Source organism: Sceloporus occidentalis, unplaced genomic scaffold (assembly GCF_023333645.1).
Source record: "Sceloporus occidentalis isolate IW3139 unplaced genomic scaffold, rSceOcc1.0.p SCAF_78, whole genome shotgun sequence".
Classification (NCBI taxonomy): Eukaryota; Metazoa; Chordata; class Lepidosauria; order Squamata; family Phrynosomatidae; genus Sceloporus; species Sceloporus occidentalis.
The window spans coordinates 2,388,807-2,460,895 of record NW_028317058.1 but is presented as its reverse complement, the minus strand read 5'-3'; the positions used below and the strand labels follow the sequence as shown (position 1 = coordinate 2,460,895).

Below are 72,089 nucleotides of genomic sequence, written 5' to 3'. Positions count from 1 at the left end.
TCTGCACTCATATATCTCAGAGATTTAACATTTGGCTGTGATTTACAGGTGGTATTATTGTGCAACAAAATATATGAAACAGCTGATAGAACTCATTATCCATTTCAAAATTAAAATGTAGCATTCTGCTCAGTATAAACTCATTGCAACAAGACAACAAAGTATATTAATTAGATATAGAGCATTATTACCTCAACGCTTCAAATAGTTCTATACTGCTAAAACACTCAACCATCCATATTTTTCATAAACATGTGCAATTAATTTCACTATACTCCCTGCATACCCTAGCATTTTAATCATTTAAAGTCTTACAAATTTCTTCTATGTAGTACACCAGTGTGTAATAATGTACCGTATTTACTCGATTATAAGACGACCCCCCAAAATCTGAATATTAATTAAGGAAAAAAAAAAGAAAAAGCCTGAATATAAGACGACCCTATAAGAAAAAAGTTTTACCAGTAAGTGTTAATTCATGTAAACTATGTGAACAATTTTTTGTTAATAAAAGCTATGATTGAGAAAAATATTTTGTTTTTATTTCCTTTTTTTACAACCTGCCCCCCCCAGTTATGCACATCTGCCCCCAGGCTTGCCACTCTGCCCCAGCAATGCCTTATAACCCCTATGTGCCACTGTGCCCCATGATACGCCTTTTAACCCTCTATATGCCACTGTGCCCCATGATATGCCTTTTAACCCTCTATATGCCACTGTGCCCCATGATATGCCTTTTGACCCCATATGTGCCACTCTGCCTCCAGAATTGCCTTATACCCCTATATGCCACTCTGGCACTTAGGGGGTTAAAAGGCATATTATGGGGCAGAGTGGCATATAGGGAGGTATAAGGCATTTCAGGAGGCAGAGTGGCATTAAGGGGGTTAAAAGGCATTTCACAGAGCACTCTGCCTCCAGAAATGCCTTATGCCCCCGTTTAACGCTCCCTCCCGCTCCCTACTCCAAACTTACCGGTGCTTAGTCCGGGCAGTGTGTGGAGCTCTACGCGATTCGCGTAGACAACTTCCGCTTGAGCTCTACACGCTGCCCAGACTAAGCACCGGGGACTCAGATGCACCGGTAAGTTGGGGGGGGGCATAACACAGGAGGATCCAGGACCCCTGCATCGCTGCGGGGGATCTGGATCTTAGTCTCATAGTCAGACCTATTTGCGGTCTGATTATAAGACGACCCTGATTATAAGACGAGGGGTATTTTTCATAGCATTTGCTCCGGAAAAAACCTTGTCTTATAATCGAGCAAATACGGTATGTGCTAAAAGTGTGACATATTTAAGATCATATCTTTCAACCCCTACCAAGCATCAGTTAGACCTCTTCAGACATTATAATAGCAATATGTATTATGTGGGGGTTTACAAAATAAAATGTTATTTTTAGTATACTGTTAGTTTTTAACCGAAAACTAGGAAGACTAGAAAGCACAACTGGGAGGATGTTACATGTTAGCCCATTATGCATCTGATCTGGGTGCCTAAGGACCGGGGTGCCTAAGTCTTTATCTGATCCTGAAAATCTATTAGATCATTCAGAGTATGTATATATTTTCAAATGTGAGAATATGAGAGGGATAATATATGGTGCCTTGCCCTGTCATTGAAAGCTGCTATAGTATGTTCAAATGATATTTTTTCAAAAATATTACTGCAAATAAATGTACCTTCCCAAAGTCTGCGATAAATGCACCTGCTTGTCATACATGTACAAACTATGTCTACAGTTGGCAATATAAATTAAACTACACTACTGTGGGAACCTTTAATATTTTCTTCTGAGTAATCCTTGATTTTCCTGTAATCCCAATTAGCTACCATTGTCCTTGTCAAACTATTTCCAGTCTGATGTCATCTAGTAACTGTGCATACTGCCGGTCCTCTGCAATTTTATCACTAGGACGTTTTAGGATTGTGGCAAGGGTCCTAAATTTAAGTGGAGGTTGAATATCTTTTGAGGGGACTTGGCACCAATCCAAGTGAAAGCTCTTAGCAGACGTACTACTCAGTATTTATATTTTTACTTTTTCTTGCCAGTGATCCCTTCTCTTGTTTATTTTAATAAGAAGTTCATCTTAGCAGCCAAACCCAGAGGATCAGAGCTGGCGGTGAGACCTTAGCTAAGTTTCAAAGCTAATAATTAAAGATCTCAATGTCCATGGGGCTTCCTCTGGGTTTTATGAACAAACACTCTATAGTAGAGCAGCTAATTCTCCAACTAGATTGCTCTAGCAGTTGACATTAGTTTTTAAGACTTAACACTATATTACATGTGTCCAATTATTTGCTATAAAATGTCTCTTTACAACAGACTTGTGTTAAATATTTTGGGGTTTATTTAAAAATGTATGCATGATGCATGGGAATGTAGGAATATCATCTAATTTAACTCTGCATTATGCAGGGTACCATTGGATGAAAATGGGTTGAAAGTGCTAGTTTCATTCCATTTTACTGCTTATCAATGGTTTTACAGGCGTCAACTGCAAATAAATTATTTTATGCAGGGCCTAATTGGCCTATTTTGAGGAAGAAACTAGTTGGGATTGGCTGTTCATAATACACAATTCACCAAGAGAGCTGTAGTCACTCCCAGAGATCACCCAGATGTATTCTGTTGTCACCAAAATCACTTCCAACACCAGTTAGCATGCACACCTTGGAACCCTGCCATGTGTACCCAATAAGTAGACACTACCTTCAATACTACCTTATAAAACGTAACCTCATATATCCACAGAATTGCATTAGCATGGATAAACAGATACATGTATACAACTCAACCTTTATTTCCCCTGGCAGCAATCTTTGTTTGGCAGCCAGGCTGGAGAAATCTCTGAGTACCTTGGGGCCTTGTATGACAGGTCATTCTGTCACATATCTCCCCTTTAAAAAGAAGACTGCATAATGCAGAGTTGAATTAGATGATGTTCTTACATTCCCATGCATTATGCATACATTTTTAGCAAATAAACCCTAAAATATTTAACACAAGTCTGTTGTAAAGAGACATTTTATAGAAAATAATTGGACAAATGTAATATAGTGTTAAGCCTTAGAAACTAATGGGGTACACTTGAAGACTGGGGAGTTTGGGTCCCAGGCGATGACAACTGTTCCACTCACCAGGGCAGGGAGACAGGGTCCATAATCTGTTCTTTCCAGGGGCCTCAGTGATGGACACTCTCCGTCACAATAGTCAAGTTAGATTACATTATTCTACTTACCTGTAGGATGTAACCCACCATTTAGTGAACAGGACCCTTTTTATATTTGTATGCTTTTGTCCTACTTGTTCGTATCTGTGCCATAAATCTCACAATGAGCAATTGTAACATGTAATTATCATTCTTTTCTTTTCACAGAGCAATGAGAGAAACTTAAATTTAACTTTAAAGGCTGGCACCGTAAGTGGTAAATTAATTTGTTGATTAGGTTGGTAATTACTTCGTGGAAAATAAGTAGATCAGCATCATGCTATGATACTGGAAAAAAATATTTTTTTTCTTTTCAAGCATGTAAAGGAGCTTGTTATTGTGACATTGTAAAGCATAATTATATGATATATTTTGAATCTAAAGAATGTCCAGAGGCAAATTCCAGTGTGAATACATTTATAGTTATACCGTATTTGCTCGATTATAAGACAGGGTTTGTTATGCCTTCCCACCTCTGCATCCAAGATCTCATCTGTGCTGTACCCCTTCTCTGGAATTCCCTTCCCTGTTCTGTCAGATTTGATTCATTGCTCAAATTTTAAAAGCTCTCTGAAAACCCACCTGTTTCACGAAGCATACAACCTTTCCTCATAACACTCTCAGCCAACATCCTGTCTAAGCCATTTAAATGGCAAACAACCTCTACAGTTCATCCTGGCTCTATCAACTCATCTTCATCCGAACAGTCAGATTGTAAGCTTGCAAGAGCCGGACCCTCTTGTCCTTTTGTACCAGTTTGTTATTGTTTGTGATTTTACATTTACATGTATTCTAGCGAAAATGATTGTAAAGCATTATTGAACCTCCTGGCACTAAATAAATGTTATGTATAGTATATATTATAATAAACATATATACATATTTCAGATAAGAATTTAATTTATATTTGGAAAAACCTAAATGCAGATATAAAAAGGAAGAATATAAACTGTGTTATAAATCAGCTGCTTGGAATTATATACAACAAATACATTGCCATTTCCAGTATATATTTCACATTTTCTAATCAATAACAAATTCCAAAATACAAAATCAAATAGCAAAGGCAGAATGAAAAAAGTCTAAAAGCTCTAATTCAATAAGCACAAATAAAACATCCTGTTTACTTTCTTCTTTAAAATGTAACTTAGAACCTATGTTGAGTTTTACTAGATTCTACAATTAAAATAGTATATTCTCCTAAACAGATAAAATAATATTAATGTCGGTTGTTATGACGGTAATTTTAAATCAACTGATAGGTTAATTGAACTCCCATAAATTATAATATTATTATATTATATTTTTTGCAAAATATACCAAACAAAGCTTTCTTTTATACAATTATGGTTGTATTATGTAATACTATAAAGCTTTTAGGCATATTTCCGAGACAGCGCCAACTCTATGAGTCTGTCCTAGAGACGTACAGATCAATCATGATTTGGGCCATTGATTCTTAAGTAGAATAAAATGTTCCAGTAGGCATTTCCGACCAGTACATAAGGACAACCTGCATATTTCTTTCTGACATTACTATGTATGATGGAATTTCTCACTGGAATCTTTCAGCTATATTCAATCAAATATGACAAGTATTTGAGGACACGTTTTGATATACAGCAGAACTGATTTTTTTCAGCTATACTCAACAAGTTTCATGGTATGTAGAATAAATAATTGGCTATGTACAATAATGTGCAGTGCACACGACTATATCTAGCTATTATTTAAAATACATACATCTTTAAATAGAGCAATATATTAGATAGATGGATAGATAGATTTTCAATCCATTTATTTTTCTAAATGGTTTGGTTGTTTATGCGGGATTTTGTATTAGAATTCTTGTATGAAACAATAATTCTGGTATGAAACAGCAAAATGTTTTGTAATTATATAAATTCATGCTAACAGCAATTGCAGCTCCTGGGGCAACATCATTTCTGCTACCAAACAGGGGGTAGGTCACCCCATTGACCTACCAGTCTCCTCTGAGTGCTGCTGCTCACTGGTCTAGTTACAATGAAGGTTTATGCTCTCCCCAACTGGCCCATTTACTCTATTAGTAGCAGGCAAAGCTCACACATATAACTGAAACAGGAACATTGTCTAAGATGTCTAAACTAATATTTTATGCAACTTTTCTTGGGTTATTTAAACAGAAGCAAATTCAAACAATAGAAAAGTACAACCATCCTCACCAAAAAAAAATGTTACACTGGTAACAAATAATTTTAGCTCCTAGAAAGCCAAGTCATTTCATCTGAATCTGTGTGTCAATTTCAGCCAAAAAATATTATTCGTTTTATTTCTTTTTTCCCTTAATTTGTGAACTGCTTTATTCTTTCAGTTACAGTACCAGATCAATAACCTTGATTTTAAAATGCCAAAAAAACAATGGAATGATAATAGTCTCATTTTCCGAAAAATGCAAAAAGAAAGCAAAATTGGCTGTGATACATAGAATGGAACAATTTGAAGGGGGACAGAAGCTCAGAGCTCAATGTTTATAGCAGTTAGTGTTGGCAGGAGCTTTGCCTTAACTTGAGCTTAAATTTGGTCTAAAATCGTATGAACAGATGTTTGGGAAGATAACAGGATATTTAGTAAGAGAGATTAAGAGCACTATTCTGCTCAAATGTTCCATGGCTGCTGTGCACAGACGCCCACAAACAGGCCCTGCACCTGGTGACCTATTTTTATATAAATGGTATTAAAAAAGATCCAGAAACCCTCTACTTTTAAAAACATTCATATAAAAAAAATCACGTATCTCTGATCTTACATCCCCTTGTTATATTTCATATGGTATAGTTATTTCAAAAGCAATCTTCACTAATGGAAGCATGTATATTCTTTGCAGAACTGTAGAACAGTTGCCCTTTTTACGAATGTTGAACCACAGCTCCAACTTCTAAGTCAGATGATATCTGTTGATAAAGGGAGGTGCAGCACTGCATCAGGTCAGGCACTGGGTTAATTTGAAAATCACACGTCGGATCAAGGCAGTTTATGTCTGCAAATTAAAGGAGAGGTCAAATTACAGAACCAGAGACTGGCTAAAAAAAGAATGGAAGAAAATTATATTAAGCAAAAATTGAAAGAGAGAAACATTTACCACAGCTATGTTAAAAAGCCTGTACATTGCATGAACAGTAGTTTGTTAAGTATCAATGATTCAAGAGAAAAATGATTTGGAATTTACTGGTTCAGCCCAATCACAGTTACGAATTATTTTCTATGTAATAACACATTTGCATTAAAAGGTTCAGTTGATTATGGTGGAGAGGGACACAGCTTCAGCAAGTTAAAGAGACTTTCCTTTATTGCATGTGCCATTATTATAGGTTATGATGATACAGACAGATTTGCAGAATAAGAGAAGCGTTTCCGCATCTCTTGTTCTCCGCAGATCTGTCTGCCTTACTATGGCCCCTCGGAGTACTTCTGCCGGCACAGCCTCTCCCTCATTCCTCCAATCGGGGAGAGGGTGTGCCTGGAGGCTCTGCCCTTTTGCAGAAGTGTACCAGGAGGCCTTGTTCACGGTGAAGCTGACAAAGAAAGAAGACCTGGGGAGAAGCAGAAGAAGGCAGAGAAGAGAGGCAAGAGAAGAAGCAGGGCTGTGGGAAAGGAAATAGGGACATGGAAGCAGTGGGCAAAGATGGATTTTTGGCAATAAAGGGTATCCATGGGTATGAAATGTAATTTCAGTTTTGTATTCCAGGAACTTATTTGGGTGCCAATGGTTTTATGTATTTTTACAACTTCCCTGCTGAAAGCTATGCATATGTACTTAGGTTTGTGCTGTCCATCTACCATGGGTGGTTTGGAAGTCTTCTATACATATGTCAGCATTCCAATCTTTATTGCACTAGGGACAAAAAATTGTAATCAAGGTGTGAAATGCATTCTTGTTCTGTAACCTGTTCCCTGAAGCAAAATTGCTCCCTTGATCTAATTTGTGCATTAGGAGACATTTAAACAAAGCACAATTTACAAATGTACTCTGCATTTTTCACTGAGATTTATTAGTTCACACTGGCGCTAAAAGGGTCAGATTTTATCCTTGTAGTAGTGCATTTCAAACGATCCAGGCAGAAGTTGTCAATTAATTTGCATTGGAAGTTTCTCAGACTGATCGGACAGCTGCAGATGGTTTTGCGGTGCATTGTGGAAAAACCGTTTCTATAAAATCTGCTACTTATAAGTAAAGATTTCTTGAACTATGTTGTCTTTCTATATAATTTACAATAATTACATGTTTTCTGACATGTAAGACATGTATTATTAGCGACCAATGATACACACTATATGGCCAAAAGTATGAGGACACTTGACATCCTATTCTAAATCCATGGGCATTTATTTGGAATAAAGGACGTCTCCACTGCTCCAGAGTCCAGTGCTTTACACCACCCCAGTTATGCTTGGTATTGAGCAAAGTGATCTTAGGCTTGTGTGAAGCTGCTCGGCCTGTTTAATGAAGCTGATGTTGCTCCCAGAGGCAGTTTTGAACTATGTAGTGAGTGATGTTATAGAGGACAGTCAGTTTTACATTCATTGTGCTTCTTTTTGAGACAGCATTTTAGAAGACTTATGAATTGTGCATGGGCATTTTAACTTTTGTTGAAGAGGAAACTCACAGAAACTAAGTAAATGCTTTCTAAGAATAATCTACAAGTATTTACTTTTTGCACAATGCAAAAATAAAATGCCATGGTGGCCTTTATGCACAAATAAAGTTAATGCAGGGTAGTCTGTGTGATAATCTCCAATAACCAGAGATGGACTAGAAGAAAAGAAGCCCTGGTACTTGTGGCTACTAAATGACAGCTATGCTGCTAGAGTATGCGGCAACGAAAGTAAATGTGTGGTCGATGTTGGCCAGAGACACACTGGGTATTTGCCTAGTTTGCCCGACGGTCAGTCCAGCCCCCCCCCCCATATCTATCCCCCTTGGTTTTACAACAACCTAAATCTATTAAAGAGACATAAGCCTGGAACTTCAATCCATTTGTAAATTCAGCTGCAAACTATATTGAGAGGAATCACATGACTAACAGTTCTGCACTGGCACACTCATAGTATACACACATACACTCAAACATATTGCACCATGCACAGATATACTGTATATCCCTACACTGATACATCTATTTACTTATACATACAGTAAATACTAGTATGCATACGGACTCTAATAGAAATAATGCACATACACTTACATTAACATATACACACTGATTTACATTACTATTACCTGACACAGAGTCTATCTGATGCTTAGCATTGAGATGTGTCAACGCTTTTGCATAAGGACACACACAACTCTGTACTGGAAAGACACTATGAGATGCATACCTCCTGAAAACCCTTGATGTCACTGGAATACAGTTTAAGCTCTATGTGAGGTCATCTGCATCCTGATTAGAGAATGGAATCTTCTGCCTAAATTCAGAGAATAAATGTAATGTCTGGGCATTGCAAGAAACTGGCAATGGAGTACAGTTTCCTCCGGGTATAAAACAGCCCATGATATGAATCAAAACATGCAAAACTGCTAACATAATAGGTCTTTATGAGATAACATAATTTAATTTAAAACCATTTAGCATTCAGTAACTCACCATTGCTAATTAAGGTGTTTCACATGTTTATTTGTAAATATTTTACAGCAATACAGTAATGCAGATGTTTGTTAGTAACTTACATCACAGTTAGCTTTATAAATCCTTGGAGGAAAATGGCATGACTGTCCCTCTAAAAGAGAAACTGACTTGGAGGGGTAAACCCAGAATAGTGATTAGCCTTTCTGTCCCCCCCCCCCCCCCCCCACACACTGCTAGTGCTTTCAGTTTGACTAATTCCATCACATAATTTTTTTTATCCTCATGCATTTTTTCCATTTCTGGCCATCTTTTCCTCTAATTGCTTTCCAGTTAAAGTGTATACATGGTTATACAGTAGTTTCCTATAAATCTGTCAGTTTATTCCCTCTTATCCTAATATGTGATTCAAGTGTGAATTATGTATTTTTACCATCCTTAAATGTGCAATCAAGCTTTATCACAGCAGTTGTCTTGTTAAATAACCAGATAAATTATCAGAAATGTTAAACGCATAGGCTGCTTTTTATTTTAAATATCACTGCAGTAAATAACACATTGAGGAATACCATTGCTTAACTAGGATTGGACAGAAAGTACTTCATGCCTACTGCTAGAATTCCCATCTAATGAAACCATATAAAACTCTTGGTTTTAGATAATTTTCCGTATGTTGATCACTTACACGTTTTTCTGCCTTTGCATTAATGGGTATGAATAGGATATATATATATATATATATATATATACGCCCTACTTTGGCTAATTTAGTTTGCCCTTACATGTAAAATTAAAGCCCCAAGGAAAGAGAAGCACAATAAAAACTAAAATATAGTAATGTCACTTGTAAATTGTGTAATGGGTCCCTGGGGTGGAGTATCCAGAAGAGCAGGGTGGGCTGGTGCTCCAACAGTTTTTAAAATCCAGACCAGGATTTACAGGTAATCAAGTACAGCTCACCTGGTCTAATCAGGAGGGTTTAAAAAGCCCAGCGTGGTGCAATTCAATCTCTCTTCTTATTTCCAGCCAAAAGAGCTGCTGGACAAAAGCCTTGCTGGATTTATTTTGTTTGTTTGGAGGGTTTTGTTGGGAGGTGGGGAAGCCACCCCAACCTAGAGAGGAAACAAAACTCTGTGTTTAGTTAGTGCTCAGATGAACAAGGGTTTATTTTTTTTTATATTGTATTTTTGTTTAGCTGCTGATTTGAAGAAAATAAATATTTAAATTTTATCTGAATCTGGAATTGGCTTTTATATTACCCTAGAAGACAAGTGATTCTGAAAGATCTCTGACTAACTCCTTGTGCTTTAAAGGACGTTCAGTTACAATATATATACTGTATATAAACATCACTTCCAACCTTTCTTCAGGATAACAGGTGTAAATTCATTTAACTTGTCCTCTGGCCAGCGGAGTACCTAGCAGGGGCCCCATGCGGCAGTCCCATCACCAAGGCCAGGGCCGCTCCGAGGCAGGTGCACGGGCTGCACAGCACCCAGGTGGCAGGGAGAGGAGGAGAGGGGCACCGAGTGGTCGCACATAAAAGTTTTCAGCAACTGTTCGGCCCCCTTTGTCTCCTCTGCTCCCTACCGCTGCCCTGAGTGCGGTGGTGGGAGCACGAGGCCTTGGTCGCAGTGCAGTGCTTCATGATGAGAGCCGGAATATGACTCACAACACAGGACTCACCAGGGTAAGTGAACTGCAAAGGGGGAGGGTAGATAGTGAGTAGGGAGGGGAGAGGGGGGTAGATAGTGAGTAGGGGGAGAGGGGGTAGATAGTGACTAGGGGGGAGAGGGGTAGATAGTGAGTAGGGGAGGAAAGGAAGTAGATAGTGAGAAGGGAAGGAGAAGGCGTAGATACTAAGAAGGGAAGGAGAGGAAGTAGATAGTGAGAAGGGAAGGAGAGGGAGTAGATAGTGAGAAGGGGAAGAGACTATGAGAAAGGAAGGAGAGGGGGTAGATAGAGGGAGTAGATAGTGAGAAGGTGGAAGAGATCATGAGAAAGGGGGTAGTAAATAGTGAGAATGAGTAAGATAATGAATGATGTAATGTGTGGATGAATTGTAAAAATGAATTGTGAGAATGCATTAATGAATATGTGTAAATGATTTGTGTGAATAAGTGAGATAATAATTGTGTGAAGGAATTTTATAAATGAGTGACTGTTTTGTGTTGTGTGTGTATCATAGATGTATAAGTGATTTGAGGAAACGCAAAGATGGCACAAGCAGGGTGTTTGAGCTTTGGGGACCAAGATGGCACAAGCAGGGTGTTTGAGCTTTGGGGACCAAGATGGCACAGGCAGGGTGTTTATGGGACAAAGATGGAACAGGCAGGGTGTTTATGAGACAAAGAAGGCACAGGACCCAGGCGGCAGGGAGAGGAGGAGAGGGGCACCGAGTGGTCGCACATAAAAAAGTTTTCAGCAACCGTTCGGCCTCCTTTGTCTCCTCTGCTCCCTACTGCTGCCCTGACTGCGGTGGTGGGAGCACAAGGCCTTGGTCACAGTGCAGTGCTTCATGATGAGCGCCGGAATATGACGTCACAGCACGCCACGACAGGGCAGCGAGACTGAGGCCTCGCACTCACACCACAGTAAGTGAACTGCAAAGGGGGAGGGTAGATAGTGAGAAAGGTGGTAGATAGTGAGTAGGGAGGGGAGAGGGGGTAGATAGTGAGTAGGGAGGGGAGAGGGGGTAGATAGTGAGTAGGGAGGGGAGAAGAAGTAGATAGTGAGTAGGGAGGGGAGAAGAAGTAGATAGTGAGTAGGGAGGGGAGAAGAAGTAGATAGTGAGTAGGGAGGGGAGAAGAAGTAGATAGTGAGTAGGGGAGGAGAGGAAGTAGATAGTGAGAAGGGGAGGAGAGGAAGTAGATAGTGAGAAGGGAAGGAGAGGGAGTAGATAGTGAGAAGGGGAAGAGATTATGAGAAAGGGAGGAGAGGGGGTAGATAGAGGGAGTACATAGTGAGAAGTTGGAGGAGATCATGAGAAAGGGGGGTAGTAAGAATCTTGAAATAAATAAAGAGTGAGAATGAGTAAGATAATGAATGATGTAATGTGTGGATGAATTGTTAATGAATTAGAGAATGAATGAATGTGTGGATGAATTGTAAAAATGAATTAGAGAATGAATGAATTAATGTGTGGATGAATTGTAAAAATTAATTGTGAGAATGCATTAATGAATATGTGTAAATGATTTGTGTGAATGAGTGAGAGAATTAATAATTGTGTGAAGGAATTTTATAAATGAGTGACTGTTTTGTGTGTGTATCATAGATGTATAAGTGATTTGAGGAAAGGCAAAGATGGCACAAGCAGGGTGTTTGAGCTTTGGGGACCAAGATGGCACGGGCAGGGTGTTTATGGGACAAAGATGGAACAGGCAGGGTGTTTATGAGACAAAGAAGACACAGGGCAGGCTGTTTATGAGACAAAGATGTCTTATGCTGGGCTGTTTGTGTGTGTAATCTGGGTGCTGGTCAAGTTCTATGTGGACACCAGGGCTGGGGGTTTGGGGTGTGCAACCTGTGATCTATTTCTGTAATTTAGGTTTTTATCTTTAATGTTGAGTTTATATGTGATATATGTGATCTATACCTGCAAAGTCGGATTTGTGTGTTGTTGATCTATATACACTATGTTATGTTTCCATTTATGTATACCTGCAAATACAGGGTTTGTATATTTATTTAGTTGATCTATACCTGCAGTTCTGTTTCCATGTGTTATTTGATCTGTACCTTCAGTGCTGAGTTTACATGTTATCTCTAGTTGGTCTATACCTGTAAAGCTGGGTTTGTGTGTTATTCGTTGGCCTATACCTTCAATGCTATACACGGAAGTGTTGGTTACATGTGTTGTGTATTTGATCTATACCTGAACTGCAGGGAGGAAGGAAAAGAGAGGTGTGGCTTAGTGAATAAGGGGACAAAGGGACTCTGGGGAAGAGTACGGGAGAGAGGACCTTTCAAAGTCACGGTAGGGTCAAAAGGAGGGAAGATTGCACTGACTTTCACAGTCTTTCCCTAATCTGCAGCCAGTATGGCAAATATTTTATATGTTGTGGGAGTGGAGTGATTGCATGATAGGGTGCGTGGAGGGGGTGCAAAGGAAACAATTGCCTAGGGTCCAATTTTTTTCAATACTTAAATGAAAAATGTTTTTGTTACAAAGATTGCACTGTTAGCTCTTTTTTTCCTATATTTAACCCCTTAAGGACCAGGCTGTTTTTTACATTTAGGGATGCACTGAAATGAAAATTCGGGACCGAAACTTCAGGATTCACTTGGCGAAACCGTAAATAACCCCCCCCAACCTTTAAAAAAATATATATATAGCCACACTTTTATTAAAAGTAACTAACACACACCAAAATTAGACAAAAATCAATAACATTAATATATACATATATGATTAACAACAATCACACTCCTATCATGCCCAGAGATACCCATATTCCAGCATGTACTGGCTGACTTGGCATGACGATAGGAGTGTGATTGCTGTTAATCACATATATATATATATATATAATAATATTGTTGGTTTTTTTTCTGTCCAATTTTGGTGTGTTACTTACTTTTAATAAAAGTGTGGTTAACACACCAAAACTGGACCAAAAAAATCATATATATAATTGCTAACAGCAATCACACTCCCATCATGCCCAGGCAGCCAGTACATGCTAGAACCTGGGCATGATAGCAGTGTGATTACAGGCTCCCTATGCCATGCTATCCCCCCACACTTACACATCCATGCTATCACACACACTCATTTACAAACATTCATATACTCATTCATTCCCTTAATCACACATACTTGCTCATACACCTTCCCCCACCCCCTTACCTGAACTGCAGATCTCCCACTCGCAGACTTCTGCAGGGTCTCGACCAGGGGAGGGCTGGCAGCCTAAGGCCTGGGGGCAAGTCAAGTCAAGTGGCCCATTGTGCCACCGAATCAGCCCATCTTTTCCTGATTTTCTAACGCATATTGATTATAAAAATACAAATATGATTCAAATGTGGCTTAACATAAGTAAATTTAATAGCAACAAAGGATAGTAAAATCAGCCAGGTAAATGTCCCCCATGATACTGGCTGAGAATTATGGGACGTATAGCACACATCAGCAGGGAAAGTGTTTTTAAGGCTAATATGAGTACCCTACCAGGATCAAGTAGGCCCTGGAAGAGCTGATTGGGGACAGAGCTGACACTGGAGAGCTGAATGGGGACAGTAATGACATGGGGGGCTGAATGGGGACAGATGTGACACTGGGAGGGGCTGATTGGGGACAGAGGTGACACTGGTGAGCTGAATGGGGACAGTAATGACATGGGGGGCTGAATGGGGACAGAGGTGACACTGGAGAGCTGAATGGGGACAGTAATGACACGGGGGGCTGAATGGGGACAGAGGTGACACTTGGAGGGGCTGATTGGGGACAGAGGTGACACTGGAGAGCTGAATGGGGACAGTAATGACATGGGGGGCTGAATGGGGACAGAGGTGACACTGGAGAGCTGAATGGGGATAGTAATGACACTGGGAGGGGCTGATTGTGGACAGAGGTGACACCGGGAGGGTATGATTGAGGACACAGGTAACACTGGGGAGCTGAATGTGGACAGCAATGACATGGGGGTGCTGAATGCAGACAAAGGTGACACTGGGAGGGGCTGATTGGGGACAGAGGTGATACTAGAGAGCTGAATAGGGACAGCAATGACATGGGGGGGCTGATTGGGGACAGAGGTGACACTGGGAGGGGCTGATTGGGGACAGAGGTGACACTGGAGAGCTGAATGGGGACAGTAATGACATGGGGGGCTGATTGGGGACAGAGGTGACACTGGTTGGGGCTGATTGGGGACAGAGGTGACACTGGAGAGCTGAATGGGGACAGTAATGACATGGGGGGCTGAAAGGGGACAGAGGTGACACTGGGAGGGGCTGATTGGGGACAGAGGTGACACTGGAGAGCTGAATGGGGACAGTAATGACATGGGGGGCTGAAAGGGGACAGAGGTGACACTGGGAGGGGCTGATTGGGGACAGAGGTGACACTGGAGAGCTAAATGGGGACAGTAATGACATGGGGGGCTGATTGGGGACAGAGGTGACACTGGCGAGCTGAATGGGGACAGCAATCACATGGGGGGCTGAATGGGTACAGAGGTGACACTGGAGAGCTGAATGGGGACAGTAATGACATGGGGGGCTGAATGGGGACAGAGGTGACACTGGAGAGCTGAATGGGGATAGTAATGACACTGGGAGGGGCTGATTGTGGACAGAGGTGACACCGGGAGGGTATGATTGAGGACACAGGTAACACTGGGGAGCTGAATGTGGACAGCAATGACATGGGGGTGCTGAATGCAGACAAAGGTGACACTGGGAGGGGCTGATTGGGGACAGAGGTGATACTAGAGAGCTGAATAGGGACAGCAATGACATGGGGGGGCTGATTGGGGACAGAGGTGACACTGGGAGGGGCTGATTGGGGACAGAGGTGACACTGGAGAGCTGAATGGGGACAGTAATGACATGGGGGGCTGATTGGGGACAGAGGTGACACTGGTTGGGGCTGATTGGGGACAGAGGTGACACTGGAGAGCTGAATGGGGACAGTAATGACATGGGGGGCTGAAAGGGGACAGAGGTGACACTGGGAGGGGCTGATTGGGGACAGAGGTGACACTGGAGAGCTGAATGGGGACAGTAATGACATGGGGGGCTGAAAGGGGACAGAGGTGACACTGGGAGGGGCTGATTGGGGACAGAGGTGACACTGGAGAGCTAAATGGGGACAGTAATGACATGGGGGGCTGATTGGGGACAGAGGTGACACTGGTTGGGGCTGATGGGGGACAGCAATGACATGGGGAGCTGAAAGGGGACAGAGGTGACACTGGGAGGGGTTAATTGGGGACAGAGGTGGCACTACCTTTTTTTTTTTTTACTGAATACAAAAGAATAATATATAATTTGTACAAAGATTGGTTTAATAACCTTCTTCCACTTCTTCGTCTAGGCCTCCGTCTCCTCGTAGCTGCAGACTGCCGTTTCTACTTTGTGTCACTAACATCCGGTGCTCCAGCAGTCTGAGCGCGAGGGGGCGGAGCTTTCACTCCTGACGGTGCTCCCATCATCACTAGGCGGCCAATCTAATCTAAACGGCCGATGCATGCTGCTGATGCCGCCGGCCGGAGCTTCTTTAATACTTTTTTTTTTTTTTTTTTTATTATGGCAAGCCAATCCGGCTTGCCATATTAAATAAAAAAAAAAAATTAAAGTAGCGCCGGCCGGCGGCATCAGCAGCACGCATCGGCCGTTTAGATTGGATTGGCCGCATAGTGATGGGAGCAGCGTGAGGGGTGAAAGCTCCGTGCGAGGGGGCGGAGCTTTCAACCCTCACGCTGGCACTGCTCCCATCACTAGGCGGCCATCGCACACAGCCGCTGGGTGCTGATGCTGCCGGCCGGCTCTGCTTTAATACCTTTTTTTAAAGGATCGGCTTGCCGCTTGCCATAGTAAGTAAAAAAAAAAAAAAGTATTATGGTAGCACCGGACGGCGGCATCAGCACCCAGCGGCCGTTTAGATTAGATTTCGGGCGGCCTGGGGGGCAATTGCCCCCCTGCCCAGCCCGCCCCTGGTCTCGACTGTGTGAGCAACTTCTCTAGCCCCGCCCCCAGGGGGAGAAAGAAGGGGGCAGAGTCATGTGATGTACATTCACATGATTCCGCCGAGTTCCAGCTTTTCCTGGCCGGTACAAGAGACGCTGCTCGCACACTGTGCGACCAACCCATCCCCTGCAGACGATTATTTTCGGCCAATATATTTCGGCCACCGATATATCGGTACATCCCTATTTTGTAACCTTCAGGACCGAGGTTTTAACACTTTTGTGGTGCTCATGTTTAGATGTAATTTTCTCCTCACTCATTTAGTGTACCCACACAAGGGCTTTCTTCAGATACCATTTTTTGATCATATTATTTATTTATTTTTTTTTGCTTTTTTCTGCAAGTTATTGGGCAATAAGTAGTGTTTTGCTATTTTAAAACCATTTTTTCCAAAGCTGGTCATTCTGCCCCATGTGCTATTTCGGGTATCTTTGAAGCTGGCCAGTGCAATTTACCGCATCAAACCATAGAGTTCTGAAAACCTCAAGGTATTTCAAATATTGCTATTTTTTTTAAACAGTCCCCAATTTGTGTTCAGCAACATCTCCCGAGTACAGTGATACCCCCCATGCATGGGTTTGTCGGGTTGTTTGGGAGGTAAAACGCCACATTTAGGAAGTGCGCATTTTTTAACTTGGAACTTTTACATCTCGGGCTAATTCAATTTACCCCATCAAACCATATATTTTTTTAAACTAGACACCTCCAAGGTATTTCAAATGCTAGTATTTTAACGCTTTCCATGCAATAGATTCTACCACCAGCCTTTGCCAAATTGTACTTCAGGTTCCAGTTATACATCATTATGAAACAACACCCCAATGTGTGTTCAGCAACATCTCCCGAGTTTATGGGTTTGTCGGATTGTTTGGGAGGTAAAACGCCACATTTAGGAAGTGCAAACTTTTCCAACTTCTTTTATTTTGTTTACAGGACGCACCGCCATCTTGCGAGTGGCAAAATCACTTGAAGTGGCGATTGTGACCGTTATCCTGGGGGGAGCATTCGGTGTCGCTGAATGCCTCACCGCAATACAGTGCATGGCGGATGTTGACACCCCAGGGAGGGGCCAGACATGGCCCCCGATGCAGATCTCTGTGTTGCTGAATGCCTTGACATCGAGGCATTACAGCAAGACCGTTTAAGCGAAGCTTGTTCAATGAAATGACGTGTCCATCAATGGATGTTAAGAGGTCAATGTATTTAAGGTACATTATTGTTACCAGTGTTTCCAGTAATATTTTATTGTAAATGTTTGCACTTGCACATAAATAATCTCTAATTAAAACTTGTTTGTTACAAGATTTTTTCCCTTTCTTTTTTGTCGAGGGGGGGCGCCAAAGAAGTAGTCCGCACAGGACGCCTAAACACCCAAGGCTGGCCCTGGGTTGGAAGTGGAAGCAGACTGGACAGGCAGCAACAACATTGTTAATTACTGGCCACCAGAATAGACAGGAAACTGACCAGAGAACTTGGCGCAACCCGGGATGCCCTGCTGACTTAGTATTATGATACGTAGAGCCTTGGTATGGAGGTTCACAGGTATGAAACAGCACTCTGAGGGAGTTTCAGGAGGTGCATCTACTTGAGCGGCTCATATTCTCTCCCCGAGGGGAGATGCTATGCTGGTACGTATGGTGCCAGTACTTGGTCCGGGGGAATAATCAGACTAGGAGGGCTTTCCTCCTTAGCACTCAAGAACTGTCTAGACAAGGCATCAGCCTGGAAATTTTTGGTCCCTGGCAGGTACGAGACAAGTGCTTAGCCTGAGACTGCAGTGTAAATGAGGTTTTTATGATCCGTGAGGATCAGGAGTGGCACAGAAGTTCCTTTAAGCAAATACCTCCATTCTTTGAGAGCGAATATTATGGCCAGCAACTCACGGGTGACGGCCGCTTGAGAACCAACAAGAGTTTTTCAGGGTCTATAGGGAAACCAACCTCTGAAAATGCATACCCCAAGAAGGTGACCTGTTAGCACCTTTACCACTTTCATTAGGCATGTCTTGGAGCAGTTGGGCGACCATACCATGACCTCGGCCCTTAGCCATTCAAATGTGGGATTGTGTTTGCTCAATCACGCATATCCCAGGACCAAAGGATAATGAGGAAAATGGATCACCTGGAGTTGTATGATTTCTTGATGGAGAGCCTCTACAGCATAGACAATGGAGCGGTTTCGAGGGTCACCTGCGGAGGCTGTAGGGGTCTGCCATCAATCATCTCAATGCCAAGTGGAGCGGTACAAAGCTGCAATGGAATATAGTGCTTCTGGGCAAATGTACTGGCGTTAAAGAGACCCGCTGCCCCAGAGTCAATGAGTGCCTCTTTAACGATGGAAATCTTGCCCCAGAAGAGGCCCACCGAGACTTTTTATCCTGATTGATAGCTGGGGGCCGAGATGCTGTTTGTGTTCTAAACGCTAACAAAAAAAGACCCATGCTATCTTTTTTATTCAGAATTGCAACATCGCTGTATTGCGTATATTCCCATGTTTATGTAAATTAGGATGCATTATGCATTACAATATAATTTATCAGAGAAAAAAATACTAGGATTAGTAGTTTTCCTTAACAAGTTGTTATATTAAACACAAGGGCTGCCAATTTAGTCCCACACAAGCTTAAATTAACAAACATTATCTGGAATTCATTAGCATCCAATACATTTCAAGAAACAATCAATGTTAAATACACTTAATTATGGCACTTAGTTTTGTATATCTAAATGGCTAGTGATTAATTGTGTCTATCATTTTCCTTGGGAGTACTAATGTATATAAATACACTGTATACCAGGGGTGTCCATGTTTTTTCTGCGGTGGGCCACTTTATCAGAAATGTATGTGTGCCTTTTAGCTTTATAATGCATATTAATACAGAGCTAATTTGGCAAAATGCAGAAAAAAAACCCAGAAAATAATCATCCGCAGGGGCCCTGCCGCTTCCTCTGTGTTGCTCATCAGCATCTCTTGCTCCGTCGAGGGGACGCAGGAACCCAGCCGAGTCACGTGAATGCGCTTCACCTCACGTGACTCTGCTCCGTTCCTGTTCCCCTGGGCAGGTCAAGAGAAGTTCAAACAGACTGCGCGCAACGCAGATGAAGACAGCACCCTTGCGTAAGTCTGCACTTCAGGTAAGAGTGGGGGAGGGTGTATGAATGAGTATATGTAAATGAGGGAATTAATGTTTCTGATGAATGAATATGCATGTGATAGCATGGATGTGTAAGTAGGGGGGGGCAGGGCACAGGGAGGCTGTAGGTTATGTGCATGTATTGGCTGCTTGTGCATGATAGGAGTGTCATTGCTATATTAAATATATATGATTACTAACAGCAATCACACTCCTATCATGCCCAGGCATACCCAGATTTCAGCATGTACTGGCTGACTTGGCATGATAGGAGTGTGATTGCTGTTAGCAATCACACTTCTATGATGCCCAGGATCCAGCATGTACTGGCTGCCTGGGCATGATAAGAGTGTGATTACTGTTAGTAATCATATATATTTAATATAGCTATGACAATCCCATCATGCATAACCAGCCACAGTAGCAAAAATGAAACTTCTATCATGTCCTGTGTTAAACTTACATTTATTTTTTTTTAATTTTTCCCTGCTCTCCTCTGATGTGATGACCTTCTCCTTGCCACGAGGAACACCTTCTGTGAGCCCGACCCCTCGAACGTCACGTGTTCAAAGCCGCCCAATGGCTGCTGTGAACTTGGCAGTCGGGCGGCGGGGCGCATTTGGCCCGCAGGCGGCACGTTGGTCACAGATTTGTAAAAACTTTATTTTTAATTAATTTTGCCAATTGTGTGGATTCATACGAATCTCCAGTTATGAGGAGAGCCGCCAACAAAACAAACGGCAATACCTCTGAAATTCCGTTAAGGTTTGTTCCTTTGCCTCCTCCAGTCAATTAGGAAACGTTATTATAGTTGGGTGAGACAAGCTTAATCAACCTGTGGTTGGCATCTTGGCAATGTTCCCAGAAAATATGGTTAAGGTACGAAGTGGGTACAATGCCAAGCAATGGAGCGACCAGATGGGCCCCTGCTGCAGATTTTGGAGTTGCTGAGTGCCGCGACATGAGACATTACAACAACACTGTTTGGTAGGAGAAAGCGATCTTAGATTGCTTTCTACACCGTTTAAAGTCATGACATGCCAGGCACATCAATTGTCGTCAACGGGATGCCTTTTCATGATGTGCTTGGCACGTCAAATATTGTCAAGGGGTTAAAAATCTTAGCCAAAACACCAAATTATAGCAGAGAGGTACAACGATGAAGAAACCAGATCAGCAGCTGCAGCCTAGCTGGGAGATCGCAATCTGTCACTTCATAGACCTTGCTTTACTGCTCCTTAATCACTACCCGCCGACAAATAATGCTGAGTGCAAGGATATGACGTCATCCCTGCGCTCTGCAGCAATAGCCGGCGCGTAATGATGAGGGAGTAGTAAAGTGTGAAGTGACAGACCTCGCGCTCCCACCACAGGATGCAGGATACAGGATGGAGGCAGAAGGATGGTGGAAGTGGTAAGAGATGGGGAGAAAGGGGTGTAAGGGCAGTGTATGTGCATGTATGTGTTTGTAAGCTTGTGTGTGTGTATGGGCCGAAGTGTGTAATAGCAGTATATGTATTTGTTAGCTGGTATGTAAGGGCAGTGTATGTGTATATATATATATATATGTGTGTGTTAGGGCAGTGTACATGTATATGTGAGTGTGTAAGGGCAGTGTATGTGTATATGTGTGTGTAAAGGCAGTGTATGTGTATATGTGTGTGTAAAGGCAATGTATGTGTATGTGTGTTTATGGGCAGGTGTGTGTAAGGGCAGCGCGTAAGGGTCATGGGAGGGAGACTAGCATTAGCCTTTTTTAATTAAAAAAAAAAAATCTCTACTACTGTGGACTACTCTTCCAATGATGCTCAGCCAGCATTATGGTGGACACATGGCTGGCTGAGAATCATGGGAATTCTTTTCCCAAAACTTTTTATTAAAGTTTTTTCAAAAATCATTTTTATAATATAACAAATAATACAAAATTATACATAGTAAATACAAAAGCATACAATCATGGGAATTTTAGTTCACAGCTAACATCTGCAGCTTTACTGTTGCTGCACTTCCCATGATGCTCAGCCAGCATCATGGATGTAGTATGTTTGGATGAGCCTCATGGGAACTCAGTTCAATGTGTTGGTTATTTTTAATATGCATGACTGTGTTGACTAAAACGAAGCGTGTTTTAAGTGGCGATGCAAGCGCGACATTGTAAAGTGCAATTGCTTGTATCAGTGAGTTCTGCAAGATTTTTTAAAAAAAGAGTCCCTCTTTCACATTTTGAAATGTTGGGAGGTATGCCACACTCTTACTAAACTTTACTCAGTAAAGTAAATCTTCATTACACTAATTAAAACTTCCTTAAATTAAATAAAAGTTAAAATGTCAAGGATTGTGTAGACCTCAAGTTACTGCTGTGGGGGGAAGCTTACAGGCATTAAGAAATGGTGGTTTGAATAGAAAAGAATCGTTGCCACAAATAAAATATAATCCTGATTTAAAGTAACCTAAATAACTAACTGGGATTCCAAGTGTAATATAATAAACCATTAAGTCTGACGCATTTACCTGACGTAACAGCTTGTCCTTTAACCTCGGTGGTCAAGTGAGGATTCTATGGAGGGGGGGTAATACAATTTTATATATATATATAATTAATTAATTATTTCTCCACGACCCGTTTTTCATTATTACTACTATTTCACCCTGTCCCGTTTCCCCTATACAATCACAGACTATAACACTAAAGTGTTTTTCCTCCCGCTCCCAGTGGAGTTGTATCACGTGACTCCCTCACCCAATGGCATCGTGCTTGTACCTCCCACATGAGGAAATACGCGGTGTACAGTATGGGCAGGGCGACTGAGTCAGGTACCGGCATTTTAACTATTATTCTCTTAAAAGAATCATGGAGGGCGAATCGTCTTTAATGTCTCCGGCAGGGAATGTAGCGACACGTATACCTATCGCTGCACAATGCTTTGCTCGAGAAGTTCCAGTCTGTGGATCACGTGTTTAGTCCATTGCTGATAAAGTGTCTGAAATGAAACGATTACTATAATTATTGTAGCGCATGCGCAACTAAAACTGGGACTGTCGCGTTCTCTTTAACAAGCACGCAGTAGTTTCAACTTTTACATGGCACTCATAAAATGTGACCTCAGTGAAAGATTCTCTCTTGACATCATACTGAAAAGGGTGTTTTATCAACCAGAGATATTTTAATAGTTTTGGGTGAGAAAATAAAGTTTCACTCTTTAATAAAATCAGAATAAATCTACTGGAAGTGTGAATAATATTCAAGCTTAATATGTACCATACCAATAGTGTACGGTCCAAAATAAGTCACTGGCCCAATCTCATTGCTGGGCTGTTGACTTCTTCTCTCTTACCCACAGTGGCGGATCTACCGGGGTCGCAGGGGTCGCGACTGCGACCGGGCCCCGGCGGCAGGGGGGCCCAAGCCAAGGGGCCGCCCGAAATCTTTTTTACGTTTTTTTTTTTTTAAAATAAGGCAGGGGCGTCCAACATGAGGCCCGCGAGACCTCGAGGTGCGGCCCGCGTAAGATCGGCAGCCAGGGCAACCGATCTTACACGAGCCGCACCTCAAGCCCTGCTACTTACTTGTGGGAGGGTCTTCTGGACAGCACAGAGGAAGCGGAGTTCACGTGACTTCCTACTTCCTCTGTGCTTTAGCAGAGAAGGCAGAGGGAGGCCGCGCCCCCTGCTGAAGTCTGTGAGCGGCATCGAGGGAGCTGCAGTACAGGTAAGGGGGTGGGGAGGGTGTTTGAATGAGTGTGTGTGATTGAGGGAATGAATCTGTGAATTAATGATTATATGAATAAATGTGTGTGTGTGTGTGTTAGCATGGATGTGTAAGTGCTGGAACCTAGGCATGATGGGACTGTGATTGCTGTTAGCAATCACACTCCTATCATGCCAAGTCAGCCAGTACATGCTGAAACCTGGCCAGCTGCCCCCCTTGTGTAGTGATAATGCCAGCAGTATGGGGTCTGCACTTACAGCCACCCTGTACCAGCATGTACTGGCTGACTTGGCATGATAGGAGTGTGATTGCTAACAGCAATCACAGTCCCATAATGCCTAGGTTCCAGCATTTACTGGATGGATGTGTAAGTGCTGGAACCTAGGCATGATGGGACTGTGATTGCTGTTAGCAATCACACTCCTATCATGCCAAGTCAGCCAGTACATGCTGAAACCTGGCTAGCTGCCCCCCTTGTGTATTGATGCTGCCAGCAGTATGGGGTCTGCACATCACTTACAGCCATCCTGTACCAGCGTGTATTGACTGACTTGGCATGATAGGAGTGTGATTGCTAACAGCAATCAGAGTCCCATCATGCCTAGGTTCCAGCATTTACTGGATGGATGTGTAAGTGCTGGAACCTAGGCATGATGGGACTGTGACTACTGTTAGCAATCACACTCCTATCATGCCAAGTCAGCCAGTACATGCTGAAACCTAGCTAGCTGCCCCCCTTGTGTAGTGATGCTGCCAGCAGTATGGGGTCTGCACATCACTTACAGCCACCCTGTACCAGCATGTACTGGCTGACTTGGCATGATAGGAGTGTGATTGCTAACAGCAATCACAGCGAGCACAGTCCCATCATGCCTAGGTACCAGCATTTACTGGTTGCCTAGGCTAACAGCAATCACACTCCTATCATGCCAAGTCATATTGCTAATTTTGTCCAATTGCGTGTTACCTACTTTTATTAAACATGTGAGTTTTTATTATTATTTTTAAAGGTGGGGGTCATTTTCAGTTTTGGCTAAGTGAACCCTGAATGTTTTGGTCCAGAATTTTCATTTTAGTTCATCCCTAGAATAAATCTAGGGAATCCTGAATTTGTAGTCGCAAAACTTTCAAGGCCCAGAAATCAGTGAGAGGAAGAGTAAAGGTTTTGTGTCATTTTACTTTATTTTAATCTGCATATTTTATTAAAGGCCATATTTTTTGTCACAGTGAAAAATGAGTGCGGCCCGCGCACGGATACAATTCTGATGAAGTGGCCCACTGCAGAAAAAACTTAGACACCCCTGGATTATGCCCTTTGTACATGCGCCCCTTTTTCTTTGATTATGATTCAATATGTAAATTGAATTTGTTGAATTAGTTGAAAAAAAATTGTTGGGTAAAAATCATGTTTTTTTTGGGGGGGTGAGGGGGTGGGGGTGGGGGGCCCTTAACAGATTCTTGCACCCGGGCCCTGAGGCATCTAGTTACGCCCCTGCTTACCCACTTTATGCTTTTATTATTATTTTTTTTTAATTTAAGGTTTTTGTAAAGCATCTCCTAGTGAGGGGGTGATCAGAGCATCAGGACAGCATGTGAAAACATTCTCATAAATAACATCTGTGTTAAGTGCAGCAATCTAACCATATCAATACCATTAAATCCCCCTAATCATTAGCTATACCTTTGTGTAAGCTTTACATTTTAGTGTATAAATATATATTGGGTTGAATTTGAGAGACACCACAAAAATGTACTACACAGGTATATTCAGCTAGTAAATGTTTTCCACTCAACTTACCTACTTGTATGTGACATACTTGCCCTCAGTCAGCTCCAGTGCTGGCTCGGGGAACCCCCTTCCATGCGCATGTGTGTAAAGCACTCCCACTGATTTCAGTGGGAACACTTTCCTGCCCCTGATTGGCTAGATAAAGTAGCCAATTGGTGGTAAGAACTGGCAGACCCTGGAGGAAGCAGGGCAGCTAGAGGGCTGCAGCTTCTACTTAAATTGATTTTTATGTTTTGTTTTTGAAGAAAGTCTATTAACCCCTTCATGACAAAGCCAGTACATGTACGGGCTCACAATGCATTGTTTTTATGGGGTTAAGGACAACCCATTGTTCTTAAGGGGTTAAATCACTTTAATATGTATTCTTCTTTAGTGGGGGTGTCAGGGTCAGTAAACTGTCCTTTAATATTTTATATTCTTTGGTTTGCAGGGAGTAAAAATCATGGACAAGTTCGATAAAACAAATGAAGAGCCAAAAGCCATTTTCCGTTGCTGGAAATGCAGAAAAATTGTAGCAAATTCGGATTGTCTTATCAAGGACCCAGCAAGTAAAGAATACCAAGTGAGTATTGAGGATTTTATTTCATCATAGGTTTACTACACTTTGAACATTGTACATTTGAATATACATTTGGGCGTACATGTGCCATCTCAAAAAGAAACTACCGTATTTGCTCGATTATAAGACGACCCTGATTATAAGACGACCCCCCAAAATCTGAATATTAACTTAGGAAACAAAGGAAAAGCCTGAATATAAGACGACCCCAAAGGAAAAAAGTTTTACCAGTAAATGTTAATTCATGTAAACTATTTTTTTTAATAAAAGCTATGATTGAGAAAAAGATTTTTTTTGTTTTTATTTCTTGTATTTTCCAACCTGTCCCCCAGTTACGCACATCTGCCCCCAGGCTTGCCACTCCAATATGGCACTGTGGCCCATGATATGCCTTTTAACCCTCTATATGCCACTGTGCCCCATGGTATGCCTTTTGACCCCCTATGTGCCACTCTGCGTCCAGAAATGCCTTATACCCCTATATCCCATTCTGGCATTTAGGGGGTTAAAATGCATATTATGGGGCAGAGTGGCATATAGGGAGGTATAAGGCATTTCAGGAGGCAGAGTGCTCTATTAAATGCCCCCTTAACGCCACTCCAGAAATGCCCTATGCCCCCATTTAACACACACACCCTATACCCCCATTTAACTAACTAACTAACACACACACACACACACTCTCTCCCCCCCTCTCTCACCCCCCTTCCCCCGCTCTCCCCCCTCTCTTACCGGTGCTTCCAGCCGGGGCAGCGGGTTGACGTCGCCTTCTGCTGCAGCCAGAAGGAGGTGTGGCTAGCAGCGGGGGTTTGTATGCGTCCGTCGCGTATACTTTCCCCGGCTGTCAGAGATCAGAGTTCCCCGCACCGGTGCGGGGAACTCTGATCTCTGACAGTCGGGGAAGGTCTATGCGACGGACGCAGACAACCCCCGCTGCTAGCCACACCTCCTCATCACTCTTGTGACGTCACGCTAAGGGTCTCGTCCAATGCCTGTGCTGCTGTTTTTTGAATTCTGAAGGCGCCTTTATAAGACCAGAGCTTGCCTGAGAGATCCATTCATTTTTCGCTGTGACTGCTTTGGCAACACTGCTGTGCTGCATCCGAGCGTTACAGAGAGAGATTGTTCTGTTCTGTGTGAGACTGGTAAGCCTTAGCCTGCCATTTCTCACAGTGTACTTCATCCTCACTTCAGTGCTACTTAATATAATTAATAATAATAATTTGATTAATTTAATTTTTTTTATTTAATTTGTCATCAACTGTAGTGTAAGTGCTGTTGAGTTGACAGTGCACCCAGTGCCTCAGTGGCACTGGGGTGCCCTTGCCCTGGGCTGGCACTAGTGCCTATTGCCTGTCCTGCTTAAATAAATTAAATAGAATTTATAAATAATAATTTAATAGAATCTATAATTTAATAGTTCATTATTATATATATATATATTTGTCAGTCATATATATATATATATATATTCTATAGTATACTAGTGTAGAGTGTACTGTAGACATTCATCTACTAGTGTCTAATTTAAAATCAGTAATATTAATTAATATAATTAATAATTGAATTCATTATAAAATTATATATATATTTGTCAGTTATAGTTAGTAATAGTATACTAGTGTAGAGTGTACTGTAGACATTCAAGACATCTACTAGTGTCTAATCTAAAATCAGTAATATCAATAATTCTATAATTCTTTCTTGTCTTAATAGTTAATTAAATTAGCTATAAATAAAAGTAATAATATTAAATAATTACTACTAGCGTATAGTTCAGCTAATCTTATTAGTACTGGTGCTGCAGCTCTATAGTTTGTGCTTTGTTTTAGCAACAGCAAGAGACCAAGTCAATTTTTCTTAATTAATCTTTCATTTTATTTCATTTGCTTTGCTCACCTCAGTCCATCAGTGAAGTGAACTTGTTGGGCTAGTGAGTGCAGCCGCATAAGTGCTGTGTTTTTTTTTGATCAGCAAGCAGTGACGTTAACTGTTTTGCAAAGATTTTCTCATTTATTTTACATTTTATTTCAATTTTATTAAAAGTACCCTTAGTGTTTTGCTCACCTCAGTCCATCAGTGAAGTGAACTTGTTGGGCTAGTGAGTGCAGCCAGCAGTGAAGCTAACTGTTTTGCTGTGACATTTTATTTTATTTCTAATTCTTTTCAAGAAAAATTGACTGTGACGAGCTGTACTAAGCAAAGCTTCAAGCTACTAGCTGTAGTACTAAAATAATTCTAATCTTCTTTAATCTTAATCTATAATATATTATAAATAATATATAACAATATAAATTCTAATTCATAATCTATAATATAAGTAATTCTAATTATAAATTCTAATTCATAATCTATATTCTATCTATAATACATAATATATAAGTAAATTATTTCTAATCTATTAATATTATATAACTTAATATTAATTAATAAATCATATACTGAATCTGATTTAACCTCACTTTAGCTTAGTGGGTTTGAGAGCGTCTGCCTAGAGGTAGACTTATAGTAAGGAAATATAGCTTTAGGCTAGCATAGTAGTAGGCTAAACTCTTAGGCCCGTGTAAATTCAAATTAAAAATAAAATACTGCTAGTTATTAAATAGTTAATCTTGAGTTAATAATTTAAATAACTTTAGCACTTTGGCAGATTGCACACAGCACAGTGCAGTAGTGCATAGTTTTACTTTTTAAGCAGTAGCACTGAAGAGAACTTCCTCTAATTTTTTGTCTTTAATTCGTTTTTCCTTTTTTTTTTATTTTTATTTTTTTTAATTTTTTTTATAGTTTTTTAAACACTACACTACACTACACACACAACACAAAATTTGAAATGGATCCTCCTTTTGGGACTAAGGAGGGACAAGCTCCATCTACCACCGCCACCACCAGCACCACCACCACCACCAGCACCACCACCAGTTCTAAGATGCAGCCTTTGCGTCAGTCTAGTCGGCCAAGTAGGCCAAGCTCTCGCTTATTTTTTGGGGAGGCATTGCTTGAAGGATCATCAAGTAAAGGAAAGGCACCAAAAGCAGGCAGTAGTAGTGCGGCTAGGCCCACAAGCTCTATGGTTTTTTACGGAAAGCCTAAAGCACCAGAAGCACGTTCAAAGTTAAAGGGTAGCACAAGTAGTACCAGCCCAGTGACTAAAAAGAAGTGCCTTTTGCCCCAAGCAGCATCTTCCCCATCCACCAGCAGCATGCAAGGTACCAAGCAGAGCCAAATTAGCAGCAAGACTCAGAGGGGTCCCAAACCAAAGCGATCTCATTCCTTTGTAGGGAAAACCACCACCACCACCACCCCCACCTCTACCGCCTCTACCACCACTAGTGCTGCGCCTACTGTTCCCACTGGTACCGCCACGCCATGTCCTCCTAGTACCTCTAGCAAGCCACCAATTCCTTACAAAATTTTTGTAAAGACAGTTAGAGAGAGGGCTACACATAGTGGAACTCCACCTAGCGAGGTAGCAGAGGAGCCTGAGACTGAGAGGCCAAGTGCAGAGTCTATTCTTCCTGCTCGCACTACTACTAGTCACGAGTCTCACGACGATATCAGTCTTAGCTCCAGCCTAGCAGGAATTCCATTCGATCTGGCTAATGAAGAGCTAGACTATGAGCCAGAGGAAGTAGAGGAGATGAGTGGTCAGGAATCAGATTCCTCAGGGAGCAGTGTCCAAATGACTAGTGCACAATTTTCCCCTGAGCCTCCACCTTCTCCGCTACGATCATCACCACCACCACCACCACCAGCAGCAGCAGCAAAACCTAGCAAATCTAAAGCAATTAGCAGTCCCACTATGGCCAGTACTGTTACCACCAGTCCCACCACCACTAGTTCTGCCTCTGTTCATCCACCCCGAGCAGTAGGAGCAGCACCCAAGGCACACTCCAAGGCTATGCGCGCCCCAATTTGGGAGCACTTTGAAAATGTTGAAGAAGGGCGCTATGGAAAGTGCAAACATTGTGGGAAGCTAATAAGCAGAGGGAAAGTGTCTGGCCATTTTACCAGTGCTAGCATGAAGCATCACCTCAGCACTCAACACAACGCTGTGCTATTGGGGAAAGATGCAGAGGGAAAACTTAGTGCAGGCAGCATAGCTGGTGGCCGTGGAAAAACCCCAACAGCTTCTTCTTCTGAGCCAATAGCAGCAGCAGCAGCAGCAGCAGCAGCAGCAACTAGTGCTGGCAGCCAGAGACCAAGGCAGGTTGGAGCACTGCATGTCCAGCCCACCCTGGAACAATTTGTGGCATTCCAATCCAAAAGGTCAATGCCCAAACAGCAGGCCAATAAAGTAACGCGACTGATTGGTCAGTTCATTGCTGTTGGAGGGGCATCCTTCTCTATGATCGAAGGGGAGCCTTTCAAACAATTGATGGCGGCTGTGGCTCCACAATATACAGTTCCGTCACGTTCCACTTTCAGCAGGAACATTGTCCCCTCATTGTATCGGTCCTGTGTTGCAGCAGTGAAAGAGGAGCTTTCCAAGGCTGCTGGTCAGTCTGTTCATTTCACTACAGATTTATGGAGTGCACCTAGCGGCCAGCATGCCTTAGGTGTGTCTAAGGAAGCTGCTGCAGCAGGCTACCGATCTTTCCTTCTCCATGCAGAAGTGATGGATGAAAAGCACACTTCCCAAAACATTCTGCATGCGATGAGGAAAATGTTTAGCCTTTGGGTGGGAGCAGAGGCGGGCACCAATGTTGAAGTTGGTTTTGTGGTAACTGACGGAGGTGCCAATATGGTGAAAGCGCTGCGAGATGGTCATATTGTTGGTGTGCGCTGTGCAGCCCACATCATCCATCTTGTAGTGAAGGCAGCAATGTCAGAAGGAACTAATGTGGCAGCAGTAGTTCTGTCCCGCTGCAGAAAGATCGCTGGGCACTTTCACCATAGTGTTAAGGCTAGCCAACTTTTGAGGGAAGAGCAAGAGAGGTCAGGTCTTCCCGTACACTGCCTACGTCAGGATGTCAGTACACGGTGGAACTCCACGTTAGACATGCTCGAGAGGATTTTGGAGCAGCAGAGGGCAATCCATAATCTTGCCTCAGAGCACAATATTGGGATTACCTCTCCATTGAATAGGGAGGATTGGACAGTGATCGCCCAGCTAGTGGCAGTCCTTAAACCATTCAGGGATGCCACAGAAAATTTAAGCTCAAACACTGCCAGTCTGGCCCAGGTAATCCCAGTGTTCTCCCATCTAGGCAGCAAGATGGATGTGTTCCTTGGAAACCGTGAGGCTGTTCAAGGTGGCACTCTACATCCTGACATAGCAGCCATAGTCAGGAAGCTGAAGGATCTGCTAAAAGTACACCTTCGCAAACGAATGGAAGAGAGTCCCGAAATGATGCTAGCGTGCCTTTGCGATCCAAGAATTAAGGGAAAGCTAGCTTTGAAATTTAATGTTCTCAGTAGCTACCGGGAGCAATTGGTCAACAAGGTGCGTGACTGGCAGCGTAAAATGGGAATGCTGTCCGAGGAGGGAGAGGTGCAGGAGGAGGAAGAGATGATGTGGTCTGCTACTCCTAGCAGCAGCATCAGCAGCAGTGCCACAAGCAGCACAACACAGCTGAGTGGAGCAGCTGCGTTTTGGGAAGAGGCACTTGGGAGTATAGTTGGACCATCTGACAGAGCTAGCAGCAGAAAGGAGAGTAGTGCTGCTGAAATGGTCAAACTTTACCTCTATGAAGTTCCTTCTGCGCCTAATGTTGATCCTCTTAGCTACTGGGATGAAAAGAAGAGTGTGTGGCCTGCACTCTCATGGGTTGCGCAGCAGCTACTATCATGTCCGCCAACCACTGTTCAAAGTGAGCGCGTGTTTTCTATGACTGGAAACATACTGAGTCCACAGCGCTCACGCATGGCACCTCATCTGATGGAGCAGATTGCCTTCCTTAAATTCAATCTGCCCAAGTTGGGTTACCCAGCTCTTAGCTTGGAAAGTTAATTTTTTTTATCTGTAATGTTTAAGGTAGTTTCTCCCCCTGGTTGCACGTGTTTGCAACGAAGAGAAGACAGGAACGGGCGAATATTCGCGGAATACGAAGGTTTTTTCCCCCCCGAAGACGAGCACGAAGACGAACACGAAGAGCCCCCTGGTGCCCAAGTCTAGTTTCTAGTTGATTGGACAAAGATAACAGAGCTAAAACACATAAAATGACTTATATGCAGCTCTCTGGAAAATTACATTAAATGTAGAACTGGTTTAAAAAAACAAAACATGTAATTGTTTTGAATACGTTGTAAATGGAATCTTTGGTGACTTTTGTCTTCTTCTGTATTGTTCTTTGCTGAGTACAGGTGTACCTTTTAGTAAGATCAAACTAATTATGACAGTAAAAAATCACCTCTTAAGAATTCCTTGGAAAGATATTTTTGGTTTTAAAATAGTGTTTTTAGATTTACTGGTTATGTAATGTTAAAAGGGAACCTTTGTATAATGCTTATTCTGTGATAAAGTGTTAAACTATATAGTGAGGAATTTTCCACATTTATTTAGCATGAGTAATTCAAATGCAGATAATGGTGCTTTACATTCGAATTTCTTTTTTTAACTTTATCTTGTTTTTAAACAGAATAACACTTACTAGCCATGAGCTATTTTCTTTACATTCAGCAACTTGACGCTAGTGCTTCACGTCTGTCTCCATCAAGCTAAACCACTAACCGGACACAAATAACAGCAAATGTAACTTGCGTATTCTTCTTTCAGAATAAATTCCTTTATCAGTGTTCAGGCTTCTCCGCCATTTTTCTATCCAGTCCCTCAATTAAAAATAAATCACCTTGTAGCAAACAAAAACCCTATAACACTGGAGATCAAGGTGTTTTTACTATATGTGCATGGTTTAAGTTATTATATTATACACTGAAATGGCAAATGACCCTGTAAGGTACTGTACTTAAACTGGAGAAGGTTCAATCTGCAGAAAATCCCTGCCCCTATCCCTTAGTTTTATAATCTGTATATAGCTATTAGTCGGTATTCTCTGATTTTGAAATGATACTGTGTTGAACTTCCAAAATCTAAATAAAATACATCTTTAGGAAGTCTTTAAAAACCTAACTACTTACAAAGAAGCCACAGAACTTTGTATAGTAAGAACTGTTCTTTGTTAAAGCTCTGCTGCGAATGTAACTCAACTCTTTCCATCTGAATCCGTAAGTGGTCTTTTGTGTTACCCGATGGTAACACAAAAGACATAAGACAATCATTATATTGTATTGCTTCTTGCAACAATATGTTTTAATATCATAAGATATAACGCTCTATGCGTGTTTGATTTAACTCATTTCAACATATATTTGTAATACAGTTCATGCAGATTTAGTGTTTGTGTCCTAAATCATCAAAAAATATTCTGTTACGGAAAAAACACCTTCAAATAAAATTCAAATAAAATATGCAGTTCTATGTTTCTTCTGCACTTGAATATTCAACATATGGGTAATTCAGTTCCCAAAGCTGACTTGCAGCCTTTCACTATAATGCAGCTATCTTTCTGTCATTTATGTTGAACTTGAAGTGTCTTACCCCTCCACAGGATTTAACGCCAACATACATCACGAAGAACTAGTGAACCCTGCAGAAATATGGTACATTATTGTTGTCCTTGTCTCATGTCGTTAAGCAATAACTAAATTCAATTTGAGTAAACACTGCACTTTCAAAATCAGGGAACATAGACCCGAGGATTAAAAAAAAAATCCCTAGAACTGCACTGAAACAATGAGCTAATTAGCCGTGCATTTTTAAAGTTAATTTGTTTTCTGTAACGTTTCCACTATTAATGCTTAGCACTTCGGGGTGCTTCATTTATGTTAAAATCTGCTTGCAACAGCTTGTGTTTAAAAGCAGATGCTACATTTGTCAAAAGTCTGTTCTTTTATTGTATGCCAAATAAAGTAATTACTGAGTGGTGATTGGGAAGAATATATAGGTATCTGTAAAATACTTACAGCATTAGACCATATTAACTGATCTCAGATTAATTGTTTATAAGATATTTAATTAATAAACAAAGTTTTATTAAGCTGAGTGAAAATAAATGGCATTGAGATACAAAAAGTCCTGTTAACAAGAAAAAAAAATTCCAGTGAACAACAGAGAGGATGTGTTGGTCTTACCTTTACTGGCGCTCAAGCAGCAGAGCCAGTCCAAGTGTGAAGCCAGTGGCTGGTTACACATAGCTACATACTGCAACAATTTATACAGCTGGCTCCATGTACATAATTTATCAGCTGTCCGCCTGAAAGTGTCGTGGACAGGGGTAGATCAGATGCCCAGGTTGACCACAGTATAAGCACAGATTGTTCTTCCTACGACGAGCTTTCTCGATCTCTGACAGTGGACCAAGTGCCAATCCGATCTGCATTGGTTCTTCCGCGGGTATGGTCACTGGAGGCTGGATGGTAGGAACAGCAGGAAGGAAGTGGCGTCTCGGGGGAGGAAAGGCTGAAGCTGCGCGTTCCAGGCGTCTCTGCCGAAGTCTGCGGTCTAGCTGTATGACCAAATATATAAGTTCTTCCAATGAGTCTGGAATGCCCACGCGGGCCAGTTCATCCTTCAAACCCTCGGCCAGACCCAGACGAAACTGATCCAAAAGTGCTGGTTCGTTCCACTTGCTTTCCAGAGCCAGGCTTCGAAACTCAGTCACATATTCCTCCACTGGCCTCTTCCCTTGACGTAAGGCACGTATGGCAGTATGTGCAGAGGTAGTGCGAAAAGGTGTCCATGGGATGACTGAAATCGGCCCATGAGTTCAGAACAGGATTATTGGTGCGTAGTAAATGATGGGCCCAGATTTGTGGTTCACCCGATAGTAGGGAAATAACAGTTTGTACCTTCACGTGATCAGAGGCATAGGTTCTGGGTTGGAGTGACAACAAAATTTGACAGGATGTCATGAAGGTACGATAACAAGTTCTGTCTCCTGAGAAACGTTCGGGAAGAAGTACCTTGGGTTCAGGAGCAGCAGCAGCAAAGGCCCCCTCCATTGGTGGAAGTGGAGCAGTACCAGAAGATAATCCCCCAGGGGCAGGGGGATTAGTCTGAAGTTCATGAAGCTGGTGCTGCATATGCGTATGGCTGGTTTGGAGGTCCTGGAATGAACGTGTTAGTGCAGTTATCTGTCCAGAGATCGCTGAGAGAGCATCAGCAATTCCTGCGGATTCCATGTTAGGGCTCAGTTATTCTGTGAGGTTCGTCTTACCAGGAGGAATCCGGAATGCAGGAATGGAACACACTTGCTCAGAACAGAACACGCACAAGGGGCCTGGTGAGGGTAACAGGGCACTTGGCAGTGTAGCTGTAAACACGGGTGGTCAGAAGGAAGCCGTTTAGTAGACCAGGGTCGGGATGCCAGAGGTACACAGGAACCCTTGAGCTAGCCGGGGTCAGGAAGCCAGAGGTACACGTAGTTGGTATGGATAGCCAGGGTCAGGATGCCAGAGATACACGAAGTCGTAGGGAGAGCCGGGGTCAGGATGCCAGAGATACACAGAGTCGTAGGATAGCCAGAGTCAGGATGCCAGAAGTACACGGGAACCGTTAAGCAGACCAGGGTCGGATACCGGATAAACAAGAAAGCAACTAGGAATACTGGAGGGGCTCACGAGATACAGGAAGCACCAGTATAACTGAGCACTGAGGACAAGGTAAGAGAGGTTTAAATAGCCCGGGGGGGCGTTCCCCGACGTCTGGGACGTGATCGCGCCATAGGGACGCAGCGGAATCCAGTCGGCGCACATCTAATTCTATCCCATACCAATTCTGCTTGTGCCAGGACCATATCCACCTTCTCTTTGGTTATATTATTACCAAATATCCTAATAACTTAATTTTATTGATCTGCTTGGCTGCAGGGAACTGAATAACCGTAGGTGATCTTAAGGAAAGTGACATTTCTTTGCGACATGGGGAACTTCACAGCCCAATTAGATGAGGGGCATTTGACAAATTATGGACAACATGAGTTTGTAGGTACTCAAGACAAGGCATTTACATCCCCTTTTTCCTAATATGACTTCTATTAACTCTTTCCCTTATAATTGATATAGAAGGTGTGGTGGGTATGTGTTAGTTGAGATGGTCAGATGTTCCTTGGCTCCTTTTCTTGAAAGGCAAAAAACAGAGGAAACCGAATTAGTTTGGTTGTTTCCATTTTTTTAGCTTGATGTATGTTTATAGGCTTATGATATATTTGAACAAAGGCATACTGATAATATTTCAACCAAGTTTGACCATTTATATGCTGTGGTACAGTTTGTATACATTTGCAATTGTTTTTTACGTTGGCAAATTGAAAAAAAAATAATTCTGCTTTAAGATAGAAAATCAAAAAGTAATCATCTCTCGTAACTATGAATTTCTCTGTATATAATAAATCCTATGGCTGTATTATTTCTATATTTAGTGCTAAATGAATTGTCTATTTAGAATTTCAGATACATGATTAAAATTTCCTCCAAATGAGTTACTTTGTCAGAAATGGCAACCTCAGATGAAGAATATGATATCTGAGTGGCATTCCCTCCTCATAAACGTAAACTGCTTATGGCAAAGCAAATTAAGTTTTTTACTGTTGCTAATCCTTTCATTATAGACCTTCATCAGTCAGATTACAGCAAAGTTATATGGTTTAAATAATGTCAATATGATTAGGACTTGGCATGTTTGTCTAATAGATTGGCTAAAACACATACATATTCCAAATACACAAACACTATAATTGTACAGAATTTGTTTTTTATGTAAGTTTTGTCTTTAACTAATACTAACTATATTATTAAGCGGGGAAGTTCTTTAGTATGACCCAAACCCTGGCTCCTACATCAATGCGGTGTTACTTAAGCCTAATTCAGGAAGATTGGCTGTTTGATTAAATAGATATATCATTATTTCTACTAGTGTCTAAAATTAAATTATGTTAATTCACTCTTTTATTGTTTCCATCAGATAAACCCCATACAATTGAGATTTGTATCAGCTTATCATTTTATATTTCGAGAACCATAAATGAAGTGGTAATTAACGTTTAAAGTCAATAAAATATATAAATGGTAAATGGAAAAAAAACTCTGGATTAGACAATTTAACATGCTTATCTATCTTATCTATAAGTACTTAATTAAGAGAATTTAACATTGAACAGTTCTTTGCAGCTCCATTCAGACACATACACAATTATATATATCAGGGCTTGACAAACCCCAGGCTTTTGGGGGACAAAGGGGTAAATACTAGACAAGGCTGCCATCATGAATCAGGCACTTTCCTATAGGGGTGTGGTGAAGTGAGTGCTGTGATGCGCACAGCAAGGTCACGTAATGCACGTGACAAGGCTCTGCTGGGCAGTTGTTGCCACCTGGGACCCCCCAGAAAAGCATAGGGTGCTGGATTTACAAATCTGTCAGAAGATTGGCAGTGGCATGGTCGGTCTCCACAAGGGGGGTAGTGGACGTGAGTGTATATGCATTTATACTGAAGAGTCAGTATATACGTATATGTGTACATGCAAAGTGCTGGAGTCTGTGAGTGTTTTTGTATACTGTAGTGTCATAGTTTTTGTATACGGTGTGTATGTGTAACTATATAGTGCAAGAGTCAGTATGTCTACTGTTTGAGAGCATTAGACGTTAGCGTGTGTCTGTATGGTACTGTATGGTGTTAGTGTGTATACGTGTAAGAATAATGGTTAGACATACAAGCTTGTGTCTTTATGGTGTAAAATACCCCTTTTCATAAAGGGGTTAACTGCAATACAGTAGTGCAGCACCGACAAAAGGTGTGCTTTATGTTGTATTACCCAAATAAACATCCCTTAACTGCAGATCATGGGTAATAAATGGGAAAAAAAACATTATTGGGGAAGAAAAAAAAGGTGGCTTGTAATTTTTTGGGCTGGCTCCTAGATCCAAACCAAATTTGTCAACCTATATCATTTTTTGTTGTTTTTTTTCTTTTAGGGCTGTTTTGAGTCTTCTGTATATCATGAAGAATGTCATTTATGGCATATGGATGTTGAAGAAATTCCAGACTGGATGAAAAAAAGAGTAGAACAGGTATTTTTTTTGAAGGTTCAATAGGTAATGCTTAACATATTACTGCTCCATGTACTCCACACTAACTCTTTTTTGCAAGTTTATACTGTATGAGCAATAACTAAAATAAAAATTAGTTTAATAGAAAACAAAGATAAAAAGGATACAGGAGATAAGATGCAACAAATTGTTTAGATAAGACTGCTAAAATATTCAGCTATAGCTGAAATGCTGAAATTTACAACTTAAAATGTTTATTTGATATGTTATCCATTTAGGAAGATCTAGAACCCTGAAGCCCTTTTGCCCCAATTCCACCCCTCCTGTCACTATATGTGCCTACACTAGCTACAGCCCTACTGTCCACCAAATTGTGCCATGAAAGAATAATGAAAGAAAAGCATTTTGTGCACTTGTGGCGCACCATATTAGAGGACTGCATTGGGAGGCCAAAAAACTTTAACAACGAGGCACAAGGCTGGTAAAGGCACTACAGTCCTGCTGAAGGTTGTGCAACAGGGAAGGCGGTAGTGGGGAGCGAGGGCCACTAGCAGCTGTCTGAAGAGGCTCCCCCTCAATCAAGGGGAAGGAATCACCTCCTGCAGCGATAAGCTTGAATGGAAAATCCCAAGTATTCTAGGGTAGGGTATACATTGGATGTCCTTGCTCTCTGGAAACCAGTCACACTCTGAGGCCTCGCCACGTCCTTTGCTCTGGCGCTGGTCATTGTGAGTTTGATGTTGGCACCAATGCTGCCAGTTCCCCCTGAAGCAAGACTGGACTGTAGTGTGTATGTAGGTTTTGATTCTGGGGGGCAGAGTGCCATATCAGGGAGGCAGTGGCATATAGGGCGTAAAAGAGATATCTGGGAGGCAGAGTAGGATATAGGGGGGGTATAAGGCATTTCTGGGGGGCAGAGTGGCATATCAGGGGCAGAGTGACATATAGGGGGTAAAAGGCATATCTGGGGGAAGATGTGCATAACGGTGGGCAGATGTGCATAACTGGGGGCAGGTTGGCAAATAAAAAAATGCACTTTTTTCAATCATAGTTTTTATTAAATATTAAAAAATAGTTTACATGTCAGTTAATATTTACTAGTAACACTTTTTTCCTATAGGGTAGTCTTATATTCAGACTTTTTCTTTTTTTCCTAAATAAATATTGACATTTTAGCGGGTCGTCTTATAATCGGGCAAATACGGTAGTTGGTCCCCCGTTTGAACTTGCTATAACAGCTTCCACTCTTCCAAGAATGCTTTCCACGAGATTTTGTATTCTTTCTGTGGGATTTTTTGCCCATTTATCCAATAGAGCATTTGTGTTAGTTCATTCTAAAGGTGTTTGATTGGGTAGAGGTCAGGGCTCTGTGCGGCCGGTCATGTTCTTTTGCTCCAAACTCAATCAGCCATGTCTTTATGGACTTTGCACTGGGGCACAGTCATGCTAGAATAAATAAGGTCTTTCCCCAAACTGATACCACAAAGCTGTAAGCATAGCATCGCCCAAAATGTCTTGTGCAGAACCAAGGGTCTGTTACAAGAATTAAGAAATGAGTACAAAAAGCTATTTTATTACCATAGCAACAAATGTAATGTTTCTGCTGATTATATGATCCCATGTATTATATCACACTTTACACCACAATCACTTATCTACATAAACAGTACTGTTCTTTAAACCATTCTACTTGCCTAAAAAATGATTTTCCTTAAACTATAAATTTTTGCGAATGTTTTTAGTTCTAATATTTTAGTTATGCTTATATCATTGACCACAGTACGATTAATGATTATATATCATGGCATATAGACATATAATAGTTTTGTGTAATTTAGGAAATATTTCTGACACATCACTATACACAATAATTGGTAAGATCTAGTTCTCAAACTCTGTTTCTCGCAGGACTGTAACTGGATGAGGTAGCAATAAGCTTTTTTTTAAAAAAGCTATACATCAGGATCCTTTTACAACTCTAGCTTTTGTAATGTTTTTTTCTAGGGACTTCTGCATTGCTTATAATGCTATGTCAAACAGTGATGTGCAGTTTGCTGACATCGCTGTATTTCATGTAAAGCAGGCCCAAAAAAAGGATCCTTTTGTTCCCAAACAACGATCAGTGCAGTAATTCTGTTTTGTTAATTTTTACAATGACGTTTCCTCATTTTTCCTACACCTAGGTTCACTGGACTGCCAGCAGACTGAACTGTCCTTACTGCGGCTCACGCCTCGGTGCTTTTAACTTTGTTGGCGGCCCAAAATGCTTCTGTGGACAGACTTCATTTATACATCTAAGCAAGAGCCGGATTGACTATGATACAGCACATTCGACCAGTTCAGTTAGAAAGAGTCGGCAAGTAACCAAAGCGCTTCTATTTTTTAATAAGGATACCAGATATGGCGTTAATGGAAACCAAACAAAGTTGACTATGGATTTAAATGAGGTTCCAGCAGAAAGATTGGCCGAGGCACTTTGCCTGGAAGTCCCAAGAACGACCAGGCATACAATACCAAGAAGAACAAAACTGCCTCTCGACAATTTTAGTCCGACAAGATATTCAAATTCAAAGAGCAAAGGTGTTTTTAGGAGTACTCACAGTTCCCTTAAGAAATCATATAGTTTGGATTGCAACAATGAAGTGCAATTGGAGATATCATCAGTTCACTATCAAAACAAAGTTGAGCCTGGACTTAAACTTTTTGGCTCCAGTGTTGGATGTTCCAACAGTGAGTGTTTCAGGAAACGTAACATTAAAGATCACTGTAGGAATGGCAATGAGGAAGCACCTGTGCGATCTTCAGTATCTACAGATCCATATAGTAGCTTCTCAGTGCTGAGACGTCCAACAACCCAGAATAGTAATACCATTCAGTTTTTGGATTTCAGTCCTCCTTCAGATTTAACCACCACAGAAGACTTTGAACAGCAGGAGCCAGAGTTTTTTTCTGAAGTTGAGCAACCTAGTTCCACCAGCATTGATGATGTCACCCAAAGGTTAACTAAGAGAGAAATAAACAAATTAAAAAGCATCAGGAGAAAACAAAAGAGGAGAGAAAAGTGGCTGCATGAACAGAACCAGGTAAATTAATGAAAATAATTGTAATTATTTGAGTAGACTAATGTTGATCTGGTTGTCTGTAGATTCAGGTGAATTGTTCCTATAGTTCCCTTGCATTCACCAAATACCCTGACATGGATGTTTATCACTGTACTTTTACATGTGACCCTCAAACTGATTCTGTGTACCTGCTATGCGACAGAATTTAGAACGGGTGTAACAAACAGGCTGCTATCCATGTGTTGTTGAATTTTCTTTGCTAATCAGGCTAATGACTATGGCTTGGAGGACATGCATACCCATCCACAAATCTTTGAATGACAATTTCCACTTCACATACAGTATAAAATCATATCTGTACTTTTAGAGTAGCTTGCAAATTCATGAATAGGGGCAGCGGAGGCAATCCCAATAAAATGAATTGCAAAAGCGCTGGAATTTTGTTAGGATTTATTCATTAGTTACCACGTGTAGGGGCTGCCATTACAAGTCATTTTGGCACCATTACAAGCCATTTTGGTGCTCCTTGATGAGGCAAAGTGGAAAGGGACTGTGTATAGGAGGGAACATATCAATGACTAATAGGTAGAAGTAGCCACCAAAAAAAGAGTGGTCGTCTCATTTATGGTAATGGCTGTGATTGATGGGTCCACCAACCTGTGGGTTTTTCTTTTTTTACTCTGGCTAATCAGCATTTACAAGGGGAAGGGACATGCATTAGATATATATGTGTGCTGACTCCATTTTAACTTGTCAGTAGCAGCAGTTACAGACTGATGAGAGTTGGAGTGTGAGACAGTGACAGCTTAGCAGCAATGTTCCCTCTAATTTTCCTTAGGTGGTGTGCGCACAAAATTTCTCTTGTGCAAAAATTTTCTCAGAGCCAAAATTTTGTGCACACAATATGCTTCTGCAAATGTTACATTTTAATTGTTATTCTATATTTTTGGTACAGCTCGCTCATGATTAATAACACTACATTATAGTGTGATAATATAGTATTAGTTACACAATAGTATTACTTACTGTAATGTAAATATGAAATTCTCACTACATATTTGAATTGTGAGCGAATCACGAGCGGAGGCTCTGGGCCGCATAAAGGAACAAAATATCTTTTTTTTTTAATTGGGAAAAACTGTTGTAGGCAGGGGCCTACCTAGAGTATTTGGCACCTGGGGCGGATCCTGTATGTGGCACCCCAACACACACACACACACTTTAAAACTGCATAGCTTCTATCGTTAGGCAAACATTGACACATTGGTACAGCATAACTGTTATTATTATATACTATGGTAGACATTGACGGTGGTACAACATAACTGTTATCATTATATACTGAGGCAGACATTGACTGGGGTACAGCATAACACCTATCACTATGTACTGAGGCAGACATTGACGGTGTTACAGCATAACTATCATTATATAGTGAGGCAAACATTGATGGTGGTACAGCATAACTGCTATCATTATATACTAAGGCAAACATTGACGGTAGTACAGCATAACACCTATCACTATATACTGAGGCACACACTGACGGTGGTACAGCATAAGAACTAACACTATACATTGAGCCAGACTTTGACATTGACAATAATGCAGCATAACCCCTATCACTATATACTAAGCCAAACATTGATGATTAGACAAAAAAATATTCATAATATTATAATAATACAATAATATTATATATATATATATAGAAAAAAAATTCTGTCCAATTTTGGTGTGTTACTTACTTTTAAGAAAAGTGTGGTTAATACACCAAAATTGGACAAAAAAAAATGTACTGCCCCCCCCCCCGCTAGGTACACTACTGGTTGTGCGCACAATTTTCTGACATGTGCGCTCCCTCAAGTGCACAGCTTAGAGGGAACACTGCTCATCAGAGATTGATGCTCATTGGTCATATACAATACTGCAAGTTAATTGATAAAGTAATAATATTTTAGTGCAGAATTGTACTGGTGTGGTTTGGATGGGAGAAGCTTTAGTGCATATATATAATTTATAGATACCACTTACAGGGTCTGCATCAGACATTTATTTTAGGGCACCACCTCTAGTTTTTTATCAACACAAAAAATCGTGGCAAAAATATACATTTGACTGTACTTGCATGCAGCATGTTTTAGTTGTTTATTAAATACTGTTGTGCTCCTGAGTAGAGTTTTGTTGATTAAGACAGTTGCCCATTTATGCTTCTAGCCAAACCTCTAATTTGTAGATAACAGTAAATATTTCTGTCTTTCTATCTTATCATATATTATTATTCACCTTGATAAATTGATAAATATAAACTAAGCATTCTACTGGGCTTGCGGCAGTGTGAAGATCATTTAGTTGTTTAACATTTCAAACTGAGTAGTTTAAGACAGTTGCTTATTTACTCTAGTACCTGTTAGGGGCCAGGAACCAGACTAATACAAAAATACTGAATGAAAAAATCCTTTATTAAATGAACAATAAAGTAGCCAAAACGTAATAGAAAATCGTAGACCTATAAACAAGCTGGGGTCAGGAACCAGAATGGGTAGTCAGACTAGCCAGAGTCAGGAACATGGAAGTCAGCTTTGTCAGGATACAATAGACAGGAATCAGAAGCTGGAAGGGTAGTCACAGGAAGCCAATGTCATACACAGGAAAACCAGGATCACGAGGTAGCCAGAGCAAAACACAAGGGCAATAGCAGGCTGCAGGCCTATATGGGCCAGAGCTCATAACACCATGACAATACCAGCCAAACCACTCATTTCTGGACAGGTATTTTTTTTTTTATCTATCATATCATATATTATTCATTGTTAATAAATATTGCGGACAAAACCTGGCACATGTATAATATAAAATATTGGGTCAATTCAGTCCTACTCCAAGGGGCTGCATGTGCCTATCATCTGTGGTATAAATAAAATGAAAATATACCTACCTACCATATAAGAACCAAACATGCAGGGTTTATTTGATTTTACATGTTTACTAATGTAAAAACAGAACCCACACTATCCTCCCATTAGACCCTGGAAGCACATTCTTTAATTATTAATATCAAGAACAATAGAGGTTAAGTATGAAATACACGCATAAAACATGAAAAAAATTAGATACGTCCAAAGAGGTTGAAATCATTTAATTTTTGTGGTTGCAAGGTATGTAAATTACATATCCAATTTCTGGAGTAATTCCCCAGTTATTTAAATTTTACTGTTGTAATCTGCAATCAACTCTAGTATTCTTAACCTTGTTCTGAAATACTGTGTCTAGACAGTGAAAAATCAATTTCTTGCTTAATATTGTTTCTGCAAGAATTGAAATATGTTAATTTCTGTACCCAACTACAAGGTGTAAATGCACTGGAATTATGTTTATACACACTCCCAATACCTATGCATGTGTCAGAGCACGCATATGTACAGACTTCTTGCACTTCTACTGACAGAGGTCAAGAGCCAGCTGTAAGATAAGTAACACTGCCCAGGAAGAAGGGAGAACTTGTGAGTCAATCTATATGGTTTGATTGGGGTACATTTAATTGGTTGGCTTCAATGAAGTCCCAAATAGGATATGGGTGCTGGATGGCCAGATGTCAAATTTCTAAATTGAAAAACGTGCACCTCCAAATTTGTGGCCTTTTAGCCCCTAAACAATGAGTCAAACCAATGCCTGGGTGGGTATTTCTTTTATGTTGTAGGTGCCCACATTGGTCCCATAGAACATAGAACCATATAGGGTAGTATTTGTAATACTTATGGAGCCCTTTAACGCCTTGATGACAATTGACAGTCCGGACACGTCACGTGAAAACAAATTGACTGCCATGACTTCAAACGGGTGCAGAAAGCAAGTCCTAAAATTAGCGCTTTATTTTCTCACATGGAAAGAGTTAAAATACTGGCATGTTAAATGTCCATGGGATGTCTACTTTTTTTAAAAAAAATGAATGATTTGATGAGGTAAATTGAATTTGCCGGGTTCAACAATGTCCCAATTAACACACGGAGAAGGATGACCACATGTCTAATTTCCAATTTGAAAAATGCACACGTCCCAAATGTGGCTTTTTACCCCCCAAACAACCCGACAAACCCATGCATGTGGGGTATAACTGTACTCACGAGATGTTGCTGAACACATATTGTAGTGTTGTGTCACAGTGACATATACCAGGATATGCGTTGAAATACATGAACTACAATGTACATACTACTGCAAACTTTGACAAAAGCTGGTGGGAGAATTAGTGCATGAAAGAGTTAAAATAACAGCATTTTAAATACCCTGGGGTGCGGCTTTATAGGGCACACTGAATTTGCCGGGCTGAAAGATGTACCAAATAGGGCATGGGCAGTGGATCACCAAATAAAGTTTGAAAAATGTGAATGCCCCAAATGTGACATTTTTGCCCCAAAGCAGCCAGGCAAACCCATGCATGAGTGGTATCACTGTACTCAGGAGATGTTACTGAACACATATAGGGATGTTGTGTGACAGGACCTGTTAATTCATACATGAAGTAAAATGTGTGTGAATAAAAACACAAAAAAATGACCACAAAGTTTGACAAAGTCTGGTGGTAGAATTAGTGCATTGAAAGAGTTAAAATACTAGCATTTGAAATACCCTGGGGTGTCTAGTCTTCAAAAATATATGGTTGGGGTAAACTGATGGGGTAAATTGCATTGGCCAGCTTCAAAGATACCCGAAATAGCACATGGGGGAAGAATTTGGAAAAATGGTTTTGAAATAACAAAATGCTACCAGTACATATTGCCCCATAAAAAGAAAAAAGCAAAAAAAAACATTGGGTATTTCTAAACTCAGGACAAAAAGTAGCATCTATTTAGCGGGTTTTTCATTAGTTTTTATAGATGTGTAAAAGATTTTTCCAAGTAAAAGTCAGAATTTTTCTTTTAAATCACCATATTTTATACTTTTTTTTATAGTAAATGATATGAAACAATCAAAATAATGACATCTAAAAGTCCTTCTTGTCCTGAAAAAAACAATATATAACTTGTGTGGGTTCAGTAAACGGGAAAGAAGAAATGGTAAAACAGCCATTGTCACAAAGGCTACAAAAAATTAATTCAGCCATTGTCACGAAGGGTTTAAATGAGTCATTGAGTGTGGCCAAATATTGACTCCTTAGCATGTGGTATTAGTATGGTGTGACATCATATCCCAACTCTCAGCAGGGAGGACAATGATGCAGAAATGAGTGCTGGAGGCAGATTGGGCACTTTCCTAGGTTGTGCCTAAGGTAACCCCCAGCCTAGATACACCACTGGATATACAACAGCAGTGCCCATTGCCCTCACAGGGAGGGTAGAAACCAAACAAAAATCCTTTTGAAGACCTTAACGGTCCCACTCACTCTGAATTATATATCGAGTATTTCTCTTGTTTGGTCCATTTCCATTTTGGAAAATTTTCCAAAATATCCCAGATGTGTTCTACGTCGCTCCATCAGAACCAGTATTTACATTGCTGGAAGGTTTTACTTTTAATCATCTATAGTAAATTACCGAACAACCATTGAAATTCATGTCACTTTGTGTTTTGACGTATATGTCAGTCAAAAGTAAACAAATAATAGGTCTCCTTGAACATTTCACAACCTATGACTGGTCCATTGGAAATATTCTGGCCCTTTAACCCCTTCCGCTCATAAAGATATATGCAACATAATATGCAATATAATGTATAAATATATAATGCAATATAAAGCACAAATGAAAATTAAACTGTTTTTATTCTGTTACAAAATAGTTAAACACATCCCCTTAGCTTATTTATTTATTAACAGCAGAGGGCACCAAAACTTGTGCTACCATAAAAAATGCAACAAGCTTCTGCAAATATCTGAAAATCCTTAGTATTTTTTAAAAAGTTACTACTACCGGATAACTGTAATCCAATGATGGACATATTCTCGACCTATAATAAAAACAATATGATTTGCTAATAAAATAAACTGTTTTGTAATTGGTGTAATGTTACAGTTTAAACCCAGCATTCCAAAGCAGCAATGCATGGAGGTTAAAAATGGAAATATTACTGCAGCTCCTACCGTCTCCTTCATTACAAAGGGTTGCCAATCGTAATCAGGGCTGGTTTTATGTAAGCTTGTGAGCAGGGCCCTCTTTACCTAATGTATGGGTTTGTCTTCGTCTGTCTATTGTATTCCCCTTGAATAATAACCCCAGAATTCTCCGCCACTTACTGTTATTCAGAACCTAGTAAAATGCTTTGCAGTTCTCCAAATTAAAACTTATTTTTTAAACGCGTGTTGGGGTTCATTTGACATGGACTTCATTTTACTGAATGCATTATTTAGTTACTGGAGAGAGATGTCTGTCACATTTAACTTCTCCCCAGTTGCCTCCATTGAAACCAGGAAGCGTTAGCCTACAAACGTTTTGCACATGCTTCGTAGGACTCCCATTAAGGTCACAGAAGCGGCAGCCAATCATATTTGCTTGCAACCATCAGTGTGGCAGAGATGTGATTGGTTGCTGCTACCCCCAATGATTTGAGTAGGATCTCAGCTCCAATTGACTAGCATGGGAGTTCTACTGAGCATGTGCAGGAAGCATACTGTGAAGTGCATCCTGCTTTCAGTAGAGGCAGCTAGGGTAGGAGTTAAGTGGGACACAAATCCTTGAATAACTAAAGCAGGGGTGTCCAAGTTTTTTCTGCAGTGGGCCACTTCATCAGAATTGTATACGTGTGTGGGCCGCACTCATTTTTCACTGCGTGAAAATATGGCCTTTAATAATATATGCAGATTAAAATAAAGTAAATGACACAAAACCTTTCCTTTTCCTCTCACTGATTTCTGGGCCTAGAAAGTTTTCTGTCTACAAATTCAGGATTCTGGATAAGTTAAAATGAAATAGTTCTATTTATTTTAGGGATACACCGAAATGAAAATTTTGGACCAAAACCAGAAATTCAGGGTTCACTTAGCCAAAACTGAAAATGACCCCCCCCACACACATACTTCTAATAAAAGTAAGTTACACACCAAAATTGTACAAAAAAATTATATATTATGATTGTTAACAGCAATTCCAGTAAATGCTGGAACCTAGGCATGATGGGACTGTGATTGCTGTTAGCAATCACACTCCTATCATGCCAAGTCAGCCAGTACAGGCTGGTACAGGGTGGCTGTAAGTGCAGACCCCATACTGCTGGCAGCATCAATACACAAGGGGGGCAGCTAGCCAGGTTTCAGCATGTACTTGGCATGATAGGAGTGTGTTTGCTAACAGCAATCACAGTCCCATCATGCCTAGGTTCCAGCACTTACACATCCATGCTATCACACACACACTCATTCATTCATATACTCATTCATTCACACATTCATTCCCTCATAGGCATACTCATTCAAACAACCTCCCCCACCCCCTTACCTACTACAGCTCTCGATGCCGCTCAGACTTCAGCAGAGGGGCGCGGCCTCCCTCGTTCTCCCCACAGAGGAGGCAGGACTGGAGCAGAGAATAGACCCTCCCACAAGTAAGCGGCATGGCTTGTGATCCTGGCTGCCGATCTCAAGCGGGCCGCACCTCGAGGTCACGCGGGCCGCATTTGGCCTGCGGGCCGCATGTTGGATGCCCCTGAACTAAAGAATATCTGCACCAATTTGTATGCAGTAAAAGCTATTGCAGCCTAGCCAAGTGGACTCAAATACACACTTAATATGAAAATAAGATTGGCGTGTACTGACTGTTTTAAATCACTCATATGGTATGCTAATCAGTCTCTGTTTATGATGTTCTTATAACACAGATGTTTTAGAGTTGGCAATCTATGCTGTGATAGGGCATATTCATTCATTGTAGAGCAGGTGTTATTTCAGCTGGCTTTGATGCATAAGAATAAAACTGCACAAGTGTAATTCAGTTTTCATTAAAAACAATTGTCACAAAATGTTTGTATGAAATGTCCATTTCTGAATGTTCATTTTTTACATTCACAGCTGTGCCTGTCATCCCTCACATAGTATTCAATTTTCAAATTGGAGATGTTCCTTGTACCCACTGCAAAATAAATGGACACATTATATGCCATTGATGTATTTGCATAAATAACATCTAAAATATATATATTTAATTTTGCAACAAGGTTGTAAAATTAAGAATAGAACAGTTCTAGAAATAGGGAATTATACTGCATTATACTGTTTTCTGAAACCTATGAACTTTGAGGAAATGTTTCTCCAGATATCTCCCCTCTTCTTTTTTGAGGGTAGACATAGCCATGCCAAATGAGCTCAGGCTAGCAACGGGTGGGTGGGCAGAATGAGGCAGGAAGTAAAAGAGGACATGAAGTGCTAATCAGCTGCCATACCTAATGCTGACATACATCAACATTTTGCATGACCAGATGGACACTTCAGAGACATGGCTAGGGACAATTTCATTTATAAACACATACATACTATTGGGACTGTTAGGGCTGTCTAACATCATCATACCCTCATATCCAGCAAAAAAATTCTTATATAGGATGACACTAGGAGGTATGTTGCAGGGGAAAATAACTGCTAACATGAACTAGTAACAAAGTTGCTAGCATTTTGTAAGTTGACATTTCCATGTAAAAGCTTCCGTTTACTGCAATCTGTCAGCAACCACAGGAGGATTCAGATTTGAAAAGGACCCTCCAGCCATCATATGCATTTTTATTGTCTCTATAAAATTTGTGGCCCATTTTGTAAATGCATTTGGCACTTTCTACACCCTCTGCTAAACACGTCTTCTTGCACATGATAAGCTCACCTCCAATCAGCTCCAGTGTAACAGTGAGTGCCAGGACACCATCATACAACGAATGCCCCATCACCCACTAGATGTTCACTAGGAAAGGAAAGTCTTAGCAGGCTATTTCTAGACTTTGCTGGGCTTTCCTATTTCTCCCTCTACTGGCTGTTCACACCGTATTCCAATCAGCAATGCAGGGTCCTGATAGACAGATCAAGAGGAGAGGGAGAAAAAAGTTTCTCCCTCTTCCAGAAAATAAAAAAGGGGAAAATTAAATATACATTAAATTAAATGAATAAACTATTATTTATTGAGAGCCCAGTGATGTCACCATGAAAACCAAAAATGGAAAATAAATGAAATTAAAAATATATAAAATATGTAATATGTAAAGCATGGATATGGCCCTCGTGAATATAAACAATATGTATTTTTGGTATGACTGTAATCAGGAGATAATGCTGAACATACATTGGGTCATTGTTCAGCTGTGACACCTACAGTATAAGATATATTTTAAGCAAAATTGCAAAAAAACTTTTTTTCTATTTTAGTATAAATGTTTTTAATCTATAATCACAAATAATTATTATTTTTTATGTATTTCTATGCTTTCAAAAGAAGGCCCTACTTCTGAAGGAAATTATGTGCGGTTTAACAAACATAAAATAACAAAAAGAATCTGGTCCTTAGGTCATGAAAACAACATGGGCCTGAAGACGTTCTCACAGACGATTAGGGTTACTCACAGAGTACTTTTATATGGATTCTCCTATAGTGGGGTTTCAGGGACATTATACTGTCCCTTTAAATAAAAGCAGCCCTTAACTGTCAAGGCATCTTATGAGATGCAACTCCTGGGTGAAATGTACCCTCCATATTCTGCCTATTGCACCCTGACAGGTGGTATCTTATGTGGTTCCAGTGTAAGAATATACAGACCATTTGAAAGCAAGCCTGATGTTTCACTGTAGTGTTCCCCCATACGGATTCTATAAGATTAACAGACATTAAGACTGGTACACAAGGTGAAGAGGTATCTATTGAGTCTCCAGTTAGGTGTTCCCATTCAATTACGAATGAAGCAAATTTTAAATGATTATTTCTGGTTTGGGCATACAACAGTACCATGAATTACGTTTTAATGCTGCTTTTAGTTTTGGTTAAGTTCACAGTAGGTATAACAGCACCTTCTAACTCATTAAGGGTTATGGCATTTGTTTGGCTGTATGATTTTTGAATCCAAAGAAGACCCAAACCTCACACAGTTGGCACACATGATCAAATTGTTACGTAACGTTGCTGAATTGCATGCATCTGCTGCAAGAAACTTGTAATGTAATTAGTTTTTGCTGATTTAGGCATGAGGGTTAACTAATCCAGTGATTGGATTTTACACTTAGAAACTGCATTTATAGACATGCCTGATTAATGAGCTGCTTTAAGACAATAATACTTTGTAATGTTCCCATTAAATGTTGTTCCAAATTGTGCATGCAGTTGGACCTCTATTTAACAGCTGATTTGTAACACTGATTGCCTATTCAATGAGGTTAGTTATGATAAATTGTTTCATATAGATCTAGTTTGTATTTTGTAAAGAGCAATGTCATTAGCTCAGTTTGGTTCCACAGTAAGCAATCTACCTCTGTCTTCCCTAACTTCTAGTAGTATACATTAAGCCAGTTAACTTTCTAAATAATTATCCATACAAAGCAACACTTGTGATCAAAATGTTATGTTATTATGTTTTACTTAAAGAAATGGGAGAAGTAAACACTTGATCACTAATTCAAAGGTAAACTCCAGCCATCAAGTGCACTTTCTTGTGTATGATAGCTGTGTATGATTTTCCTGTTTCCCTTCTCCACAGCTATTTGGCTGAACCCATCTCCTGCCACATGATAATGATATACATTCAACTTCAGTACTGGCTCAGTAACGGTTCTGGTGTGTGTGTGGGGGGGGTCTGACAAGATACCACCAATGTTTAGGTAATTGCTGTCATACTGAAAAACACATGAATTTCAGGAAAATTAAGAAAAGAGATTAGACTTTGTCATAAAAGAGTAGATTAGCATTGAACATTACTAGATTAAGAAAGGTATACAAAGATCACTAATGGTAGCAGTACAATGTTGGATAACTAGAGGCAGCTACTGCCCTACCTAGAATCTAATATGGCTCTAAATTATTATACATCTCTGAGTAACCTAGTAAGCAGTGGACTCAGGGAGGAGAGATTCAAAGTCTGCTTCATGAAGCAGAGAAAAAAGAATCTGAATCAAGAAAGCAGGATTAAGTGCCCGACGTATGTATTCCCAACAAGTATGTTCTATTGTTTTTTCTAGGTTTTAACACCCACCCTTTTTGATATTCTATCATTAAATTCCCTCAATGTACTAACCTCTACAACTTCTACTGGGAAGCAAAGTAAAGTAAAACTTCCCTCTTATCTTCTCCTTTGAAATAAACTTTCCTCCTGTACTTTGTTGATGTCACAAAGCCAGAACCCAGGAGCACACACCACATGTGTTATTCATTCTAATAAAATTACCCAAGGTTTCAGCTTAAAGATAGAATGACGAAGAACTTTGATGATCCCAATAGTGTGGAGGCTTGAGTAGAGGCTGATATGATAGATCCTGAGTTGTAGCATAGCAAAACAACTCCTGGAGGGCCCGATACCTGCAGACAGGTGGTCAAGGACAGCCAGGTACGGTACACAGCGTGGGTCCACAAGATACAAAATTGTTGGACAGAGAGGATTCAAGCAAGCCATGAGTCATACACAGCTTAAGGAATCAGACAGCCAGGAACCATGAGCACAAATGCCAAATAATTAATGAACAAACTCAGGACTACACTAGGGTGCCTACGTATAGCAGCTCGAACTATGTAAACTCTGGCTGCACATCATGGATGCGCCCCTTAGTGCACGACATGGGAGCACCTGCTCTTCTGTTTATAGTCAAGCCTAACCAAGCAGGAGCCATCTAGTAAGTACCTTCAAATACCTCACTAAGGCTAGCTTTAGCTTGGCTGTTGTGAGTCTTAGATAAGTGACAGTAAAACCCATTTTTGTGTTTAAATGTTTTAATCTTTTTATCCCCTTTAATTTCCTTTAAAGGTGTGAAAATATGTTAAAATATGCACTTTTCAGCTGCAAGATTAACATTGACTGTTTATGACATGCCGTTTTTCCAGCCTGAGAGCAATTACCTAAACATTCCCCTTGTAATTTAGATTGTTACATAGAAATTGTTGAAGAGTAGCATGAAGTACATGTCTTTAATAAACCCACAAACAAGAAAGCCACTAGTCTGTGTAATTGTTCTTTCCCGTTTCTTAATATATTACAAAATGTTTCCATTAAATATTGTTAATATTCTCAATTTAGATTCATGCACTTCAATGTTGGACTACTGCGTACATGCTCCCACCAGATTTGTTGGAAGCCTGAAACGCCTGGTGGCAATCCTAAATTTCACCCAGGACAAAGAGGAGTTATTGTAGACTGGTAGAAACACATGGCCCTGCTGGACTGTGGACATAGGCTGATGCGTTAAAATATATCCAATGAACATCAATGGGGGAGGGGGAGTTAAGGAAGAAACTGCAACCCTCTGGAAAAAAAGAAACTAAGTGGAAAATGCAAAGAATAATGACCCGTTAGGGTAACTGTTAGTATTAAACCAGATGAAGGTGAAATGGGGTTGAGCTGGACTATGCCCGAAGAAGAGAATATCTTCCAACATCTAAAGGTGGTAAAGGATCTAATTACTGATCTAATCACAGCTAAGACCCAGAAATAAAGGACAATTATCTTAGGTAGACTGGCGTTTCTGGAAGGGCTGAGCCACTTTCCCTAGGCATCTGTCCCAAAACTAAAGGGGGAGAGGAAAAAACAGAGGTCAGTGAATAAAACTGGCATTACAAAGATCTCACTCACTAAGCAACTAACAGGGCAACAACCCCATGGCAATGTTGCTAGGTGGCAATCAAACCATGGCCACCTGGCAACAGCTAGCACATGCTTGGTGGTTGCTTTCATAAAGACAATTTGCACATTGAACATTTTTACCAACCTGAAATACTAATCAATTGTCTTTACATATACAATGACCCCTTTCCATTGTATACTGTAGATTAATTTGATTAATTACATGAGCCCAAAAGATTGTTGTTTGTTGTTTCCATTGTCTCGCTATTACCTATTTCTAGCATAAGTACATGTAATACTAAATATTGTTTTTTTAATTGTTAAATGATCTAGACCCAAATGTAACAACGCTCTTGGGAGACTAGAGGGAATTTTCATGTTACCTAGAATCAAACCACCATACATGCACCAAATTCCCAGTATCTTTCTCCACTGGAGATGTGAGAAAGGTGCTGGGAATTTGGGGATTCAGAGGGACTGATGCCGAGCAGGCTAATTCTGGCCATCTTCTTCTGGCTTCTTTTGCCCATATCCCTTGAAGAGTAAGAATAAAAGACCCTCCCAGAGAACCAACCTGGGACAGTTTGGCAGGCGCTACCAGACAATCAAGGGAACCGCTCCCGGTGCCTGAGACAAGAACCCTTTGATTGACACGCTCTCTTAGTTCTCTTAGTCTGATGGCACATGGGGCCTTTGGGATTTAGTTTTAACTTTATTCTTATTTTAATTTTTACTGCCTTGGGGACAGGAGAAGAGGAAGATGAGATATCTCTGACTGGAAAACCCCTCTTCCTTTACCTTCCTTAGGAGCCACTATCCGTTCTTCCTTTGAAGAAGATGAGGGATAGCTGGGTCAGTGGCAGCAACAGAACAACTGTCCTCCATGTTTCTTCCTGAAGGAAAAAACCTTGCACACGCACCCTCTTCCGTGGTGGACCAACCTTTGTCTGCGGTAGTCCTCGAGAGGAACAACCAAATTCAAACATATGCCCTTCCACATGTTGATGATACACTGAAAATAATGTAAATCCGTTCAGCCACCTAGATATTTACTAGCAAACATACAATGTTTACCTTTAGACTTAATTGGCATGTGACACAAAAGCAGGTAATAATAAGGTGTTTTACTTTTTAACTCATCTGTTTCCTACAGAGCTGGCCAACTCTCTACAACCATTCTTCTACTGCGCCTAGCATTGTCTGTCTCTAGAAACTACCGCTCTGGTGCCCAGATATTATCTCAAATCACTTCTGAAATCAGGGGGCAGTGGGGAGAGGGTGGGATCGTATGACACAACCAAACACAAAATCTGAAAATAAAGCATTTAAACATGAGTTCCAACCAGGAGTCTCCCTAATGGGACCCAACTTGACTTTTGCAGGGGGACAACTTGATGATCGATTAGCCTTTTAAACTAAGATAAACGAACGCAACGTGCCATTGCAACACAGGACTAACAGTTGCTGATAAAGGGCCTCTGTATACTTAAGAAGATATTCCATAAAAAATCAGCCATTTCAAGCTACAATAGTCATTTTACCACAGTGACCACGTCTACATTGTATTTCTGATCCATTTCATGTTATTTCGATGGACAGAATTTAAATTTCTTTCAAAAACAAGGACATTTCTAAGTGACCTCAAACTTTTAAACGGTTGTACACATACATATACACACACACACATATATATATATATAAATATATACTTATAAACACACAAATATGCATATGCACACAGTAGTTACCACATCCTCCACTTCCCTCCTATATGTTCCTTGTGGCCTGTAGCAGTTTCACTGAGTGGTGATCCGATCGGGTCCTGCAACGTTTAGCAATCATCCTCACTGCCACAGGGAAGTGATACAATTTCAAGGTGTGCAGGGTCAGTGTGGGAGAATGATTGCCGTACGTTGTGGGATCTGAACGGATCACCGCTTCGTGGGACAGATGAGAGATATGGACCTGTCAGAATGCAATTGCTGAAGGATTCCTCAGAACGCTGGTACCTGAAGCAATTGCTCCGTCATTTATCTTCTTCTACTCTAGAATGTATAACATAAGCCCCCCAATCTTCATATATATATAAACCAACATAATTGAATGTAGTAAGCGCTCTTTATCTTTTTTTTGTCCTATTTACCTATTGTGCTGCACTGCAAAAAAATAATAATAATAAAGGTCTATTTTTTATTTTATTTTTTTCCTATTTTTTCTAGCAACTACTTCTTGATAATCAGGCTACAAATGCCCTGCTTAATTGCCCAAGATGGTTACTAGACATATATATAGTATTACAGGAGAGAAAATGACATAGAGTATACAAAGTTAAATGATACGAAGATATACTTGTTATATTTCAACTACAGAAAATGATGGTTAACTTAAAAGTCTAAAGGTTTGTCAACATAGCAGGGCGAAGCTCAACTGTAACTCGTGCCTTTATATGTAAAGTTCTGTGGGAGTTACTTAAGCTTATGTATGGGCATATCAATTTCATGTGAATTCAGTGTAGGGATGTGATAAGTAAATAAACACGGGACTGTAAATAGGGAACACAATACACAAATCACACCAACTGGCTTCAGACAGTGATATATTTCCAGAATCGTCCAAGGCTAACAGCAAGAATGCAGTAGAGAGACAAGTTAATAAGTCAGTGAGCAAGTGTTCTAGAAAACTTAAAGGGACACTCAAGCCATTATATGTGTTTTAATATATATGAGTGGCCCCATCATCTTCCCCATGGTAAATGCCCCACAGGACATGCATTAATCCAAATGCTTCTACATGTATAAAGTCTCCGCATCAATTACAACGGGAGCACTTTCCTGTCACTGATTGGCAGCTTGAGAAGTTTAGAAGATTAATTTCTGGAGCACTCAGGAATGAACAGTGTCGTGAAGGCCAATAAAGAACCAAGGGTTTGAAGAAAATGGTGGTAAAAATGTCCTTTTAGAATTAAGTATTTTAGTGACTTTATGTCTTTTCCTTGTCCCTCAAGGACATTCTCAAGCATTGTGTCTATAGAAATTATTTAAAGGGCTTGACAATGCTTTTTGAAGACTTTTAATATTTTGTTGATCAGGACCAATAATTGTAATAGTGGAAACAGCAGTTATTTGTTCTTTCAAGCAGCTATGGTCATTCCTGAAAAGATTATATTATTTCCTGTAACAGAATATTTAATAACCCTCAAAGAATATAAAATGTATCTTTTACAATATACAGTACATAATAAATGATATGTAAACAAAAGTAATAAAGAATATGTGTGGCAGTACTAACCAATGGACAAGGAATTAATAATTTTTGCGGTAGTTAGTTTTGAGGCCAGAATAATGAAGACACATTTCTGCACCTTTTTTTCTTTGCAAATCTATCTGCATTATTCTGGCCTCTATGTTCACTTCCACAAAAGGGACGTTTCTGAAGTTCATCGAAAGGCCCTGTTCACTGAGAAGTAAAGAAGAGCAAGAGAAGGCAAGGAGACGTGGAAACCGAAGGGAGAGTGCGAGAGAGAGAGAGTGATAGAACATGAGAGAGTGAATGAGGGTGTCTGAGAACAAATTTTATGAATGTAAAATGCCCTGCGATTCTTGTCCGAACCAAATGGGCAGGAAACAAAATTTGTTGTCAGAAAATGAATGGACCTAAATTGAATGTAAAATTTGTCTGAGTCATTGTTTGTCCATTTGCCAAGTCTTGCTTATATTGCGCCAACAATTTATGCAGCATGTTAAAATACATGCTGTGAATTCAAGGGGAATGACAAGACTAGATTAGACAAACTAAGACAAACCGATACATTAAATAAAGAGGTCCCTGTTTACATGGTAGACACCTTTCAAGATTTTCCAGGACAGAGAAGACCACCAATTATACCAAAGGTGAACAGTCACCATTGGAATTTGGCTAAAGTATATATAAAGGTGGTGTGCTGGCCTGGAGGTCTTGCAATTGACAGTGCTGTAGTTGGATTTCCCCCAAAGCCTACATTATATAATCAGACCTTGTTTCAGATTGTCAGTGGTCTGTGATAAGGTTTCTGGATCCATATTGCAAAATATTTGGATTTGTTATAATTACTGCAGTGTATTAACTTGTAAATAGAGGGAGATAGGTGAAGGACAACTGCAACTCTCACCTATATTCCAAATGTGCCATAGGAGTTACTGAAGATTATGTAACTTGCTGGGGCCAATCACCTTCACAGAAATGCACACATCAGTAGATAAACACGAGAATGCAAATGTCCTTGTATCGGTCAATGGGGAAGCAAAGGACTGCACATATACAAGCAATAGGTTCAGTGCTTCATGCAGTGATAGAATTCCAACGAAATAGTCTGAAGTTTACAGCAGGAATGCAACAAAGTGACATGGTAAGTAAGTCAGGAAGCAAGGGTATCCAAAATAAGAAAACTTCAATATCTAAGCATTGGATATATATATATATATATATATAGATAGAGAGAGAGAGGATTATTTGTAGTAATAGTATATTAGAGGAGCAAAACATATTGTTTATTCTTGTCATATGGTTCATAACAGTTTTAAACTTAAAGTAGATTTTTATTTCCAACCCAAATGTCTTGCAGTCTTGTTCTATTTGTATATGCAGTTTTAGAAATTGCATAATATTTATCATGCATGAAGGATGGAGAGAAATTCTGTGGTCAGAAGATTTTGGCTAGTGGAGATCATGTATAATTATAGACAAATGAAAAATATCATAATACCCAAAAAATAATGATGAAAAAAGTGGATGACACAAAAACATATGTGACTTTCTGTGAGGCAACTGAACATGTACACAGCTACTACATTGTGTAGGTATTAAGAGATGAACCTATTAATCCTAGAGGACTATCATCTGTATCACTGAGTAAATACTACCTAGCATTCTAGAGACAAATGGCAGTAGCAGTAGTCTATCCAAAGGTCTTCTTTCACTGCCAGTGTAATGATTGTATCTATAAGCAAATATCTAATTCGACTTCAGCTTTCCAAACTTCACAGATTTATACATATTCATATCTTGATGCTATTGATATCCCCCCTTGAACACTGATGGTAGTTAAGCTAGCATTCTTATGTCCCGTCAATATAGGCAAAAATGCACGAGTATATCTTTTTAAAATGCTCTCTCATGTAGGAAGAAATTTTTTCTAAGGATTTTTAACAGAAAACAGCTAAATAGATGGTGCAGGACAAAAAATGCATTGAAACATATCACATAGATTGCAGGCACATAGGCATATATATATATATATATATATATATATATATATATATATATATCTACAGTCTGACAGCGCCATATGCCAGTAAATATGTCTAGAGGGTAAATTATAACCTACATTTAAAGTAAACCTGTCACCACAAATTATTACATGGCAAGGTTTTCCTTAAGGATATCCCCAGGCAAACTGATTATAAATTCATAAATTAAACTAAGATCCTTCACATAGATTCACTAAATAAAGAACATGTCAAATCTAGCCAAGTTTTCATATACCCTGCAAAAATTGCAAGTTTCTAGGAATATTTATAATGCAAATGGTGTCACTATAGTATCTTAGAGATCAGCATTGCACCAATTATATTTTAGAAATGTAATAATATATTCAACAGTGATAATAATAGTAATCTTAAGGAGGCATTATTTATAATTGTATTCCAAAAGGAATAAAACAAAATAAATTATTCAAGTGGATAAAGTAAATAATATATTCACAAAATACAAGTAATCATTAAGTAGGCTGTTTCTATAATATAACAATAATGATTGCAAAAATAGTAAACCAAAGTAAATGGTTATATTAACACACAATTTTAGTTATTTATGCTTAAATTCCCCCACTGTCTTAACATCTGCCACTTCTACTGGAAGACTGTTCCATTCATCAACCACCCACTCCTCCTTACATTACATCTATGTCTCTGATTCTAGTTTTAGAATATTAAGTCTTGCCCTAAAATTCCTCTTCTTTTGACCTATAATTACCTCTTGTACTCTGGTGTATCTTTTGTTATATTTAACTTATTGTATACTGTACTATACACAAGTTTTGAGCAGACGTTACAAAAATGCTCTAAAGTGAGAATGCCTTAAAAATAAAGATGTTAATAGTTAATTTTTATATTTGAATAAAACGCAAAGTTAGCGAACAGAAAAAAATCTTAAATCAATATTTTGGTGTGACCACACTTTGATTTCAAAACAGCATCAGTTCCTCATGTTTCGTAGTCCTACACTTAGGTGTATGATTAAACAATTATACCAAATAGGTGCTAATGATCATCCATTTAATATGTCGGTTGCAACACAATCAAAGTGAAACAGAAACAGCTGTGTAGCAGGTATAACACTGGGTGAAGGACAGGCAGACTCATTAGCAAGGTGAGGTTTCTAAAGACAGTTTAATGTAAAAAGTAATACACCATGGCAGAACTTTCAAGGCAGACAGGGGCTTCCAGATCTGTCCAAGCACTTTTCAAGAAGCACAAACAAATGGGCAATGTTGAGGACCGTTGGTTGGCCAAGGTATTTTAGCAAACCAGATGAAAGACACATCACTTCCATTCATAACCAGAAGATGCCCAGCAGCTCCATCAGCTCAGCATTGGCAGAAAACAATTGGACCCTAGCGTACACTCATCTATTGTCCGAAGGCGTCTGATGAGAACTTATCCATCATGCAATAACATCAGGGAGGCATCTGATTGACCCCACATTTATTCTGCAGCATGTTGGTATGACCTCCACAGAGCCCTGATCTTAACATAATTGATTCTGTCTGGGATTACACAAAGAGAGAGAGGTAACTGAGGCTGCCTAAATCCACAGAACTGCGATTTGTTCTCTAAGATGTTTGGAACAACCTGCCTTGTTTCAAGTTCCTTAAGAAAACAATGTGAAAGTGTACCTAGAAGAATTGTTGCTGTTTTGAAGGCAAAAGATGGTCACACTCACTTTGCATTTTGTTCAATTTTGATGGTAGTAGATTTGGCAATGCACTTGACTCATTATATCTTATGTCACAGATTCACAAAACATAAATCTATTGCATTTCATTCAGATATTGCCATTTTGGGAATAAATTGTTTCTAGAACTATGTGTTTATTACATTAACAAATTGTTAATATTTTCTGTATCTTAGATGTGAAGTTCTGGTAATCTGAAGAGACCTCTGAAATCCCATAAACGTTTGTGACTCTTTTTCCATGTTGGCCATTAAAAGATATCATCACCATCTATATCCATTTTCTTTTTGTTTCGCCAAGATTCATGAAACATTTCTTACATTTCATTAAGATACCAACTGTTGTTTTTCTACTTATATTTTCTATGAAAACAACTTAGAACAACATAATCGCACAGACCCACCATAAGGATGAGAAACATCACAAAAGAAGCAACAAAAAACATAGAACTTAAAAGCAAATAAGGACCATAATTATTTGGTCTTTGGTCTTGTCTTTTGATTATCTAATGCATGGTTAACCTCTAGTGGGGCATCTCCTGCAAGGGAACGAGGCAAATGTGCAGGTGAGGGGGGTACACAATCTCTAAATTTATTTGGAAGTGAGACCAGCAGATAAGATGCATTTACCCCTTTTAGTGTGTCCACTTTTCCTGATGTAAAGACTTAGACCCTAACCAGTCCTTGGTCTGTTCTCTACATCTGACTTTCTAGTTTTAGATTATGACCTCTTGTTCTGACATTTTCCTCTTTTGAAGTAATATTTCTCCTACTAGATTGTGCCTATAGCAAATGTTGCTATGACTTGAAGCGCAATAAATTCATCGAGAATCTGAGGGCAGTTGTGTGCTGCAGCTTCTCTGCAGAGTCTCTTACTTGGTTCATTTTATTCACGTAGCTATGAATAATGGTTGCTTCTGCTATCTGTGTTGTGCTGATCAGTGTTTGGGTATTTGTCCAGTTCCTTCACAACTTTTTCAGATCATATTCACAGTGGGGAATACACACAGTGTAACCATATGTAGAAGTTATTTTCAACTTTCTAGAAATAATCAGACCCAACAAAAATATGAGCAATGAAAAAGAGTGATTTTTACCTTTCTGGGTAGGCTTGAATATTCAAAAGTTAAAAGAATATACTGCTAACCATTTGTTCCAGTATACAACCATTATCTGTTACAATATATATGGAACCTCACCTTTGAACAGTTATTCCCTATTCACTAATTTCTCTATTGCCTCAGAGTGTTGTACTACAGGAAACAGTACAAAGTACATTACTGTCTTGTTTTGTATGGATAGCCAGACTTTTATTGACACAGTTATGTATTATCAAGTAAGCACAGAAACAAAATAGAATACAGACATATAATTAAATGGATGATTTAATTATAATAAAACTTTATCTTCTAAAATATTTTGTGATTTGCTTGATTTTAGTCAGAAACATTTAGTACACAGATTTTGTTTTACCCTCTTGCCAGTCACTTTCCCTCCTGAGTTCTAAAAATGCCTAATAAGTGGCATTCCCATTACTCAATGACATGCTTTTTAATTCTCATACTAATGATGACAGAAAGGGTGGCGATAAAGGCTTCCTTCTCTCCCCAACAAGTACTTTTCAAACATATTCCCACTGTTCCAAGTCTCTTTCCCCTAATTTGATGATCCTGCCATCCCATCTCTTTACACATTGTTGTTACTATCCCCCTGGCCATTCCAATATCTTTCTTGACCATTTTTCCTCATGAGTTCCTCTCCTCTGATGTTGACTTTGTCATCTTTGGAGATTCATGCAATATAAATCCATGCTATGTTCCTACCACTCTGCTCTAACCTAACTACTTCACCTCCAAATTGTTATGTTGTATGTTATGTCCTGTTTACCCATTGTAAAGCGATGCGGAATATGATGGCGCTATATAAAACAATAAATAACAATAATACAACAGTGGTCTCTAAAAATATGTATATAACGGTATTTACCTGTTTTGTTTTCCACAGACCAGTAAAGTGAGTCTAAGTGCAGAGGATGACAGTGGGCTTATGAAAGAGAAGGACAGCTACACATGTGCAGTATGCCTAGATGTGTATTTCAACCCTTACAGGTGCTACCCCTGTCATCACGTGTTTTGTGAACCATGTTTGCGGACACTTGCCAGAGACAATCCATCTAAGACTTCTTGTCCTCTTTGTAGAACAGCAATTGCAAGAGTTTATTTTCAATCAGGTAACACCACATTTATTATTTACCCATAACATGTTATTATTTATGAGTTTCAACTCTTTCCTTACTTCTTTGGCTTCTTAGGTGATACCCCTTGCTGAGAATAAAGAACGAATCTGCTATAGTTCTGTGAGGCTGTGTAGTGTCTGTGCATTGTTTGTAAACGTTGTTTAACTTAGTATTTACCATTGATAAACATGATGTCTCTGGGACGAGTTTTCTTCTTGGCTCCTTCCTGTGAATCAGACATACAAATTCAGTATATCTATGTTATTAACACAAAACCTTTCTTGTTCATAACCTTACAACAATATAAAATCTGTTTATGTTACTATATGTATATGTACTTCTCCACTTGGTCTATAGTAGCAGATAACCAAACTGCCAGTGTAATATAGTAGCACAAGACACATCTGGCAGAGAACATGCCCAAGTACACTATCTAGGCCTGTCCAAAACACATTTACCAAAAAAATGTAGGTGCAGAAAAGGAGGATGTTCCTAATGTAAATGCCACTAAAGTCCTGCCTATTCTGTATATCCTGGTGGCTATATTCAGAATTGCATATAAGACACCGTTTTAGGTAGTTTCCAAAATATTTAAAAAAGTCTAGTTGCCTCCCTGCCCCTCTTTCCCCTGATAATGATTGTCATTATGGTATCCTGTCCACAAAGATCTTCACATGTACCTTCTTCTTAAGACAATCCTAGGAGTTATATTAGATTCTATGAGCTAAACGTTGGTAAACATATTAAAATTATCCATAGTCACCGCCAAAATGTATTTCCTTAATTTAAACATGCATAATAAAGAATGTTTTCTGGTGTAAGACACTATAAACTTTATTTTATTTATTTTGTTTTATTTTATATTCTATGCTGTACTTAAATATGTGTGTCTCCTTATATTTATTTCTTGTGAAAAATTTAAGGTCTCATGAAATGCAGTAAATCGCCTGGGAACCTAGGTGCTTAGAACCCATGGTTGGATATGAGATAAGAATGTTTAAAAGAAGAGACACCAGCAGTTTAGGAAAGTAATAGTTACATTTACAGGTAGAACGCTGGGCACATTATGCACACAACAGGTAGAAATGTAATGTTGACTTGTATTTACTTTTACAGAAATTAGTTGGAAAAGAAGTGGCCAAGAGTGAATAAAACATCCTTAAGATGTAATAATAAATATAAATTAAGATATTTTGTGCATTGGTTAATACTTCTTTCAGTTTAATTTAATTTGTATATATTGTTTTTGGTTTTTTTAAAGACATCGACAAATCATCCGTTACTTTATTCCCAAATGAATATCACAGAAGAAAGCAAAGTTTTCAAAGAGCAAATTGTGCAAAATGGCCTTTACCCAGCTGCAACAGAATGATCAGAGTGTATGGAGGTAAGACATTTAAAAGTGTGCACACTTTGATATTTCAAAGCTACTCTTGATTTGCTGGGGGAGGAGACTTGATTATTAATAATAGTTCAATAAATGAATACTTTGATTGTATGTGCCGTATGCCTATCATGAGAAGTGTGAAACCTAAAGCACACTTGTTACCTAGAACTGTAATAAACAAGTCTATGTAAATAGATATAAATTCTATGTTTCTATAAAATAATGTAAAATAAGTGAAACAATTATAAAAGCTAAAAAATGCATATTGTGGTTTGAGGTAACAACTTATTGGTACTATACTATAGGTTTTAGTAATTTTTTTTATTTTTTTTTAAATATGACTAGCTTTTGATAGCATTAACTTGATAATGGGATGTGGGTAGCTCATTCTGAAAACTACATTTTTAGCAAAACAAAATGTTCTGATTAATGTCAAATCTTAACCCTGAATACAAACTCTATTCAAAGTAATCTGTTAGTTTTACAAAGAAGAGCCTATATAGATCAGAGTAGATATCGATATACTGTGTGGGCCTTCTAGTGATCATATAGGTGCAGATGTCAAGAAATTTTGGTTCTGGAGAATTCACTATAATATTTTTTTCATTTATTATGGTTTTAATCCACCACATGAAATATTTATTGACTAAATTATTTGTGTGTGTTTTGGTAATGCTAGTTATGATGCATATATAATAATAATGGGACCAGTGGATATAAAGTGAGATCTAGAAACTGCCATTAAAACTGGATTTACCTAAATTCATTAATTTGCTTAACATGAGAGCATGAATATACCTGCTGGAATAAGCAGGAAACGAAGAGCAGAGCAAAGCACTATTAGACACCAGTCATAAAGTATAGAGAGTCACTTATTAAAAGATACAATTCATGAGGCGGCGGAGACAAAGGGAAGGTGAATATCTCTTGCACATTTTACACGAGGACTACAGAACAGACTTATGAACCCTTCATAAACCCTTGCTTGATAGATTAACCCATTTGCTAGCACAATGTTGCTTAGTTAAAAAAATGCCCTCACATCACCACAATAGTCTTTTGAACGGTATTGTGTATTTATATATATATAATGCCTTTTGACAAATATTTTATGGATTGTACAGTTTCTCTCAGGGCCGTCCTTACCATGGGACAAAAGGGGTAGCTGCCAAGAGCCCAGTTATTCCTGGGGGCCCAGAGCAGATGCCCCTTGAGCCCGTAGCAACCGTTATCGCAGAGGATGGCACAGGCATGCTGTTTTCGGGCAAAATGGCACATGGAGGCTGTTTGGGTCAAAATTGGCATAGGTAGGCTGCTTGGGGCAAAGAATGCACACACAGATGCTGTTTAGGGACAAAAATAGCACAGACATGCTGTTTGTGGACAAAGAGGGAACAGACATGCTCTTTGGGGACAAAGAGGGCCTGTGGATGCAGTCTGGGTGCTGGGCCGGTCCTGTGGATGTAATTTGATTTTTCACATGATCTATACTTGCAAGGCTCTGTACCTGTAATGCTATATTTCATGTGTTATTAATTAAAACCTGCAAATACAGAGTTTGTATGTCTATTTAGTTGATCTATATCTAAACTACATGAGGGAATAAAAGATAAGTGTGGTACAGTGAAAGAGGGGACAAAGGGACTCTGGGGGTGATGATGGCAGAGGGGGCACCACTGGGTTCAACTGCACAGGGTGCCAGAACACCAAAAGGCAGCCTTGCCCTTACGAAAAATTCCTGCAGTTTTTTCTGAAGTAATACTGCAGTTTTTTGGACATGAAAAAACTGCAATACTGCACTTTTACTGCAGTATTACTGCACATTTACTGCATTTGTACTTCACTGTACTGCAGTTTTACTGCACTTTTTGTTTTTATATTGCAAACCTACAGTTGCGCTTCAATGTACCGCAGCTTTATTGCATTTGTACAAAAATAACTGCAGTAAAACTGCAGTACAGTGAAGTACAAATGCAGTACAACTGCAGTAAATGTGCAGTAATACTGCAGTAAAAGTGCAGTATTGCACTTGTGCAAACTGCAGTAATTTTTTCGTAAGGGTGATTACAACTTGCAGGTCCGTTTCAGGTCACTCGCTGGACCTGCACATTCATTTGCCATAGGAGTGACATAGTATTGAGCTCCTTCCCTGCCCTGTGCATGTTGAATGAGGATGTCTCACGCGGAATCACATTAGGATCAAAAGGAGGTAAGACTGCACTCACTCTGACAGTTTCCTCCTAATCTGTACAGTCAGTGTGGCAAGTGCTTAGGTTTTTGTGTTGTTTTTTTTTTGGTGTTGAATCGGAGGGTGTGATTACTAGACTTGGGCACCAGGGGGCTCTTCGTGTTCGTCTTCGTGCTCGTCTTCGGGGGAAAAAAAATCTTTGTATTCCGCAAATATTCGCCTGTTCCTGTCTTCTCTTCGGGCGAATATTCGTGGACATTCTTCGTGTTCGGTTTTTCTTCGTTTTCCCGGTTAAGGGGTTAATACGGGGTTAACGCAGCTCTTGCGCCAGGAGTTTAAATGTACGTATGAGCAACTCTATTGGTCGTCAGCAGGGGGCTCGTCTGCCATTGGTTGAAGGCAGACGAGCCCCCTGCTGGCAACCAATAGGGTTGCTCGTACAGACTGTTAAACTCCTGGTGCCGTAACTTACCCGGCACATCCCACTGGTCTCCCTCCCTGTTCAATTAGTTAAATGTCCGTACGAGCGACCAATAAAGTCGCTCGTACAGACATTTAACTAATTGAACAGGGAGGGAGACCAGTGGCATCTGCAGGGTAAGTTGCAGCATTGGGGTTTTAAAAGTCTGTACGAGCGACCAACAGAGTCGCTCGTACAGACTGTTAAACTCCTGGTGCCGTAACTTACCCGGCACATCCCACTGGTCTCCCTCCCTGTTCAATTAGTTAAATGTCCGTACGAGCGACCAATAAAGTCGCTCGTACAGACATTTAACTAGTTGAACAGGGAGGGAGACCAGTGGCATCTGCAGGGTAAGTTGCAGCATTGGGGTTTTAAAAGTCTGTACGAGCGACCAACAGAGTCGCTCGTACAGACTGTTAAACTCCTGGTGCCGTAACTTACCCGGCACATCCCACTGGTCTCCCTCCCTGTTCAATTAGTTAAATGTCCATACGAGCGACCAATAAAGTCGCTCGTACGGACATTTAACTAATTGAACAGGGAGGGAGACCAGTGGGATGTGCCGGGTAAGTTGCAGCATTGGGGTTTTAAAACCCCAATGCTGCAACTTACCCTGCAGATGCCACTGGAAATCCATAGGTTCGCTGTCAGGGGTTACAAAGACCGTGCGAGTGAGCCTATTGGTCACCTGCAGGGTGTTCCTCTGGCATCAACCAATTGGTTGATGCCAGAGGAGGTCCCTGTAGGCGACCAATAGGCTCATTCGCACTGCCCTGTAACCCGTGACGGTGAACCTGCGGATTTCCACTTACGGGAACTGCCGCGATGCCGCAAAGACAAGGTAAGTTAGAAGGGGGGGAATGGTAGACGAAGACGATAACGAAGATCTTCGTGGTGTGTGTCTTCGTCTTCGCCTACGTTTTACCGCCGCCGTCTTCTCTTCGGCGTGTCTTCGGAACGAACACGAAAACGCACTCTTCGTGTTCGTTTTCATGGTTGCCCGAAGACGAATGCACAAGTCTAGTGATTACATGTTAAGGAGTGTGTGTGTGTGGGGGGGTGCCCCAATTAAATGCTTGTCCAGGGTCCAATCAATATTAAATGCAGCCCTGGTTTCTCTACTGTAGATTGTTTTTGCTGCGGGGCTATGTGTGACTTTTATGGGTGGGAAAAAACATATAAATCTCTTCTATGGCAAATCTCTTGGTTCTATTAAATAAAAAAAAGTGTTAATGAATGGATTGGCAGCGAGACCCAAAATTGGGCCTTTAAAGTAATGATCATTATCCAAATTGGATGTGTTAAGTAGAAAAAAATTAATATCTGCTACAAGTTAATTTATGAGCAATTATACATTAGGCTTTTTAGAATTTTTCTGAATGCAGCTGTTGGGGAGTCTCGGCTTGAAAAATTACTTGGTTAAAAATAGTAGCTGTAATTCTGGATATATTTTTCATGTTGAAGCTAAGAAGGTAGCTCAAAATGTAGATCTAAGCACTAAATCTGTCCTATAGGTTCTCCACATTTGTATCAAATGGTTGATTTTATTCTGCTGTTTCTTTCATGCTAGATATCAATATGCATAAACGTTGGTTATTAGTATCTGTACTCATAATTTGTATGTACCTGCCAGAGTAAGGTTTGATGTATCCTCATTTGCACTACTTGAACAAAATAAATTGCGTAAATTCTGTTTCCTGGAGTTTAACCACTTCATTATTAGTTTTAAATAAACCCAAAGACTGCAATTTGTTGAAGAGTCTTCTATGAAGGATAGTGTCAAGTGCCTTACTAAAATCTAGATAAGCTATAGCTACAGATCCTCCCTGGTTTATCAGTTGTGTTAACAGGGAAAAGAAAAAATGTCGGTGCGCTAAGCTAGTCTCAGGCTCAAATAATACAAATGTATAATATAAGGCCTACCAAACAGTGTGAGCATGCTGCAAATACAGTGTGTTGGCTGTACAATGTATACAAAAAACAAAATACTGTCTGCGCTTCTCACCCTAATAAAGTTGGCAACAAATATATAAACATAATATAAATGAGAGGTTTTGGTTATATGAATTGGCCAAAGCATAATTAAGCTCACCCGCCACGTCAAGGCACACTCTCAATAGGGTGAGATCCTACTCTCACCTCCTACATAGTGGGCACACAAAGCAGTTTATACTGCTACCAAAACCTTATTAATGTGTTGGGGGAGGTGCAATTAAACCTCCTCCCATTTAACCCCTGGACAGCAAGCTGCAACCAGACTGATGAGGGGCCAACAGTTGTGTTACCTGATTAAAAAAATTAATTAATTTAGTCAGACAAGATCTCCCACTAGAACCCATGCTGATTTTGATCTTGCAAACCGTTTACATCCAGATATTTAATCTGGTTTTCATTGATTTCCCAACTACTGGCGTAAGACTTACTGGTCTGTAGTTGACAGAGTCTACCCTGCTTGGTTTTTTTTAAATGGTACTGTTAGAAAAATGCTTATGTAATCATAAATATTATTGCTGACTAATTCAACCAACAGGTACTACATTTACTGACTTCCAGTCTTCTCAAAATACTCCTGCCAATAGTGACCGATTAAATAAGTCTGCTAATGGTTTTGAACAGCCAAAGGTCTTCAAATAACTTTAGTTATATTCCATGTTGTGCCATGGACTTAACTGTTTTTACTTTGTTTTTTATTTAGCAAGTATATTTATTGAGCTATTAACAAAACCCAGGAAGCAAAGAACTAAAACTTTGCTCATTTTTTAAATTATCTAAGATCAAGAGGTTTGAAAAAAAAAAGCAATACATTTTAGACCCATAGAACTCGTTATACTCGTTTCTAGCCTTGTGCAATTTTTTAAAATATGAATACCAAAAACAACCAGGAACTTGTCTTATACTTTGGCAGATTTTTTGTTGATTCAAATAGTAAATGAATTCCTTTGGTAACTACCACCATTTAAAATAATGGCATCCTGGGCAAAAGACTAGCATCACTTGTCTGAAACTGTGTGCTTTTACCTTTCCTTGATTATTGACTTTAGTGTAATGTTTTCTGACTTATGTTGATTAGAGCCTGCTGCAGACCATTTGCTTTGACTCAGCCTGTCTGTGGTTACTGCATGTAATCTCTTTTCACTTGGACTCCCCAATCATTCTTACTTTCTTGATACAAGCTGTAGGCCATGCACTTATTCATGTTCTTTGCTCAATACCACCTCCACTTTGTCATCTACCCAGTTACCAATTATGAGGAGGCTATACAAATGAATCATAAATGAAAATTGTGGAAGTCATAATATCTTAATTGGTTACCCAATAACAGAAAAAGCATTACTATTGGAACGTGTTATTATGTCCTATGTAGCCAAATTTATTAATAATTTAGCAAGAGAAAAAAGTGTTATGTGATTGTATATGTTGTGGTCATATTAAATATTAATTCTTGATAAAGGACAATTATAGCAAAATCAGTTACATAGTTTATTTAATCCAGTTATATTATTCTCTTGAAGCATTTTTTTAGATGAAACTATATATAAGTCGGAATATATATTGAATATTGAATATTCACAAAAATATAGGTCTTTAAAAGGCAAACTGGATTTAATGTTAATCAGGTACTTTGCTCTTGTGGCATAAGGATTTATGCTTTCGAAAAACCATGTTGTAGTTTGTTTGGTTTTTATTCTCTAAATGTGCTTTTGATTTAAAGTGATTGCATTACAAAGTCAAATTTTTAGATATTTTCATCCAGTATAGCATGAAGTTAACAGAACATCCACCTCTAAAACAGAAAGTGCGTATGTTCCCTCAAGAATTCTGATGATCCAATTATACTTCCTACCACTGGATGCTTCCATTCCAAGTGCAATTATACTCTGATTACAAGATGTTCATACAGAAATAACCTTGAGACCTTTGGTTTCATATTTTTTTATTATTAATCAAAATAAATGGGACGTCACACACAGAACTGATTATTCTCGGAAATTATTATAATTATAACAGTAATTTTCTAAATCCCATCTTCTTTGAAACTGTATCAAATCATCTGCAAAGACTGTAAATAAAAACATTGATTTATTTTTTTCTCGTTCAAGTTATAATTTTTTTTTCTCTACAAACAAAATAAGTCTTAAATAGCCTGTATAAAGTTTGTCCATTAATACTAACCATTCTTGTTACCCTCCACATATAAACACTTTAAACAATGAGATATTATTTTTGAGCTTGAGTATTTATTTTTTATCATTTGTTTAAAAATAGGCTTCAGCAGGAGCACAAATTCTCTCGCAAGAAGGCAATTTCCTCATGGTGCACATCAGCTGGACTCTATGAGTGTAGAAGATGAAACTCATGGGTGGAGATTTGACCTGGATATGGTCATTATATACATTTATTCTGTCAACTGGGTCATTGGATTCATTATATTTTGTGTTTTTTGTTATTTCTTATTTCCTTCCATTTAATATAGTGCTCATTTTTATCATTACTGATGCTTTTGAGAAGTGAAGGATTTACGCATTATAAACATAAACCATGGCACGGCTGTACAATTCCAGGCCTCAAAGGGCTGCAAACAGGACAGGATTTCTGTGTATCCCTTCCTCGAAGCAATGTAGTTTAATATTTAATTGAGATGCCTGTGGGATATTAAAAATGTATAGCCTGTTTATGGCCTTCCAGGACTGGAGTTATGCACTATTGAACCACCATTATGTGCATCTTAGAATAATTATTGAACCTATGCAAATAACAATCATTTTGTACAGTTTTTTAAGCTTATAATACTTAAGCATGGATCCTCTGAAAGCATATTCAACATAATGGCGGTTCACATTGTTACGTGGGTTTCAAGAAAAATTTCTCCATTTACCATTTAACTGTACAATATATTGTTTTGCCTTGAAATAGATATATTGTGTAACTGATGGGAAATCTATTTTGCTAGATCATAATGCTGCTTTTGCTTAAATTAACCATTATTATACTTTACTTTTAGCACTTGAATTTGACATTAAAACGCCCATAAGAATCTGATTAAAAGGTTGCTCTTTGTGGTTCCCACAGACACATACTTGTTTGACATTGAATATTACATTTAGGTAATGGGCTTACCTTGTGGTTTTACTATATCAAATTGGCCACATAGCTAAAAATATTTAATTTGCTGTGCTTTTATAGCCTCCATCTCAGTTTTCTTTATTTAATCCTATCAAGATTTTGAGTTTCGTAAGTGACAAATATTACATTTAATTACTGTATACTTAGTGATTTTCTAGT

General features: G+C 39.7%; 1 protein-coding gene across 1 annotated transcript; it reads left to right on the top strand.

The window, feature by feature from the left end:
* The first annotated feature begins 35,628 nt into the window (after positions 1-35,628).
* LOC149285517 (E3 ubiquitin-protein ligase RNF180-like) lies at positions 35,629-71,275 on the top strand. Its single transcript, XM_089495276.1, has 7 exons — positions 35,629-35,691; positions 37,681-37,776; positions 39,939-40,842; positions 46,414-46,453; positions 62,551-62,762; positions 64,030-64,155; positions 71,073-71,275. Exons 1-7 carry the CDS (start codon positions 35,629-35,631, stop codon positions 71,273-71,275), a joined length of 1,644 nt encoding a protein of 547 aa, XP_089351402.1.
* Positions 71,276-72,089: the final 814 nt, after the last annotated feature.

Coding starts and splice junctions, on each gene's coding strand:
- LOC149285517 (XM_089495276.1), top strand. CDS start 35,629: ATGGGGAACTTCACAGCCCAATTAGATGAGGGGCATTTGACAAATTAT. Junction 46,454..62,550: donor CATTTCACAACCTATGACTG/GTCCATTGGAAA, acceptor CAGTAAAGTGAG/TCTAAGTGCAGAGGATGACA. Junction 62,763..64,029: donor AAGAGTTTATTTTCAATCAG/GTAACACCACAT, acceptor GTTTTTTTAAAG/ACATCGACAAATCATCCGTT.